Raw genomic sequence first — 71,378 nt, 5'->3', positions numbered from 1 at the left:
CTCCCACCCCCATTAAAGGCAAAATAGTAAAGAAGAAAGGGAGACTGGATATTGGGTGGAGACTGGCAATCTCTGCCACAAGTAGGAAAGGTTATTTCCTCCTTTTACAGATACACCAGCTCAGAATAACTATGGGATTTACAGGGAAAACTGACAGGGAAGTAAATAAACATATATTGAGCACCAATTGTATGACAGACTCCTTGCTGAATACATGGTCACATTTAATCTTTAGACAACCCTGAAAGATGGACATTATTAGTCCCATATTACAGATGAGAAAATTGTGATTAAATCTGTTATCTGGTGAGTACAGAGCTGAGACTTAATTCTGGCCTGACTGATATGATGTCTGTGAGATGGACCCCAGGAATGGGGCATGAATGCTGAAAACAAAGGATTCTGAGACCAAGCCAAGGGCAAACAACAGGAGACCTCAGAGAGGCTGGAACTCAGAATCAGACACAAGATGAATTGGCAGAAAAGGCACCAACCCAAGGTTAGCACTGCAAACTCCCCAAAGGCATTAGTGAGATGGAGACCCTTAAGTAACCAGAAGCCAAAAGCTGAAAGCAGCCACAGGCATTGTTAGGTCAAAGATGTCTTCACATTAAGATGGAAAGTAACAGGACTTCCCTGGTGGTCCAGTAATTAAGAATCCACCTTCCAAATGTAGGGGATATAGATTTGAGGAACTAAGACCCTAAAGCCCATGAGGCAACCAAGCCCTTGTACTACAGCTAAGACCTGACACTGCCAAGTAAATAAATAAAGAAAATACTATTTTAAAAAGACAGAAACTAACAGTAACCACCATTTATTGACCATCTACTGTGCTCCAATAATAATAATAGTAGCTCCATTATAGGGAACTGAAATGCAAAAGTAGGAAGTGAAGAGCTACCTAGAGTAACAGGCAAATTTGGCCTTGGAGTACAAAACAAAGCAGGTCAAAGGCTAACAGAGTTTTGCCAAGAGAACACACTGGTCATAGCAAACATCCTCTTCCAACAACACAAGAGAAGACTCTACACATGGACATCACCAGATGGCCAACACTGAAATCAGATTGATTATATTCTTTGCAGCCAGAGGTGGAGAAGCTCTATACCGTCAGCAAAAACAAGACCAGGGGTTGACTGTGGCTCAGATCATGAACTCCTTATTGCCTAATTCAGACTTAAATTGAAGAAAGTAGGGAATATCACTAAATCATTCAGATATGACCTAAATCGAATCCCTTACGATTATAATGTGGAAGTGACAAATAGATTCAAGGGATTAGATCTGATAGACAGAGTGCCTGAAGAACTATGGACGGAGGTTCATGACATTGTACAAAAGGCTCTGACCAAGACCATCCCCAAGAAAAAGAAATGCAAAAAGGCAAAATGGTTGTCTGACAAGGCCTTACGGATAGCTGAGGAAAGAAGAGAAGGGAAAGGCAAAGGAGAAAAGGAAAGATATACCCATTTGAATGCAGAGTTCCCAAGAATAGCAAGGAGAGATAAGAAAGCCTTCCTCAGGGATCATTGCAAAGAAATAGAGGAAAACAACAGAATGGGAAAGACTAGAGATCTCTTCAAGAAAATTAGAGATACCAAGGGAATATTTCATGCAAAGATGAGCACAATAAAGGACAGAAATGGTGTGGACCTAACAGAAGCAGAAGATGTTAAGAAGAGGTGGCAAGAATACACAGAAGAACTATACAAAAAAGATCTTCATGACCCAGATAACCACGATGGTGTGATCACTCACCTAGAGCCAGACATCCTGGAATGAGAAGTCAAGTGGGCCTTAGGAAGCATCACTACGAACAAAGCTAGTGGAGGTGATGGAATTCTAGTTGAGCTATTTCAAATCCTAAAAGATGATGCTGTGAATGTGCTACACTCAATATGCCAGCAAATTTGGAAATCTCAGCAGTGGCCACAGGACTGGAAAAGGTCAGTTTTCATTCCAATCCCAAAGAAAGGCAATGCCAAAGAATGCTCAAACTACTGCACAATTGCACTCATCTCATACACTAGCAAAGTAATGCTCAAAATTCTCCAAGCCAGGCTTCAGCAGTACATGAACTATGAACTTCCAGATGTTCAAGCTGTAGTTAGAAAAGGCAGAAGAACCAGAGATCAAATTGCCAACATCCGTTGGATCATCGGAAAAGCAAAAGAGTTCCAGAAAAACATCTACTTCTGCTTTATTGACTATGCCAAAGCCTTTGACTGTGTGGATCACAACAAACTGTGGAAAATTCCTCAAGAGATGGGAATACCAGACCACTTGACCTGCCTCCTGAGAAATCTGTATGCAGGTCAGGAAGCAACAGTTAAAACTGGACATGGAACAACAGACTGGTTCCAAATAGGGAATGGAGTATGTCAAGGCTGTATATTGTCACCCTGCTTATTTAACTTAAATGCAGAGTACATCATGTGAAATGCCAGGCTGGATGAAGCACAAGCTGGAATCAAGACTGCCAGGAGAAGTATCAATAACCTCAGATATGCAGATGACACCACACTTATGGCAGAAAGTGAAGAAGAACTAAAGCGCCTCTTGATGAGAGTGAAAAAGTTGGCTTAAAGCTCAACATTCAGAAAACAAAGATCATAGCACCTAGTTCCATCACTTCATGGCAAATAGATGGGGAAACAATGGAAACAGAGAGACTTTAATTTTGGGGGCTCCAAAATCACTGCAGATGATGACTACAGCCATGAAATTAAAAGACACTTGCTCCTTGGAAGAAAAGCTATGATCAACCTAGATAGCATATTAAAAACAGAGATATTATTTTGCCAACAAAGGTCCGTCTAGTCAAGGCTATGGTTTTTCCAGTAGTCATATATGGATATGAGAGTTGGACTATAAAGAAAGCTAAGTGCCGAAGAATTGATGCTTTTGAACTGTGGTGTTGGAGAAGACTCTTGAGAGTCACTTAGACAGCAAGGAGATCCAACCGGTCAGTCCTAGAGGAAATCAGTGCTGAATATTCATTGAAAGGACTGATGCTGAAGGTGAAACTCCAGTACTTTGGCTATCTGATGCAAAGTACCAACTCATTGGATAAGACCCTGATGCTGGGAAAGATTGAAGGTGAGAGGAGAAGGGGATGACAGAGGATGAGATGGTTGGATGGCATCACCAATGCAATGGACATGAGTTTGAGTAGGCTCCGGGAGTTGGTGATGGACAGGGAGGCCTGGTGTGCTGCAGTCCATGGGGTCGCGAAGAGTCGGACATGACTGAATGAACTGAACTGAACTGAGCTAACATTCTACTAACAATTTACTACTAGTAATTACTATCCTGCAGCTTTGTTGTAAATTCATGCTATGGGTATAGCAGGGCAGAAAACAAGCTTGAGAGGCTAACAAACCTGCTCCTGGCCACACAGCTCATGAATGGCCCCACTATGCTGCATACATTTCCTCCATCCTCACAACAAGCCAGCAAGGTGGAAATTATTACTCTCATTTCTCAGTGGAGGAACCTGAAGCCCAGAGAGGCCAGGTGATTTGCCCAAGATCACACAATTGGTAAGTGGCAGAACCTGACCAAAACTCAGGGCTATGTGCTGGTAAGGAACTTGAAATGGTGCAGCCCAGAGTTGTGTTGGAGCAGACTCTGAACCCTGTCTTGGAACCCCCAAATTCTAGCTAGTGAGTTGTCTTTGCCCCTAACACAGAGTCAGGCAGGACAGAGACCCAATGTGTGTCTCAGAGCCCAGCCTGGGACTGGGCACCAAGGAGGCAAAGCTTGAGTGTGTGGACTGAATGTGGGATTATAGACACAGCCCTTCCCTACACAGACAGGATGCTAAGATGCTGAATTTGGTCCTTTGGATTTCTTTACGTTTATTTTCCCTTTCTTTTAGGCTGAACACAAATGTGAATAATAATAATAATAGTGTGCAATAATTAAGGAATTCACACACTATCTCTCAAGCCAGCCCTGAGTCATTTCTAACAAATGTGATGAGAAAGCAACAACAACAACCGAATTAAAAATAAAAAATACTCAGATGAAAATTTTCGCTTTGGTCAGCTGCTGTCGCCAGAGCCCCCTGGGAGAAGAATGGAAAGGATGTTGATTCTTCTGCATTCTTCAATGGTTTGCAAATGAGTGTGTATCAGAAGCACCTGGAAGTCTTGCTAAATGACAGATTTCTGGGGCCCACCCTAGAGTTTCTGATTCAGTTAGCCTGATGTGGGCCTGAGAATATGCATTCTGACAATTTCCCAGGTGATGCAGAGGCTCCCAGCCTAAGAACCAGACTTTGAGAACCCCTGCCCTAAATGAACTTGAAATAACAGCAGGCAGCGGGGTCAAAACTATGTACCCTTGAAAAATCTCATCAGGCTCTTACCTCTATCCCTTCTCTGGTAGGGAAGTAGAGTGGGCCAAAAACCTACATGGGCTAGCCAAACAGCTGTACAGTTTCTAAGTAACAAGAGAGTAAACTTTGTGTGTATATAAGCTTCGCTCTGTTTCCTGGGGCCACACTCACTGGCTGTGTGACCTTGGCAAAGTTATTTATTGTGTGTGAGCCTCACTTTGAAAGTTAAAGTGTTAGTCGCTCAGTCATGTACAACTCTGTAGCCTGCCAGGATCCTCTGTCCATGGAATTCTCCAGGCAAGAATACTGGAGTGGATTGCATTCCCTTCTCCAGGGGATCTTCCTGAGATTGAACCCAGGTCTCCTGCATTGCAGGCAGATTCTTTACCATCTGAGCCACCAGCCAAGGTCACACAGCCAGTGAGTGTACACCCAGGAAATGGAGCAAAACTTATATACCCACGAATTTTGTTCTCTTGTTACTTAGAAACTGTCTAGCCGTTCAGCTGGCCCAGGTAGGTTTTTGCCCCAGCCTAATTTATCCATCTGTAAAATGGGCATAAGAATAACTACTTCCTAGATTTCATGTCAGAAATTCATGAACTTACAAAAAACTCTTGCCTAGGGCTTCCCTGGTGGCACAGTGGATAAGAATCTGCCTACCAATGCAGGTACACAGGTTCAATCCCTAGTCTGGGAAGTTTCCACATGCCAAGGAGCAACTAAGCCCGTGAGTCGCAACTACTGAGCCCAAGTGCAACTACTGAAGCCCGTGAGCCTAGGGCCTGTGCTCCATGACAAGAGAAGCCACTGCAATGAGAATCCTGCACACCACAAACAAGAGTGGCGCCTGCTCACCAAAACTCGAGAAAGTTCTCTTGTAGCAATGAAGACCCAGTGCAACCTAAATAAATAAAATTATTTGTAATAAAGTTCTCGCCTAGTGCCTGACATGTACGTTAGTATATGCACTGTAAGTAGTAGCTGTCAGTATTATAACCCTGAGCTGGGGGGTCCAGGGGACTAGAGGAGAAAAGCTAGAACTGTGTCAGAGCGACACTGCTGGGACGGGGTGGGAGAAGCAGCTCCACAGGAACTTTTGGGACCTGAACCAAGGAACACCCAGCAGGGGTCAGAGGTTCAGGAAGAGAGTCAGTGCAGTGTGAGGGGGTGGGTGGATGGGTGATGGAATTCGATTCCAACCCTATGGGATTGCACACGGACAGCGCCGATGTGCTGAGTACTGAGTCGTGGAAGCCTGACCCAAGTTGGGCCTCTTCCTAAATTGCTGTAGTGACATGGTCTCCCCTTGAAAACTGCTCCCTCACCCCCAGAATAGACAGGTAGCCATGTCTGTACCTCAGGGTTCCTGCTCCTCTGCCCCACGGCAAATAAAATCACAGAGCATCCATATACCTCCAGTTAACTGACCAATCAGAGACACCGAGACTGCGGTTAAGTAATAAGTCAAAGCCAGGGTCAGTGAAATCCTCTCCAGAGGGAGCCAGAGAGTAAGGATTTGCCTCTGTCTCTGAGGCTTCCCTTGTAGCTCAATTGGTAAAGAATCCGCCTACAATTCAGGAGACCCAGGTTCGATTCCTGGGTTGGGAAGATCCCCTGGAGAAGGAAATGGCAACCCACTCCAGTATTCTTGCCTGGAGAATCCCATGGAATCCCATGGACTGTAGCCTGCCAGGCTCCTCTGTCCATGGGGCCGCAAGAGTTGGACACGACTTAGTGACTAAACCACCACTGAGGCTTCCAGCCCTGCCTGACATCTGCGAGAGGGCCTGCGTCCTTTGGGTAAACCCCTTCACAGATGCCTCGTGGCCGAGTCCTCCATAGCATAGACACCAGACCTCCCGCCTTTGAGAGGCGTGGCATCACTTCCTCTGCATTTATTAGTTAAAGTGGGCCACAGAGCTGTCCCAGATTCAACGTGGGATGAGACTACACAAAACATGACTATTGGGAGGCACGGTTCATGGGGACCATCTTTGAGGACTAGCAGTACAAAATCCATCCAATCTCTATATCGCCACCTGCATGAGTGTGTGCTAAGTCACTCCAGTCGTGTCCAATTCTTTGCAACCCCATGAACTATAGCCCACCAGGCTCCTCTGTCCATAGGATTCTCCAGGCAAGAATACTGGTGTGGGCTGCCATGCCCTTCTCCAGGGGATATTCCCAACACAGGGATTGAACCTGGGTCTCCTGCATTGGCAAGTGGGTTCTTTACCACTTGCACCACCTGGGAAGCCCCTATATAGCCACAATCGTCCTCTAAGCTGTCATCATATCTAGCCTGCAGGTCCGCAGTAATTTTCGAAGAGATTCCCCTGCGTTACTCTTACCTCTGCCAATCTAGTCCCACCCTGCCGCTTGAGTGTTCTTATCAAAATACAAACAACATCAAATGTAAATTGTCAATCCCCGTTTTAAACCCTGCAGTGACTTCCCATGGCTCTTGGGAGAAAGTCCCAGATCCTTAACAAAGCCTGTGAAGTCCTGCATCAGGGACCCAGTTCCAGGTTCCTCGCTCTCCCTGCCACCACCATCCAGGCCTTCCTGCATCTCCTGCTCTGCCCTTCCTTTCCTGAGGCCTTCATATTCGCCAGTCCCTCTTCCTGGACCAGTTTCCCTGACTCTTCATCCATCCACCTGCTGCTCATCCTTCAGGTCTCTGCCTCAGTGCCCCTTCCTAAGAGAGGCTGACACTAACACTTTGGAGCACTCAACACATTTTTCTGTAAGAAAAATTCCGACTCAAAGTGGCCCAAGCAAAAAGAGAATTTGTTTTCTCCTGTATCTAAACCACCAAGGAATAAAAGTTGAGACCCAAACTTTGCTTGAAGTCTCAGCTGGGCCTTTGGTGAGGCTGGCTTTCTCTTCGGGCAGGCTATCACCCCATCTGCCAGCCCTGGACCCCAGGACCGTGTCTCCTAGGGCCTGTTGCTTTATGTGCATGTATCTGATTGGCTGGACCTTCATTTCCAGCCACCTCCCTCCCCCGAGCTGGGAGATAGGATGAATATGGAAGGAAAGTGGGGCAGGGGTAGCTCCCCAAAGGAGTGTTGTTACCTGAAGAAGGGGGATGCATGCTAGGCAGGTAATAAACACTGATGAATTCCCTTTACATATCATCCTCAACTTAGGATGGGGTTACATTCCAATAAACTCATTGTAAGTTGAATATATCATGAGCTGAAAATGCATTTAATACATCCAGCCTACCGAACATCGTGACTCAGCCCAGCCTAACTTAAACGTGCTCAGAGCACTGACATTAGTCTGCAATTGGGCAAAATCATCTAACGCAAAGCCTATTTTATAATCAAGTGCTTAATATGTCACGTAATTTATTGAGTACTGCACTGAAAGTGAAAATCAGAATGGCTGTGTGGGTGCAGAATGGTTGTAAGTGTACGTGTGATTTACCCTTGTGACCACATGGCTGACCCGGAGCTGTGGTTGCCACTGCCCAGCATCACAAAACAGTATTGTACTGCATATCACCAGCCTGGGGAAAGATCAAAATTCAAAATTCCAAGTATGGTTTCTACTGAATGTGTATCGCTTTCACACCATTGTGAAGCTGAAACATTGTAAGTTGAACCATCATAAGTAAGAGACCATCTGTATTTTCTTTGCTGGCACCCTGAGTGTCTCCTTCACAAGTCCAGGCATGCTCTCATCTTAGGGTATTTACACAAGCTGCTCCCTCTGCCTGGAATGCTTTTCTTTTAATAATATAAATCTATTAAAAAATATTTACTTTGGAATTTCTTACAGAAAACTCCTGAAAATAAAAAGGGTGCCCCCCTTCATCCAGATTCCCCAAATATTAACATTGTAACAGTTTTGTCATTCTTTTTCTCTCTATACAAGTATATTTATTTATGTGAATTCACACATATATATTGTATGTCTATTTCTATTGTATGTCCATATAACTTATTTTCTCTAAATTGTCTGAGAGTAAGTTGTAGACATAATTCCCCTTCACCCCAAATACATCAGGTTGTATTTCACCTGGAGAGTGTTCCCTCGAGATATACAAATGTCTCACTCCAGATGTAATGCACCCTCACCTCCTTTAAGTCTTTAAAAGTTCAAATGAAACCTTTTTAAGGGAGACTCAACGACCCTTTTAAAGATTTCAACCCACCCTCTACACACACTGTTGTCATTCTTGGTCCTCTTCCCCCTTCATACTTCTTCCTCTTTTGCGGCACCTTTCACTTTCCAGAATCTTAGAATTTATATATTAAGTCTATGTACTTTAAGCTTCATAAAGGCAAGTCTCTTGTGTTCACTGAAATATCCTAAGCTCCTAAAACAGTACTTAGCACAAAGCAGATAGTCAATAAATATTTATCGAATGAATGAACGAGGCAGCTCGGAGTCACAACAATGATGGCACAGTGCTTTTCATCAGGTGGCACCATGGGGCTGGCTCTGTTCTTGGAGCTTTTCTGTGATGTCCTCTGAGGTCCCCAAGCTCTCCATGGGACAAACTGTGATGCTGATTTATGTATCCCCTAGCCAAGGTGGGGATGACCCAAGACAAAACTGAGATCTCCATTTTGCTATTACCTCGGCTCCCCTTTTTCTCTCCTTCATCCACCCCAAAGCTACCCTGTATCCCAGTATTATTCCCCCACATGGCAACCATTCCCCTCTTGTGTGTCAGGGACAGGGCAGTTCTGTGCAAAGAGCACCAGGCAGGAACCCTTGGAAAAGTCACTTTCCTCTCTGGGTCCACATTCCCTCCTTCGTGACTCCGTCTATGAGTCTCTTGGTGACTTAGATATCCTCTGCAATCTCTTTACATCACTGCCCTGGGAAATCTAGGTTGAGATGGTGCCCTTTTCTCTGATGGAAGCCTGTGTCTCTTCTTCTTACAGGGAATGGATGATAAAAGTATTTTCAGGTCAGGAACTTCTGTTTTCTAGTCTCCCAGTTTGGGACCTAAACATGGCAGAATTTAAATCTAAAGCTGCCACACCGAAGTAGCTCTCTGACCCCGGCAATTTGCTTGAGTGTTCTGAACCTCAATTCTCTCCACTGTGAAACAGGTTTAGTAATATCTCCTGCAGAAGGTTGTTGAGAAGAGTAAATTAAAAGATGCACACAGCTCTGCACATCACCTGACACATAGAAAGTGTTCTAAAAATAGTAGCTGCTGTTAGCTTCTGAGCCCCAAGTGGATCCCTGCAGGTGCACATGGGTGAGGTTGGGTGGGGCGCATTTCTGGAGTCCTCTCTGCTCTGCAGGTGTGGGCCTGGGTGCTGTGTGCAGTCGGCTCCTGTGGTGGACATGGGTAGAGGCTGTGGCTATTCTGGAGACACCAGTTCCTGATGTCTAGACAGAGCTCAGACCCCTCATTTCCCCACCGTGGAGGTGGAGCCCAGAAGTCTGAGCCACAGAAAACACTTGAAGGTCCCTGGGAAAGCTCTCTGGGCCAGGAGCCCTTAGAAGATGTTTTCCCCACATGTTTAGTTTGTTGAACTATTGTATTTGTCATTTACATCTGCAAAACAAAATAACTCTTAAAACATAATGGCTTCAAACAGCAAACATATATGCTTTCACACCGTTTCTGAGGCTCAGCAATCAGGAGGCAGCTTAGCTGGGTGGCCTGGCTCAGGGTCTTTCATGAGTTTGCGGTCAGGCAAGGCTGCAGACAGATGAGAGCTTTGACCAAGGCGGAAGGATCCTCTTACTGGAAGCTCAGTCACACAGCCAGGAAGCTTGGGTTCTTCGCCTTGTGCATTTCTCCCTAGGGATGCCTAACACTGGGCAGAATAAGCAAAATAAAAGAGAGAAAGTACAGGACAGAATCTTAGCATCTTTTATAACCTAATCTCAAAAGTGACATGCCATCATTTCTGCCATATTCTAGGTCACCACACAGACTAACCTGATACAATGTGCAGGCAGGGATTACATGAGGAGGCAGGGCTCCCTGGGGGCTATTTTGAAAGCTGCCCATCACAGGTATAATTTCCATATAATGAAATTCATAGATCTTAGCTATACAGTTTGATCAGATTTTTAATACATATTTTACCCTCGATGTGATTTATTGATTTATTTTTGGCTGTGCTGGGTCTTCACTGGGCTTACTCTTGTTGCAGGGAAGAGGAGCTACTCTTCATTGTGGTGTGTGGGCTTCTCTTGCGGTAGCTCTAGAGCTCAGGCCCAGTAGCTGTGGTGAATGGGCTTAGTTGCCCCACAGCATGTGCGATCTTCCCGGACCAGGGATCGAAACCGTGTCCCCTGTATTGGCAGGTAGATTCTTAACCACTGGACCACCAAGGAAGCCCAAGCCTAGTTCGATGAGTTTTAACAATCAAATGTCCTCCTGAAGCTCACACTCCTGTCAAGGTTTAGAATGTGTCCATCCCCTCACAATGCCCTGCATCCTCAGAACGTTCCTCAGAACAGCCATCACCTCACGCCTCGTCAGGGTCGATCCTCCCTCCCCCAAGCAACCGCTGATCTTATTTCTATCTATACCTGATCCACAGTTGTGCCTGATCTGGAACGTCATAATCGTGGATTTGGACCGCCTGTACTCCTTTGTGTCTGGCTTCTTGCATTCTGAATGATGATTGTGATCCATCCCCATGGTTGTGTGTATCAGTGGTTCGTTCCTTTTTACTGCTGAGTGAGGCACTCTCACCTCAGTGTGAGTCTCACCCTTCTTCAGTGTGCCCTGTGAAGTGTGAGGACAAAGAATGTCACCTGCCATTTCAGTAAACAAAGGATGTTGAGGCCATCGTGCCATCGGCCACTGCAGCCGCCCCAACTGTGTACCCTGAGGGCATTCAGGATGGAGATAAACAGGATCCTGGCGCTAGATAGTTAAGACGCATATCAAAAGAATGATTTCAAGGATCCCAGACTCTTGCATCTTCCCATGCACAAGAAAGTGCTAAATTTATTAGTTTTTTCTTTAATTAACATTAATCATTTTATATTCTGACTACCTGGGGGATTTTTTTGCAACCCGATATATCCTGTCTCCTCCCTTAGCTTTTTAGAACAGTCCCTCAGAGCTATCTGAGAGGCCTTAGTCCTCAGGATGTCCACTGAATAAATCATAATTCTCAACTTTTAGGTTGTGCTTTTTTCAGTTGACACCTGACAACTGGCAGTTAATTCTGCATGTTTCTCCTCCTATTGAACTGTGACCTGCTTGAGGACAGAAGCTATCTCTCTCTTTCTCTCTCTCTTTTTTTAGCAGCACCATGTGGCATACAAGATCTCAGTTCTCTGACCAGGGACTGAACCCTCACCCCTTGCAGTGGAAGCAGAATCTTAACCACTGGACCACCAGGGAAGTCCCTGTATCTCATTTATTTAACGGTCCCCACTATGAGCTCAGGGCTTCTCTGGTGCCTCCGTGGCAAAGAATCTGCCACCTAGGCAGGAGCCACAGGAGATGTGTGTTCAATCCCTGAGTCGGGAAGATCCCGTGGAGGAGGGCATGGCAGCCCACTCCAGTATTCTTGCCTGGAGAATCCCCATGGACAGAGGACCTGGCCAACTACAGCCCACAGGGTCACATAGAGTCAGACACGAATGAGATGACTTAGCACAGCACACAACGTGAGCTCAGTGCCTGACCAGGCAGTAAGTGCTGGGAACTTGGAAGTGAGGTGTGATGGGATGTAGGGGTCAACAGGGAACCAAGCGGTGGGGCAGGCAGGCTGGACACTGGTGGGAGACCTGTCCACTTGTGCCAGAAATCACTCCAAGACCGAGAATCCCCAGGCCTCGGGAGCTCAAAGAGCTCTCCACCCAGAGGTTCTAGGACAGAGAGGGGACTTCCAGGCCAACAAACACAGAAGGGCCTGAGTCCAGGGCTGTCCCCTCGGGTCACTGAAAATCTCGCTGGTAGAGGACAGACTCAATAAGATGGTCAATCCCGACTCTCCTCCTCTTGTTTCCTCCCTTTTCACCCAAACAGTGCACCTGCCATCTAGCCCCAACACTCAGGCAAAAGTTGGAAGCCAGGCCTCTCTGAGGACCTCCGTTCAGCCCCTCCCTCTCACACTGAACACTTGCCTCACCCTTGGCAGAGCCTTGAGGAAGACCAGAGCTAAGCTTCCAACATCCAGTAGGCTTTTTGGAATCTCAGGGCCCCTGGAGCATGGACTTAGGGGTCAGGGTGCTGAGTCCCTCCTCTACCACCTTCCAGCTATGTGACTTTGGCTAGAAGACTCCCTTGTCAGTAAAATGGGTGATAGCTAGTAGGGTGAGTGTAGGATCAATTAAGATAAACTGCTAAGTGCAGTAGCTGGCAGAGAAAGGGTAATGCGACTTGGTGGGAAAAGATACCAGGCAGGACCTTCTCTGTTTATCCAAAAAGGTAGGATTAACACCAGAAGAAAGAATTGAGACCAAAAGGCAAAAAGTATTCCACCTTCCAAGCTTGAAGGACTGCTGGCTCCCCACAGAGCCTGGCAGGAGACACCTTTTAAATAGACCCAGGGTGCTATTCACAGGGTAGAGGTGTGTCCTCTCTCCCTGGGCAGAGCAGGGAGCAATGGGTTGGTTCTGCTCCCTGTGTCTGGGCAGCTATGTCCAACTATGCCCCCCATAGTATGTCTCATCTCACTGGGTCTTCTGCAATGTGACCTGATCACTCCTGCATCAAGAGGATAAGTCACATGCCCTCCCCTTGAATCTGGGCTGACCACGGAGACAGAATACAACAGGTGTCCCAGGTGACTTTTGAGACAAGGCCAAAAGGAACCTTGCAACTTCTTCCTTAGTCTCTTGGAAAGCTCACTCTGTAGACAGTCCCTCTTGAGACAGTCCCTCTCCAAGAACCCAGCTACTTTTCTGGGAGAAGCCAGGCCACGTGACCCGGCCATGTGTTGTCCCTCCGGGTTAAGTTCGGACACATACAGAAGTAAACAGAGCTTACAGCAAGCAGCGGCGAGCGGTAACTGGAAGCAGGGTCTCAATTCCCCAGGCCGGGGGTCCTAACCACTGGACCATAGGAGCCAGCAGTTAGGGCTAAGGTCCCTAGTCTTGCCTGCCTAGTCAAGAACAAATTCAGGTGAGGAGGCAGAAGGTAAAGTAAAAAGTTTATTGAAAAGAAAAGTATATGTAGAAAGGCACATGGGCGAGTTCTCACAGAGAGACTCAGCCTTTGGAAAGTTTAACTCCTTTATACAGGGGCAGTTTTTCAGGTCTTTGTCCTTCCTCAGGTCAATCACCTTGCTGTGTCCCCACTCACCCCACCCCACCCCCAGTTAATTTGTCTCGGGACCCTCCCCTGGGGTGCACCTGCACACTTTAGCCAAGATGGATCTCAAAGTGAAGGCTTCTGGAAGGAGCAAGACTCATTATGGTCCGGAATTATCCCCTGATTTTTGACTCCAAGGAGCCTTTCTGCACCTGTGTAATGTCTTCCTGATCCTTTACTCAGACGGGGTTTTTGTCTCTCTTTGTCCTTTCCACAAACTGTGGGAAATTCTTAAAGAGATGGGAATGCCAGACCACCTGACCTGCCTCTTGAGATATCTGTATGCGGGTCAGGAAGCAACAGTTAGAACTGGACATGGAATGACAGACTGTTTCCAAACAGGGAAAGGAGTACCTCAAGGCTGTATATTGTCACCCTGCTTATTTAACTTACATGCAGAGTATGTCATGAGAAATGCTTGTCTGGATGAAACACAAGCTGGAATCAAGATTGCAGGGAGAAATATCAATAACCTCAGATATGCAGATGACACCACCCTTATGGCAGAAAGTGAAGAACTAAAGAGCCTCTTGATGAGATTGAAAGAGAAGAGTAAAAAAGTTGGCTTAAAGCTCAACATTCAGAAAACTAGGATCATGGCATCTGATCCCATCACTTCATGGCAAATAGATGGGGAAACAGTGGAAATAGTGACAGACTTTATTTTTTTGGGTTCCAAAATCACTGCAGATGATGACTGCAGCCATGAAATTAAAAGACACTTGCTCCTTGGAAGAAAAGTTATGACCAACCTAGACAGCATATCAAAAAGCAGAGACATTACTTTGCCAACAAAGGTCTGTCTAGTCAAGGCTATGGTCTTTCCGGTAGTCATGTATGGATGTGAGAGTTGTACTATTAAGACAGCTGAGCACCGAAGAATTGATGCTTTTGAACTGTGGTATTGAAGACTGTTGAGAGTCCTTTGGACTGCTAGGAGATCCAACCAGTCCATCCTAAAAGAAATCAGTCCTAAAATATTCATTGGAAGGACAGATGTTGAAGCTGAAACTCCAATACTTTGGCCACCTGATGCAAAGAACTGACTCATCTGAAAAGACCTTGATGCTGGGAAAGATTGAAGGCAGGAGGAGAAGGAGACGATAGGATGAGATGGTTGGATGGCATCACCGACTCAATGGACATGAGTTTGGTTGGGCTCCGGGAGTTGGTGATGGACAGGGAGGCCTGGCGTGCTGCAGTGCATGGGGTCGCAAAGAGTCAGACATGACTGAATGACTGAACTGAACTAAACTGTCCTTGCCATGATTATTCCCTTGAGGTGTTTACAAGAGGTAAAGACTGGCCATTTACATGTTTCCGTTGTTACTTCCATTTCCAAGAGCAAACAGGAGGCTGGTTATAAATTCCTCAACTGGAGCCCACCTATCTCTTATCCTAGGAAATACAAACAGAAGGGTGGCTGATTGTAAATGTCCAACCTGGAGCCCATCTATCTCCTACCTCAAGGTGACAGGGCCGGCTGAGCCCTCAAGCCATCCCAGCTCAGGTGCCAGCCCCATGAATGCAGTAGCCTCTAGGTGATTCTAGCCCTACCCATTTGAATCTTCCCAGCAAAGGGCCCAGACATCATGGAGCAATGTATTAGTTATCTATCACTGTATAACAAAATACCCCCCAAATGCTACAGCTCAAAACAACAAACATTTGTGATCTCACAGTTTCTGACAGTTAGGAATCCGAGAGGAGCACTTCTAGATGGTTCTGACTAGGGTCTCTCGTGAAGTTGCAGTCAAGCTCTCAGCCTCGGGCTGCAGTCATTTCTCTCCGGGGTCAGCAGGAGGCCTCAATTCTTCCCTAGATGGGTCTCTCCATACATGAGTGTCGTCACAACATGGCATCTGGCTTCTTGCTGGAAAAGAGAGGCACAGCCTCTGAGTGTGTTCAACACAATTGCCAGGTTTCCTCAGGGAAAAAAGTTTGCCAAATTCGAAGTCATTTCTATTAGCTTTATTGGGATGTGCTGGGAAATTCTCTGTATTATATTTTTTACATATAATATAAATATTATATTTATAGAGAAATAATATATACTTCTCTATATTATATTGGGAGAAATAGCAGGCTTTTGACTTGAGAATATTAAATCTGGAAAAGGTCAATCAAAAAGAGGAAGAGAGGCAAAAACCACAGTATCTTTTACAACCTAGACGGCCATATACTGTTGGTTACACAAACCAATCTGGTGGAAAGTGGGAGGGGGCTACACAACGACGTAAAAACCCAGAGGCAGGGGTTATTGGGAACCATCTTGGAGGCTACCTAAGGCAAGCAGAGCCAGGGCATCTCCCCTGTGCCCCGTCACATTCTTGACCCACAGAATCCTTGAGCGTGATCAAATGCTGATTGCTTGCTCCCATGAAGTTCAGGGAGCTCTATTACACAGTCGTAGGCTTCCCCAGTGGCTCAGCAATAAGAATCTGCCTGCAACACAGCAGATGCAGGTTCAGTCTTCCTGGGTCGGGAAGATTCCCTGGAGAAGGAACTGGCAACCCACTCCAGTATTCTTGCCTGGAAAATTCCATGAACGGAGGAGTCTGGAGGGGTCCATGGGGTCGCAAAGAGTGGGATGCATCTTAGCAACTTAACAACAAGATTGTGCGAACAGAGCCAGGAGAATTATTCATCTAGTTCCAGGTGCCACTAGAGGGCGTCTGACTGCTCATTCCCCGTGGGTGTCAACTGAGTCCCTGACATTTGCCAAAATCAAGGGCACTGCAGAGAAAAGTCCAGGGAGGTGGCCAGGTGGCAGATGGGCAAGAAGACAAAGAAAGACTAATTCTGCCCATGTCCATGGGCCCTGGGATTGGGGCTGCAGAGAGCAGAAGCTCAGGGGCAGCAGGCCAGTGGAGGCTAAGAGCAAGCCTTGTCAGGGAGTTCGAGGCTGCCAGCAGAGGAAGTTATCTGTCACAGAGTCCTTGAACAGCATGGCCTTGCCGGGGGGAGCACCTCCACGCACCACGTCTGTAGATAATGAATGAGTTGAGCAACTGTGATGACAGGAACACAGCCACGCTATAAGCAGTCACCGAGGGGTCAGCCAAGGGTCAGCAAGAGACACCTAAGGAAACAAGTCTTTTTTTTTTTTTTTTTTCCTTCTCATTCGTCCACCAGAGGGCAGGGAAGAGACAGATCAGAGAACACCAGTCTCCTCTCCTGCCACAGGTCCTGCCTGCTGCAACTTTGAACCCAATAAGAGATTGCTCTTTAAAAAAGGAAAAACCGAGGTAATGCCTCAAACTAAAGACTGCACCCAAAACTAGGGAATTCCCCGGCAGTCCAGTGGTTAGGATGCTGTACTTCCACTGCAGGGGGCGGGAGTTCCATCCCTGGTTGGGGAACTGGGATCTGGTATGCCCTTGGGGCAGCCAAAAAAATAGGAAAACAGGAGAGAGAGAGGCCGCACTAAAAACCAAAAATGACTGAACATTTTGGAACCAGCTGGCAACTTCATAGGAGGTGGGGGAAGGCAAGAGCCCATCAGGAAAGGGGGAGTGACAGATTAGAGCTGGTGTTTTTTTAACTGTTTGATATTTACCTTTAAGTGTTGATATTCTTCAAACTAGTTCCTGAAGCCATTATTATTGTTGTTGTTGTTGTTGTTCTTGACTCCTCCTGTTTCACCTCATTCATTCACTCACTTATTCATTCCCCTTTCACCTCATATATTCATTCACTCATAAGCATGTGTTGTTTGCCAGGCACTGTGCTAGGCACAGTATTATGATATGTACAGTGAATTAGAAGTAGAGTCAATTGACCACCAGGTCCTGTCCATTCAACTTTCAAATATCTCCTAAGCCTTTTTTGTCCACTTCTCCGACCCTAGATGTCTCTGCCTTGGCTCAAGCCTCAGTAGCTCCCATTGGATTATACTTTTGACTCTGACCTCTTACCATCCAGTCTGTTCTCCACCCTTCCCAAGAGAGACCTTTCCAAAAGACAAATAGGATTATCACTCCCTGATGAAGACAGCTCGTTGTCCCCCAACGTCCATCGTTCCTTTAGTAAGAGTCTCTACATTTTAGATGAGCACATGTCTGTCCAGAATAAAAGCTATGTTTCCTGGCACTCTGGCTGCCAAGGGTGGTGATGAGACTACATTCTGGACAGAGCAATGAAAGACAGTGATGTGTGCAAATTGGAGGTTATGCCTTTCAAGGAAAGGGGTGTGTTTCCACAGCCCGTTCATTCCTCCCTGCTGGCTGAAATGCAGAAGTGGTGATCAGAGCTGAAGCCGCCCTCTTGGACCACTAGAAGGAAGCAGTATATTAAGGATGTTTGGGCAACAGGAGGGAAGGTGCCAGGCAGGGTCCTGAGGATTGTGGAACCACCATGCCCACTCTGGCTTACCTACTCTGGTTTTTACATAAGTGACAAGTAAACCTCTATCTTGTTTAACCCATAGTTATTTTGGAGTCTTTATTATAGTAGTTGAGCCTGTTTCTTTCTCTTTTTTTCCATTTATTTTTATTAGTTGGAGGCTAATTGCTTTACAATATTGTAGTGGTTTTTGCCATACATTGACATGAATCAGCCATGGATTTACATGTGTTCCCCATCCTGATCCCCGCTCCCACCTCCCTCCCCATCCCATCCCTCTGAGTCTTCCCAGTGCACCACCTCTGAGCACTTGTCTAATGTATCCAACCTGGGCTGGTGGTCTGTTTCACGCTTGATAATATACATGTTTCAGTGCTATTCTCAGATCATGCCACCCTCCCCTTCTCCCACAGAGTCCAAAAGTCTGTTCTATACACCTGTGTCTCTTTTTCTGTCTTGCATATAGGGTTATCATTACCATCTTTTTAAATTCCATATATATGTGTTAGTATACTGTATTGGTGTTTATCTTTCTGGCTTATTTCACTTTGTATAATGGGCTCCAGTTTCATCCATCTCATTAGAACTGATTCAAATGTATTCTTTTTAATGGCCGAGTAATAGTCCATTGTGTATATGTACCATAGCTTTCTTATCCATTCGTCTGCTGATGGGCATCTAGGTTGCTTCCATGTCCTGGCTATTATAAACAGTGCTGCGATGAACATTGGGGTACATGTGTCTCCTTTCAGATCTAGTTTCCTCGGTGTGTATGCCCAGGAGTGGGATTGTTGGGTCATATGGCAGTTCTATTTCCAGTTTTTTAAGGACTCTCCACACTGTTCTCCATAGCAGCTGTACTAGTTTGCATTCCCACCAACAGTGTAAGAGGGTTCCCTTTTCTCCACACCCTCTCCAGCATTTATTGCTTGTAGACTTTTGGATAGCAGCCATCCTGACTGGCGTGTAGTGGTACCTCATTGTGGTTTTGATTTGCATTTTAGTAGTTGAGCCTGTTTCTAACTAATAAATACTCCAACTCAAACTCTTCCTATGGCTCCTACTGTTTTCAGGTTAAGTCCAAGCAAGTGAACCTGGAACTTAGGACTCTTTGAGATAAAAAGTGCCTGTCAGACTAGTTTCTTACCTTATCTCTTCCTCCTCTTTCGTATAAACTCTATGTTTCACTCAAACCAAACTAATTGCACTTACTAAGTGCACTAAGCTGATTCATGCTTCGAGGCCTTTGCTTAAACAGTTTCCTCTTCCTGGAATGCCCTTCCTGCTTCTTCTTTGCTGCCTACTTCCAGCTCATCCTTCAGGACTCAGCTCTGGAGTCATGTCCTTTGTAAAGTTATCCCAGAATGCCCACCCCATTCCCAGATTATTCACTTCTACTAAATGCTTCCTTAGTACATTGTGTCTATTTCTCTGGTGTCTGGTAGACTAGAAACTTCAGCAGGGCAGGGACTTCCTTGGTGGTCCAGTGGTTAAGAATCCACCTGCCAATGGAGGGGACGCAGTCTTATCCCTGGTCTTGGAAGATTCCACACGCTGCGGGACAACTGAGCCCATGCACCACAACTACTGAGGCTGCATGGCCTAGAGCCTGTGCTCTGCAACAAGAGAAGCCACTGCAATGAGAAGCCTGCACACCACAACTAGAAAATGGCCCCAGCTCACCACAACTAGAGAAAGCCTGTGCACGAAGCAATGAAGAGCCCGTGTGCCACAACAAAGACCCAGTGCCGCCGAAAGTGAAAAAAAAAAAAAAAAAATTTAAGCATAAAAAAAAATCAGCAGGGCAGTGAGAACCCCCGTCTGGTTTGCACTAGATGTCCAGTCCTGAGCATATCAGAAGAGCCCAATAAATATGCATCAGATGAATGAATGACTAAATTAACCAGCCCACCTCATTTATTACACTGTACTACCATCCTCTGCTCACTCTCTTGTCTGTGTCCATTGTCATCTGAGATCCCTGACCCAGGGACCACAGAGTTCTGATCACCACGACATAGTAGGTGCTCAGTAAATGTTGTTTTAGGAGCAATTCCAACCCACTGCCCTCTGTTCTGCAGCATCATTTTCCAAGAGAATTTCTGGCTCGTTTCTCACAGGCAGTGTGTGCAGCCTTCCCCCCAAAGCGTGTACTGGTTGCTGTTAACAACATAAGCCTTTTCTTGGTAGGCTGGCAGCATTTATGGAAATTAACATTTGGCCACAGTGACCTCAAAACGCTGCGAGCTGAAAGGCTTTGCTTGTTGAAGTGGCTTGGGCTTAGCCAGTTCTTTAGAAAACTGCATCTCAGCATTGTGGTTTGGATGGCAAAGGGACACGAAGCAAGTTACAGAGACTGGGAAGTAGGTACCAGGTCAGGGGAGGTTGTGGAGCCCCAGAAAGGTACAGAAGCAGGGTGGGTATGCTCTGGTAGATGGGGGGAGGGTGGGTAATTGAAACTCAAAGTCCATGGTAAGTAGGTCTCAGTTCACTTGGCAAGAGCCTCTTGTCCAGCCACTTTGTTTTAACCCCAGTGAGGGATAGATCAGTTTGGATGGACTTGGTTTTGCTATAGTAAGAAACAACAGGGGCAACCTCAGTAGCCTGAAACAACAAAATAAATTTCTTTTTTATATAAATCACTTTATTTATTTATTTTTGGTTGTGCTGAATCTCCGTTGCTGTGCACATGCTTCCTCTGTTTGCAGCAAGCAGGGGCTACTCTTCCTTGCAGTGTGCGGGCTTCTCACCGCAGTGGCTTCTCTTGTTGCAAAGCACAGGCTGTAGGCTCTAGGTGCCTGGGCTTCAGGAATTGCAGCACATGGGCTCAGTAGCTGCAACTCACAGGCTCTAGAGTGTGGGCTCAGTAGTTACGACACAAAGGCTTAGTTGTTCTGCAGCATGTGGAATCTTCCTAGACCAGGGATCAAACCTGGGTCCCCAGCATTGGCAGGTGGACTCCTATCCACTATACCACCAGGGAAAGTCCACAAAATAAATTTCTTGCTCATATTCTACACTCGTATGAATCAAAAAGGGGTTTTACCTCCAGGCAGGTTCTCGGAGACCTGATCCAAGAGAGGATCCATCCTAACACAGGTTTCTGTGTCTGCAGAGGCAGGGCAAAGGGAACATAAAAATCCTGCACTGGCTCTCAAAAGCTCTGCCCTGAAGTGCTATGTATGTCACTTCTGCCCACTTCTTGCTGAAGTTTCACAAAGCAGGGATATGTAACAGGGAAAGGCAGAAAATATCTGCGAATGACAGTGATCTACCACCAAAGAAAATGCCATGTAGTGGGAGCTTTCACTAACTGCAGGATTTCAAGCAAGCGATCAACCAGGCTGGGACTTGATTTTCCCAAACAGAAAACAGGATTGTGATAGTTCTGACACAGCCCTAGGGATGTGATGACTCAGTAAAATTATATGCAGAAAGTTGAACACAGGGCCTGGGATAAATACTTGCTCAATAAATGATTCTTCAGGGAATTCCCTGGTGCCCCAGTGGTTAGGACTCCATGCTCTCATTGCCATGGGCCTGAATTCAATCCCTGTGTTAGGGAATTAAGCTGCAAGCTTCGAGGCCAAAAAATAAACAAAAAAATGATTTTAAAATTAAATTATGGAGAACCATGATGGCCAAAAAGCAAGAGTGAAATGGAAGCCCTGTGATCATGCGGGATCACTGAAGCTAGAACAGTAAGGACCCTGAGCTGCATTTCTCTCCTCTCTTTTTTTTCATACACACAGCAGTGGGATCAAAGGCAGCTGTTCTGCCTTGAGAAGCCCTTTGACCTTTATGGGCCCAAGCAGGCATAGCTGACCTCTTGGCCTGCTTTGGTTTTTGCCCGCTGGGCCAATGTGACCTGTGAAACAGAACTGTGATTGTGGCCAGCCAGCCAGGCACTCTGGAGGTCAGCACTGGATTTGGGAGTTGCAAGGAGAGCTTTCAGGCTGATTGAAGCCTGGTCCTCCTAGGCCTGAGAAATAAACTCTGAGATGTACATTTTGTGCTAGTTGCCTGCACCAGGCAGGCACATAATCAGCTCCTGCCTAAGCAGTCAGCCAGGAGCCAGGAGGAGATGGAGGCTTCTCACACCTAGCAGAACCCTCTTTCTGTGGGGGAGCAGCAGCTTGCATCTCAGTGTGGATTTGGGAGGCCTCAGCTCCCTGTACCTCCATCTGGGAACATGCACAATGTCTCCTGCTTAGTGGACTCCCAATAGATAGATTTCCATGGGCGCTAAGTCACTTCGGGCATGACTGACTCTTTGTGACCCTATGGACTGTAGGCTGCCAGGCTTCTCTGTCCAGGGGGATTCTCCAGGCAAGAATACTGGAATGGGTTGCTGTGCCCTCCTCCAGGGAATCTTCCCAACGCAGGGATTGGACCCACGTCTCTTAAGTCTCCTGCATTGGCAGGTGGGTCATTGGCCACCTGGAAAGCCCAGATTTCCATACACTGGGCCATTAAAGAAAAGTTGGCATTCTTCAGTTCTGCTGGTGTTTTTCATTAATCATTTCAGTCTCCTGATGGAACATCCCAGCCAGGCCAAAAGTTTGCATTCTACAGCAGCTCCTCTGAGAGCAATACTGGGGAGAAACTGGAGGCTATAGGAGGTCAGCCAGAGGGCAGTTGAGATAATCCTGGTGAGAGGGGAAGGTGGACTGAACCAGGATGGAGCCAGAGGGAAGGAAGGAAGGACACAGACATGAGAGGTGTTAAGGAGACAGGGCAGATACAACTTGCTGACCACTTAGATCTGGGGAAGGGGGAGGAGGGATGGGAATGAGGCAGGCTGACTCCCAGGACTGCCTTAGGAAAGACTTTTTAAATTTGGCACCAAAAGTTCCTTGGCAGCAAAATCTGACCTGAAAGACATCCCAACTTGAAGGATATGAGTCTCTATAATCTTTAGGCATCTCATACATTTTACTGCAGAAATATTCATGTATTTCATTACATGGGGCTGCCCCCGACCACACTCACGGCGTTACGTAACGCACTGCTCCACTCCGTATCACTTTTGTTTAAAGTCCAAAAGAACTCCAAATTCTGAATCACATTTGGTCCTAGATAAGGGACTGTGGGCTTATAAAAATAGCAGTGGCGGCAGCTGACCACCACACTAGGCTCCTCCTGAGAGGGCCTGCAGGGCTGTCCTTGTCCCCATTTGCTTTCCGGTCATCAGTCCACAGAGGTCTCTCCTGTGAGCTCCTTGTAACTCTCTCAAGGCCTCTTCTAATCCACTGGTCACCAGTGTCCACTGCCCACCAACCCCCAATGAGCAGCTATGCATTCTAATGCCCCTTCTGTACACTGGGTCAGGAGGGGGGCCATAGGGTGTCTCGGGTCTCTGGCCTTGCTCTGAATCATGGGTGGGGATAGGGCTCTGAGATCCTATGCTTTCTTTGCCCCCCATCCCACCCCACACTCCAGTCCCCAGGAAAATGATAGATCTTCATCTGCTCTAGGATTTCCCACACCTCCTATCATTGATACTCTTCATGCCACTGACCCCCAAGTTTCCCCAGATTTATGAAAATGCTTGGTTCTGGCAGAGGGGAGCTAACTTTGCTTCTTCTATTTTTCTTTTCCCTTAGGCAGGACCTCAACATTTAGCATCCTCAAATGAGACTCGTTCTCTTTTGTTCTTTGTCTTCCTTACTGTCATCCCTAGCATGAAGGCAGAAAAACTACAGTGGCAGAAAGAGATTGGTTATACTAAAAATGACACTCAGGCTAATAAACAGGTTACCTCTTTCTAGAAGACACCTTCCCTTCCACTTGGCCACTCCTCAGGTTACCAGCTCACTGTCTCCCTCCTTTCCTGGCCCAGCCTCAAGAATGAGGAATTTTGACTCACACCTCCCCCACCTCAATCCACTCTCCACCCCAAGCTCCAGCTGAAACTACTCCCTTGTTAAAGGTAATAGACAAACTGCTGCTGCTGCTGCTGCCGCCAAGTCTCTTCAGTCGTGTCCGACTCTGTGCGACCCCATAGACAGCAGCCCACCAAGGCTCCTCCGTCCCTGGGATTCTCCAGGCAAGAACACTGGAGTGGGTCGCCGTTGCTTTCTCCAAATGGACAGACTCCTTGAGGCCATTTCCAAGGAGCTTTTCTCAGTCTTCATTTTGATTCCTTCAGGAAGCAGATTATATTATTGTTCATGAATGTTCACTGCTCCTCCTACTGGGGCCCTCCCAGTGAGAGGATTATATCCCAGTCTCCTTGGTTGCTATATGGCCGGGAGAATTGCTTTCGCAAATAAAATGTGAGTGCATATGACTTGTGGTAATTCCACAGCCTGTGCCATTTCTGGGCAGAAGCTTTAAGACCCAACATCATTGTCCTTTTTCAGTGCTGTGCTTCAGTTCAGTTCAATCGCTCAGTTGTGTCCGAGTCTTTGAGACCCCATGGACTGCAGCACACCAGGCTCCCCTGTCCATCACCAACTTCCAGAGCTTACTTAAACTCATGTCCATTCAGTCAGTGATGCCATCCAACCATCTCATCCTCTGTCGTCCCCTTCTCCTGCCTTCAATCTTTCCCACCATCAGGGTCTTTTCAAATGAGTCAGTTCTTCACATTAGGTGGCCAAAGTATTGGAGTTTCAGCTTCAACATCTATCCTTCCAATGAATATTCAGGACTTATTTCCTTTAGGATGGACTGGTTGGATCTCCTAGCAGTCCAAAGGACTCTCAACAGTCTTCTCCAACACCACAGTTCAAAAGCATTAATTCTTCGGTGCTCAGCTTTCTTTATAGTCCAACTCTCACATCCATACATGACTACTGGAAAAAACCATAGCCTTGACTAGACGAACCTTTGTTGGCAAAGTAATGTCTCTGCTTTTTAATACACTGTCTAGGTTGGTCATAACTTTTCTTCCAAGGAGTAAGCATCTTTTAATTTCATGGCTGCAGTCACCATCTGCAGTGATTTTGGAGCCCAAGAAAATAAAGTCTGCCCCTGTTTCCCCATCTATTTGCCATGAAGTGGTGGGACTGGATGCCATGATCTTAGTTTTCTGAATGTTGAGCTTTAAGCCAACTTTTCACTCTCCTCTTTCACTTTCATCAAGAAGCTCTTTAGTTCTTCTTCACTTTCTGCCATAAGGGTGGTGTCATCTGCATATCTGAGGTTACTGATACTTCTCCTGGCAATCTTGATTTCAGCTTGTGCTTCATCCAGCCCAGCATTTCTAATAATGTACTCTGCATATAAGTTAAATAAGCAGGGTGATGACATACAGCCTTGAGGAACTCCTTTTCCTATTTGGAAACAGTCTGTTGTTCCATGTCCAGTTCTAACTGTTGCTTCCTGACCTGCATACAGATTTCTCAAGAGGCAGGTCAGGTGGTCTGGTGTTCCCATCAATTTCAGAATTTTCCACAGTTCATTGTGATCCACACAGTCAAAGGCTTTGGCATAGTCAATAAAGCAGAAATAGATGTTTCTCTGGAACTCTCTTGCTTTTTTGATGATCCAGCGGATGTTGGCAATTTGATCTCTACAGAGTACATCATGCAAAATGCTGGGCTGGATGACTCACAAGCTGGAATCAAGATTGCTAGGAGAAATATCAGCAACCTCAGATATGTAGATGGTACCACTCTAATCATAGAAAATGAAGAGGAACTAAGAAGGCTTTTGATGAAAGTGAAAGAGTAGAGGGAAAAAGCTGTTTTGAAACTTAACAGTAAAAAAACTAAGATCATGCTCCAGTCCCATTGTGTGGGCATGCTGTGTGCTTTGAGACCCCATGGACTGTAGCACATCAGGTTCCTCTGTTCATGGAATTTTCCACACAAGAATACTGGAGTGGATTGCCATTTTCTCCTCCAGGGGATCTTCCTGAGCTAGGGATCAAACCTGTGTCTCTGGTAGTGTCTCCTGCAATGGCAGGTGGATTCTTTACCACTGAGCCACCTGGGAAGCCCCATCCCATCATTTCATGGGAAATAGAAGGGGAATAAGTGGAAGCAGTGACAGGTTTTCTTTTCTTGGGCTCCAAAATCACTGCAGACGGTGACTGCTGCCATGAAATTAAAATATGCTTGCTCCTTGGAGGGAAAGCCATGACAAACCCAGACAGCATATTAAAAAGCAAAGACATCACTTTGCCAACAAAGGTCTGTATAGTCAGAGCTATGGTTTTTCCAGTAGTCATGTATGGGTGTGAGAGTTGGACCATAAAGAAGGCTGAGCACTGGAGAATTGATGGTTTCAAATTGTGGTGCTGCAGAAGACTCTTGAAAGTCCTTTCAGCTACAAGGAGATCAAATCAGTTAATCCTAAAGGAAATAAACCCTGAATATTCATCAGAAGGATTGCTTCCGAAGCTGAAGCTCCAATACTTTGCCCACTTGATGTGAAGAACTGACTCATTGGAAAAGACCCTGATGCTGGGAAAGACTGCAGGCAAAAGGGGAAGGGGGCATCAGAGGATGATAGCATCACTGATGCAATGGACATGAGTTTAAGCAAACTCCAGGAGAGAGTGGAGGACAGATGAGCCTGGCATGCTGCAGTCCATGGGGTTGCAAAGTGTGGACTTAGTGACTGAACAACAGCAACAAATTATCTAGTTCAGTGTTTACTATGCTCCTGTGAGGCAGGTATGATCATCCTCTGCAAAGAGAAACTGAGGCCTAGAGAGGTTAGGTATCTTGCCCAAGTTCCATAAGGTGCCTGTAGCAGCAGACATAAGAGCACCCAAATAAATGTGGCTTGAACATGAGGAGTTTATCTCTCATCACAAGGGACCTAGAAGAAGATGCTGGTAGGTATCAGGTTGTTTAACTGAGCAGCTCAGTGATGTCTGACTCTGGGTCAGCTTCTCTGAGAGCCTTGGTTCCTACCAAATGGTCCCAGGATGGCTATTAAGCTAGGTATTGCATGCTTCCCTAATATACAAAGGCAAGCAGGAAGGGACATTTTCCCCCTGGATATCTTCCTTTCTACTGTAGAAGAAAGCCTTCCATAGAAGCTCCCAGCAAATTCTGAGTCCCTGCCTCTTCACCCTCTTCTTTTTTTTCTCTTACCGTCTGTGGTAGCTGCAGCCAGACTGACCCTCTCTCAGGTCAGTAGGATCAGGGTTTTGGTGCCTAACCTAAACAGTGAAGGAGTTTATTGAATAATGTGGGGGGTTTACAAATTCCAAATGTAGATAGGAACCAAAAGCAGTTAGGCTAAGAACACAGGCAAAGATGTAACACAGGAAAAGCCTGGTTGGACAGCCACTACTGGCCACTGGCTACACACTGCTGTGGGACTCTCCCCTCCCCTCCAAGAACAGGCCCTGCCACTTTACTTCTCTCTCTCTCTCAAAGGTCGAAGTCCTGGGCAGAAACATCCCACTAGTCAGGCCTGGTCATGTGCTCATTTCCCAGTTGCGAGGAAGGAAAGCAAGATTCCACCCTTTCAGCTCTGTAGGTGAGAGCTGGCTCCTTCTTCCCCAAGCCCTTTGCAGGACAGAATTTCCACAGCATAAAAGAGACGTTCTTCTGCAGAGTACCAAGGTTCCCCTCAACTTTCCATAGCCTCTCTTGCCTCCAGGGCTTTACATACACTCTCCCCCTTTTCCCCTCCCTCCTCTCCAGGCAAATCCTCTTCATTCTTTTCTTTTTGGGGCTTCACCAGATATTAGTTGTGTCACACAGGATCTTTCGTTGCGGCACCAAAACTCTTAGTTGCAGCGTGTGGGATCTAGTTCGGTGACCAGGGATTGAACCTAGGCCCCCTGCATTGGGAGCATAAAGTCTTAGCTACTGGACCACCAGGGAAGTCCTCCTCCACATTCTTGAGATTTCATGTCTTAGATGTCACTTCCCTTCAAATCTAGGCTAGGTTCTCCCACCCCATTGTGTTTCAGCTGCAGACTGTACTTTCCCCAGCACAGTCTCCATCATCGTGCTGAAATCACCATCTTGTCTTTTTTCCCCACTAGACTGCAAGTTTTATGACTGCTCTCTTCGTCCCACCACTGGATCCCTAGCACCCAGCACAATATTGGGCATATAACATATGCCCAATAAATGTATATTGAATGAGTCAATTAAGGAATGAATGAGATGAATTAGTGGCACCACCATCCCCCTAATCACCTGGGACACCGTCATCTCCATCTGGTCTGGTGTCAAGTCCCATTAGCTCTACCTGTATACTCCAGTCCCATATTATCTCTCTCCTGGACTTTTACCATAGCTACTTCTGACTTGACATCTGTCACTTCTGCATGCCCAACAGCTCTTCCCTCTTATTTTGGAAACTGTCATCATTTGTTTTTGAAGAACTACTTCTCCCTCCTTGCAGTCTTGAGGGAACTGTCAGTCAAGGTACTCTCCACCTTTGGCAAGGGGTGAACATGAGATCCAAACCAAGCCAGGACTGTAAATACCGAGTGGAAGGACACAGGTATAGAAGACAGTTGGACTGAGTCATTCCAATCATAGCATCTGTGAGAAACTCTTTGTTGAGTTTGGGGGTAGTACTTGGCAGGTAGAACTTGGTTCTCATCCAAGTTTAGAACCAAAAGAGAGATAGCTACAGAAGTAGGGCAGAGGGAGATCAGAATATCAGCTTTGCTACTGACAAAGTTGCTGGGAACCTACCTTTAGGTCTGATTGACATGTGAGTTTACTAATACTGAACCCCCCAAATAATCTACTCTACCCAGTCTCAGACAGTACTGGAATATCATAGTCCTTTCTATGAGGGTCAGACCCTGAGAAATTTAAAACTTTGAGGAAGGGCACAAAAAAACCAAGGTTCTTATGGGCAGGTAGATCTGAAAGAAGGAGGAAAAGCTGAGTTGAGCTCCATTCATTCTCCCTAAACTCACATCAGATAATTCACTCCTCCTTCTCCCCCTCTGGGGAAGATAGATGGGTGAAGGAGGGAGGCAATAGGCAAGAGTGTTATCTGAAAGAGGTCTCTCCACACGGAAAAAACTGGAGGAGGAAATAAACATTCACCTCTGCATTGTCCCCTTGTTCCTGATATGTAGATTACCCTAGGCACCTCTGGCTCCTCTCATCCCCAAGGCTCGAAGTTGTACAACTATATCCCCTGAATTAATTCCTTTTGTTTTTTGCTTAGTGTAGTCAAAGTCTGTTTCTGTTGCTTGCACCAAAAGAACATGTCTTAGTTTCCTATTGCTGCTGTTAACAAATTTGGTGGCTTAGAAGAGCACAATGTATTGTCTTCTGATCCTGGAGGTCAGAAGTCTGAAATGGGTCTTCTGGGGCTAACATCAGGGTATGATCAGAAACTGTGTTCCTAATGAGATGGATAAAACTGGAGCCCATTATACAGAGTGAAGTAAGCCAGAAAGATAAACACCAATACAGTATACTAACGCATATATATGGAATTTAGAAAGATGGTAACGATAACCCTATATGCAAGACAGAAAAAGAGACACAGATGTATAGAACAGACTTTTGGACTCTATGGGAGAAGGCAAGGGTGGGATGATCTGAGAGAACAGCATCGAAACATGTATATTATCAAGTGTGAAACAGATCGCCAGTCCAGGGTTGGATGCATGAGACAAGTGCTCGGGGCTGGTACACTGAGATGACCCAGAGGGATGGGATGGCGAGAGAGGTGGGAGTGGGGGTTCAGGATGGGGGACACATGTAAATCCATGACTGATTCATGTCAATGTATGGCAAAAACCACTACTATATTGTAAAGTAATTAACCTCCAACTAATAAAAACAATTGGGAAAAAAAAAAGAAACTGTGTTCCTTCTGGAGGCTCTAGGGGAGCCTGTCTCCCTGCCTTTCCAGCCTAAGAAGCTGCCATCATTCCCTGACTTGTGGTCTGCAGCCAACAATCACACTACTCTGACCTCTGCTCATGTCATCACATCTTCTCTGGCTCTCTTCCTCCCTTTTACCCTTAGAAGGACCTTTGTGATTATATTGGGCCCATCCAGATAATCCAGGATAATCTTTCCATCTCAAAATCCTTAACTTAATCACATCTACAAAGTCTGCTTTGCCAAGTATGGTAACATGATCACAAATTCCCGGGATTAGGACCTGGATATCTTTGGGGGTATTATTTTGTCTACCACAGAACACTAACAGAAAGATTTCTTAGCCTGTCTTGCATTCATCTCTTTCATCTCCAGTCTTCCTGCAAGTGATCTTTATAAAATGTCAATCTGATCATGACCTAAGAAAATTCCTGATTCCCAAAAACCCACTGAATAAACCCCCTGGCACCCCTGACTCTCTTTCACTTCAGGTGGTTTGCTCCAAATGTTCTTTCAGCCTGAAAGGTACCCCACCCCAAAGCCAAATCCTCAGTAATCTTCAAGATCCCTCTTGCAGAAACCTCCATGATTCCTCTGGCTGGAACCCAGCTGTGCTGTGCGTCTCACATCTCCAGAGACTGTCTTTTCACCTGGCAGGACTGGGTACCGGCCAGTCAGATGATCTAACCTTTCTGTGCCTTTGTTTCCTCTAGTTTAAAAACTGCACATAATAAAGCAGTGACCGCATGTATAGTCTGTTGTAAGAATTAATTGAGACAATGGATATAAAGTTTTGAGCACAGTGCTGGCATGCAATTTGGCACACAGTACTCAATAATATGTAGATGATAGCAGCTATTACTAAAATTTAATAGTTGAGTGAAAGAAGAATGAGGTACTCTCTCCTTCCCCTGAGCTGTCAATATTCCCTTTATGATCCTTAGTATGCCCAAAGACTAGGACATTTTAAAAACCTGAATGAATAACCCTGACATTTTGTGTGTTTCTGTGTAATCTTAGCTGTTTTCCTTTCTGGGGGCTCCATCCCTGGCTAGAATCATTGTAGGGGTTGATGGTAGAAGGGAAAGGCTGCTGTTATTTCTTCTTGTTCTAGTGCCCTGAGCTCATCAGACCTCTATAAACTCTGATCTTCTTGAAATGACTTTGAGGCAACTAGAGGTTTCCACTCTCACCTTCATGAAGCTTGTGCTCCCTGGGGCACCAGCTTGCGATTCTCAGGGTCAATTGTGACTCCACTACTGTATGGCTTTGGGCTGGTCACTGCACATGTTCCTGAAAAATGGGCATAATAGGACTTTCTTGGTGGTCCAGTGGCTAAAACACTGTGTTCCCAAATCAGGGGGCCCAGGTTCAATCCCTGGTCAAGAAACTAGATCCCATATGCTGCAACTAAGAGTTTGCATGCTGCAACAAAAGATCCCACATGCCGAAACGCCTCAACTAATACCTGTGCAGCCAATTAAATGTTTGGTTTTTAAATGGCATAATCATCACTGCATTCTCTAAGGTCAGGAACCTCAGAAGACAAGTGTAGGCATGAGGAATGAATGTCAACTTCTTTTGTGAGGTAAAATAGAAGAAACCAAGCTGAAGAGATAGGAAATTCATTTCCAGGATGTAGAAAATTAGTTGTGGGACTTTCTTAGCAGTTCAGTGGTTAAAACTCTGCCCTTTCACTGCAGGGGCCACGGGTTCAATTCCAGGTTGAGGAACTGAGATCCTGCATGCCACTTGGTGAGGCTAGGGGGAAAAACAGAAAAAGGGGGAAAAAAAGGAAATGAGTTGCCATAAGTCTGTGGAGAAACAAAATTGCTTCATGATCACACTCTGGACTAAAGGTCCAAAGAGGCCCTTGGGGCTGATCTTGCCAGGACCTCAGGGGTTGCTTCCTGGAGGGTGTGGATGAAACTTTCACACACCATAAAGCTGTCCAAGAGAAGGACACGTCTTTTGAGAAAAACTCCCTTTTCCTGCTTATTACAGAATTCATTACAGACCTTTTTGAAAATATAAAAATGCACAGAAAAGGGAAGACTGCTCCATTAATCACACTCTGTAAAGATCATCACTTGTAACTATCAAACAAAACTGTGATCTTGTTGTAACTGCAATTTTGTATCCATTTTTCCACGTGATTAAATATAGAACTGGGTGAGGGGGTTTCAGTATACAAACCTTTTGCTATTTATTTAACTAAGCTTATTGTTGAACATTTAAGATATTGCCTTTGTTGTTGTTTTTATGTGTTTCAGGTTTGGGGACTGTTGTAAGTGCTGTAATTAATATCTTTGTTAAACAAGTCTTTACGTATATCCTAGATTATGTCCTTGGATTTCCTGGAAGTAGAATTGCTAGACCAAAGGATATTTGATACATATTAGCCAATCTGTCTCTTAAAACTGATTTCACTCATTTGTTCTCCCACGAGCAATTTTATAGGACTTCACTCGGGTTGCCCATGCCATTATCTGTCAAAAGCCTACCTAGAACCCCGAGGCCGGCCTGTAGGCTTGCTTCACGTTTTCCCGCCCACTCCGCACACCCGCCGCGAGCCCCGCCCCTTCGTACATGGTGGCCCGCCCCTTCCTACTCCCTCATCGATTCTGCCCAATCAAAAGCAGCTTTCCCCAGTCTGGCTGCGTGGTTGGTAAGCTGAAGTTTCCGTCGAGCTCAGGGGCGGGCGGAGCAGACTGATGGACGTGGCGACGGACCAGTGTGAGCGGCGAGCGAGGCGTGCGTGGCGTGCGTGGCGCGCTGGCCTGGAGGCTCTGGACCTGAGAGGTGTGCGGGCGAGTTGAGCAGTGAGAGCTTTTGGCGGCCATGGCTCCCAACGTGCCCGCGCCCGAACCGGTCCCAGAGTCTCCTAAAGGCATCCGAGCCGTGCTCTTAGGGCCGCCCGGAGCCGGCAAGGGTACCCAGGTGAGCTGCTGAGCCGGGCTTGTCGGTGGAGCCCTTGGAACTCCAAGGTCAGGGCGGCCGAAGTTCCGGTTCGCCCCAGACTCAGGCCGCGCAGGCTGAGGCCTGGACTCGGGGTTCCCTGGCTGGCGTCTGGAGTTCTGGCAGGTGTTTTGGGGAGGGTCCAAGTTGGAGGTCGAGGGAGTCTGAGTTAGAGTTCTTGAGTGTCCCAGGCCTGAGGTGCTGTGTTAGGGGATCTAAGGACTGAGTAGTTTCCTTTAGGGTTTAGAAGCTGAGAAGATTTGAAGGGTAAGGGTGAGCCCTGGGCTGAGGCATGTAGATCGGAACCCGAGTTGGAGACAGGGACCCTAGACTCGGTGCGATTTGACAGTGGATTACGTTCCAGGGTTACGCACCCGGTAGGGGTACGTTTCTGGTATTGACTAATACCTGAAGGCGGAGGAGCATCTCCCGGACGTGGGGGAAAGCGCTAGCTGTCCTGTGCTGATAAGGAGAACTACTTAGAGAAGTGAGGTATGACCTGTTTGAGCCAAGTTAGGTGGATGAGAGGGTACCTCAATGTACAGGTAAGAAAACAGGCTTGGAAAGGTCAGATGACTTTCCCAAGTTAGTAAAATTGACCTCAAGGAGCCTGAAACCTCAAGGCTCTGCGTGATTGGAGTGAGGTCACTTTCTGCTGACTGAGGCCTCTCTTGGCACCTGGGACATAATGGGCCCATAGGTCAGGAATGAGATTTATGATCTCAGGATTTGGAAGCCCATAGATTGGATTATTATCCTCCTGGAATTGCCCCCACCCCTTCCAGACCTCAGGATTTTGCTGGATATTAGGGTCTAAAGAGAGAATTCCTGAAAATCTGAGCTCCTAAGGAAATGGGGTTCTGGATGCTGCTCTGTGCCCCCTTTTCTATTCCTAGTCCTTGCAAAGATTGCAAAGTCTGGGCAAACAATTTGTCTTACTCTTTCTTGGAACTCTTGCAACACCCAGCACATTTCTTGGCACTTGATGAAGTTACTAGATATGGATGATGCAGAGAAGGGGAGTCTGGGAGGATTCAGTTCATTCCTGTGACTTTGCTTTTCAGCTCTGGCTACTAGGTCAAGAAGGGCTTCTGAAATAGCTCAATGGTAGAGAATATGCCTGCCAGTGCAGGAGATTTGGGTTTGATCCCTGGATGGGGATGATCCCGTGGAGAAGGAGATGGCAACCCACTCCAGTATTCTTGCCTGAAAAACCCCATGGACAGAGGACCTGGTGGGCTGCAGTCCATAGGATTACAAAGAGTTGAACATAACTGAGCATGCATGCACTCAGTCAAGAAAGACCACTTTTCCTTTTTCTCTCTGTAGCCAGAGCCAGTTTGCCCTTTGAGGCTGACTGTTACCTAATCCCCTTGTCCTTTCACACCGAAGGTTCCTCTTTCCTGTTGCTGCCACCCTCAGTTATTAGGTAACCTGCAGCTAGGTATGTTTAATCCCAAACTCTATGGACTTTTGCTGTGAGTGACCAAAATAAACAAGGTAACTCAAATGCATTGATTTTTTTTCATAGTTCATATTGAAGTTAATAATTTCAGTGGTTATGAAATGGACAGCCCGTCTCAGTGCTGAGGCAAGGGCTTGACAGTTTAACAAACTTGTAACTTAGGCCTCACTGCTGCCAGCTGAAAAATGAAGATAATACTTACGCATTCAGCATTTCTTGAGCACCAGACATTGGAGGTAGAACAGTAAACAAGACAGAGAAAGTCCTTGTCCCTCTAGACCAAAATTTGACAGGGATACTGGAAAATTATATGTCTGTAAAGCACACCTAGATGACAACCTGGTGCATAGTAGGTGTTCACTAATTGTAGACTCGTTCATCTTAATTGATAATACACTCCCTCAACCCCCAACTCAGTTGTATCTCAGTGTAAAGGGTGATGTACTCAGGAAGTTTTGGGGGAAATTCTACCTATGAGCTGACTTATAAGGGTGTATATATGATGAGAGTTGGTCAGAGAAGGCCTTATGGAAGTCAGGGAGATGTGATTTTAGCTGGGACTTGAAAGGGTAAAATTTACACAAGTTGCTTAACCTCTGTACACCTTTCTTAAGGTATTCGGAACCATAGGGATACTGGCAGTTGTAGTTTTAAGGAGTTAAAACTTCATAAATCAGAGGTTGCAGAGTGGCAGCCTGCAGCAGCTTGTAGCCTGCAGACACACCCCAGCTTTTAATTATAAAGAGTTTGAATACACAAAAGACGACAGGATGGTGTAATGAGCTCCCAGGTACATATTATCCAGGCCCAGCTACCATCAGCTGGTGGCCATTCCTTCCCCATCCAGTCTCCCTTCACAAATGATTTTAAAGAAGCTCCCAGATATTGTAACATTTCATTTGTAAATATTTCAGTGTGTATCTCTAAAAGACATTCTTTTTTTTGTGGAAAAACATAATGTCCCATAAAAAATAAATAGTAGGAGTAAATGTTTATGTTTCTATTTGCATTTCAAGTCTATTTTATGAGTATTTTAAGTGTTTATGTATTTATTTGACTGCACTGGGTTTTAGTGGCCACATGCAGCATCTTTAGTTGCGCCATGTGGGATCTTGTTCCCTGACTGAGGGTCGAACCCCGGCCCCCTGCATAGAGAGCTTGGAGTCTTACCTGCTGGACCACCAGGGAAGACCCTCAAGTCTCTTTCAGTTTACAGGTTGTCCTGTACCTTGGATTAGTACTTAGTGCCTACTCAGTAGTTTTTTTCTTCCCACTGGTGCTTCCTTTTACACCTCTATAAACTCAGTGTCTTAGGTATTTAATGTTGGCATGACTGAAATAATTGTTTCCTTTTAAAACTTAGTTTTAACTAAAATAGTTAAACATTTTTAAACTGCCTGCTTTTGCATCAGCATAATGATGTCTAAAATATCTGGACCACATGGGTTTGTTATTTTGTTTAAATAACCTTATTTCCCTGTCTCCCTTTTGGGGTTGGATGTTCCTAGGGTGTGGCCAAGAGCACGGACGTGTTTCCTGTTTTCCTCTGCCAAGCCCTCTCATAGTTTCTTCCATGTGTCCAGCTGACACCGGTTCTTCACGGCCAGCACGTGTGGGCTGTCAGCTGCCATCTTGCAGATCAGGATTGGTCAGTTACGTCTGTGCGCTAACACAGTGCAGAAGCAAACTCAGTGAGACCCACGTTCTTATTCCCCCTTTTACAGCTAGAGAAACTAAAGTCCAAAGAGCTTGTTCTCTGGGTTACAGGGCAAGTAATTGGCTGCTCTTGCTTCTGAAATGACTCTGGAGCTCCTGCTCTTTCTGCTGCCCTGGGTTAGATTTGTCTCCTATCCTGTGCATGTTTTCTTAGGCATGTTCCTTGCTAGAGCTGCAGGATAGCCTTCAAGAGGGTGTAGTATTGCAAAATAGTCACCCTTTCCTGGGTTCTGTGACAGACCCCCCCATATCCCCCCCATCTCCCCCACACCTTCCCAGCCAGAGATTTAATCCTTTTAATCCAGATTTAATGTCATCTAATTTAATCTTTCAGCCCTTGGAGGACAGTCCTGTTGTTATCTTTGCCTTTTTACTAATAAACTGAGGCCCAGTCTGTATCTTGCCCTAGGACATAGGTAAAGTATCAAAGATAGGATTTGAACTTGTGACTGATTTCTTGAACAGCATTAACATCCTGTTGTTGCTTGCAGTCTAGGTATAGGAGCAGAAACGAACACAGATGCAAGCAGTACTTACTACTGCAGAGTACCACAGGGGAAGTACTGATGAGTGACTGACAACTGCTCAGATAGTTCAGGGTTAGAACAAGGACTATGATTTGTTGAGGGCTTCCCTGATAGCTCAGTTGGTAAAGAATCCGCCTGCAATGCAGGAGACCCCAGTTCGATTCCTGGGTCAGAAAGATCTACTGGAGAAGGGATAGGCTACCCACTCCAGTATTCTGGCCTGGAGAATTCCATGGACTGTATAGTCCATGGGGTCACAAAGAGTTGGACACGACCGAGCCACTTTCACTTGTGATTTGTTGAGAATCTTCTGTTCTTCCTCCTACCCTTCCAGTGAAGAATGTTCCATTCTTTCTTCTACGTACCCACTGATACACCAATTTATAGATGAGGAAATAGTCTCAAAGAATCACTAGCCTGAGGTTACATGGTCAGTTAAAAGGCAGAGCTGAAATTCAAACACAGGTTTTTGTGCTTTTAAAAGTATAATACACATAGAGAAAGGTGCAGACATCTTAAGAGGGCAGCTTGATGAATTTTCACATGTGAACATACTTGTGTAGCTTGTACCCATATCAAGAAGGCCTCCTTGTACTCCCTTCCACACACACACACATACATACCTTTCCCAAGGACGGCACTAAGGCTTTGGGGGTGGTGGTGGCATGTTTTGTTAGGTAAGTTCCTTGCTAGAGCTGCAGGGTAAAGAAGGCTATTTAGTGTCATGGATAAGAGCTAGGGCTTGACAGCCTTGAGACCAGTTACCAGGTCTGCCGTTGCTAACTTTGCGATTTGGAGCAACTTAGCCTCTGAATTTCATTTGTAAAATGCAGATAAAAATAGTTAACTACCTCCTGTATTTGTTATGTATTATGTGGTTTAGTTGCTAAGTCATGTCTGACTCTTTGCACCCCCATGGACAGTAGCCTGCCAGGCTCCTCTGTCCATAGGATTTCCCAGGCAAGAATACTGGAGTGGGTTGCCATTTCCTTCTCCAGTTATGTATTATACATACTGTAAAGCAATGCATGGAAAAATTGTTTGGCATCTTGCAAACACCCCGTTAGCTGATGATTCCTTCTCGGAGGAAGAAAGGATAGTTGGGGAGGCTTTTGGTTGGGGAGAGATGCTCAGAAGTTGACTCTAGAAGGGGGAGGGTAGGACTTGGACCAGTAAGGGGAAGGGAGAGGGTATTCCTGCATAGAGAGGAGCTTGAGCTGAGGTCCATGGAGATGCTTATGTATTTGGAAACCAAACAGAGCAGCTATTAGCAGTGGTGCAGGGCATCCAGGTAGGGGGCTTGTGGAGGCCAATTTGAGTAGCTTGGGAGATAAAGGAAGTTGGTTGGGAAGGACATGGAGCATGTTACTGAGCTATTAGAACTTCTCCCTCGTCCTGGGGGAACGTTGAGGCTTCTGAATGTGTGTGTGTTTTGGGGGGTGGGTGGCGTGTCCAGCAGTATTTTAGATGATTGCAGCTGCATGCGCAGAAGCACTGGAGGTGAAAGTGGGAAAGACTGCACAGACGATGTTGAGGTGAGAAAACAAGTGTGTGTGCTCAGTCACTCAGTCCGACTCTTTGCGACCCCATGGACTGTAGCTCACCAGACTCCTCTGTCCATGGAATTTTCCAGGCAAGAATACTGGAGGGGTTGTCATTTCCTTTATGGGATCTTCCCAACCCAGGGATCAAACCCATGTTTCTTACGTCTCCTGCATTAGCGGGTAGATGCTTTACCACTGAGCCACCTGGGAAGCCCCTGAGAAGACAAGTGATCATGATTAAATCAAATCTTGACTATCAGTTTCCCTTTATTTCCCTAAATGCCGGGCACTGTGCTGAATTCTTTTGTGTATATATAATCTTACCAAGTCCCCATAACAGGTCTGAAAGCCACTCAATCATACACTTTAAGGATGGGCCTGGCTTTGTATTTTTAGCACGTGCCCTAGATGATTGTGATACACTGAAGTTGGAGAGCCCTCGCCCCACCATGCTGCCTCCCGTGCTAACAGTTGGAGCCTTTCTGACCCACACCTTCCCAAACCACAGGTTTCTCACACAGGTGAGGTGCCTGTTTCTTGGGCTCGATAGTGGCCCGTGGCTAGTGAGACCTGTGGCTCAGGGCCTCAGCCGCAGCAGAGTATGGCCCAAGGGTCAGCAGCATAGCCAATCCTGAGGCACGTTTAAAATCAGATGCTCAGGCCCCACCCTACTGAACTAGAATCTGTATTTCAGCAGCATCCTTAGGTGGTTTGGAGTAGAAAAAGCGTTGCTTTAAAGTATAAGTGTGAAGTCAGGGGAATATAATAACAGCCATTTCATCAGGCTGCTTCTATAGTTTGCAATTAAAGAATAGTGTAAAAAATAAAGACCATGAAGGCGGTCTTCTAATTACTGAATGCTTAACAGTGTCTGAGGCTTCCCAGGTGGCGCAGTGGTTAAGAATCTGCCTGGGGGGTCACATAGAGTCAGACACAACTGAGTGAGCACACACACACACAGTGTGTCTGATGTTTTGGGTACTTTATTTCATTTTATCCTCACAACAGCCCTGTGAAGTAGACATTGTCCCCCATTTAACTGGTGAGGAAACAGATTCTGAGAAGTTAAGTAACTAGCCGAAGGTCATACAGCTTTTGGGGGCTGCCAGGTTCATATGCAGATCTGTCTGACTCCTCAGTTCATGCTCTTTGCAGCCCACCACGATGATTCCTGTGCATCCAGCAAAAAATGAAGGCGTTAGTCTTGCTCCATGCCACCCCTTCCCTCTGGGAGTGTTGTTCCACAGAGCTGCAGAGGCCAGTCACCTGGAACAGAACAAAAGTGTCCTGTGATTTGGGGTGATAAAAATAGGATGGTAAGGTTCTGTGCTGACAGCGCTTCGCTGGTGTTTTGGTTGGTCTCTCCCTTGGAAAAGGCGTGACCTCCAAATTTTCCACCCAAGTTAATTTCAACAACCAAGAAGAAAGATCGCCAGAAAAGCACAGCCTTCTGATTTTGTGGCTGCTGTGCCAGCCCAAAGAACCAGAGACTTTCCATTGCCAGAGGGGCCTGACCTTCATTGCTTTTCTAAAGTGCTGTTTTTAACACCTCACCTGGATTCTGTTTTGCTCGGAAGTTCTTTGCTTGAGCTGAATCAGTCCGTGACTCAAACCAGCACTTGTTGCACTGAACCCTGTCTATTTAGCTTTTATCGTGTGCACCTAAGAAAACTCCTAACAAACTGGTTTGAATAAGGTCCCCACCCTACTTATTTTCTAAAACAGTTGAACCAGAAAGGTAAGTGTTAGGCTTTTGAACTGATTCTGTTCCTTTTGAATTCTACGTTCTTTTTTGCCTCTGCAAAACCAGTGTGGAACTGTCCAGGGTCTCGTCCTCTTCTGGTATTCACTCAGTTGTATAGTCTACTGAACTGTGAGCTCTCATAGGGGACAGAGTCTGTGTCTCCTATTTATCTGTTTCACTGGCTCCCAGCAAGGTTCTTAGAAGAGGCGTATGAATGAATATGGAATTAAGGCAGGGGTCACAGTAACAGTTGATGCTTCCTGAGCACTTACAGTGATTCTTCATAATCTCATCAATCCAGTGATACAGGAGATGATAGTACCATCTCCATTTTACCTAGAGGAAATTTAAAATTTAGAAAAGTGATAGAGTTTTTCTCAAGTCACATATCCAATCTTGGCGGACCTGGTGTATGAAACCCAGTCAGTCTGACTCTCCAGCCCGTGCTCTTAACCAAAAGGCTATCCTGCCTACTAAACCTACTAAGAGCTTACTTCGCCAGGTGCTCTGCTGTTCTAAGTCGCTTCAGTCGTGTCTGATTCCACGATCCTATGGAATGGAGTCTGCCAGGGTCCTCTGCCCGTGGGATTCTCCAGGCAAAAATGCTGGAGTGGGTTGCCGTTTCTTCTTCCGGGGATCTTCCTGACCCAGGGATCAAACTCACATCTCTTATGTCTCTTGCATTGGCAGGTGGGTTCTTTACCCGCTTGGGAAGCCCCACTGCTTGTTAGGTGGTCTTCATATATAGCTCATCTGATGCTCACTGCTACCTTTTGAGATGGAGCCCTTTGTGCTTTCATTTTAAACAGATTAGAAAACTCTGCCTCTCGAGAGGTTAAGTGATTTGGCCCAGGTAATGCAGCTACCTAGTGACAGGGAAGGGGAAGACCGCGTCTGCCAGGGAGAAACTTCTGCATCTGGCTCCAGTTGCCTCCCACACTAGTGACCACAGTACTTGACATCCACACATCCATTCCTTTGGCAAACACTCATTCAACATACTACATGCCAGGCATTGTGCCAAGTGCTTTATATACGTGAACTCATTTAAACTTCAGGGCAACTGTGTGAAGTGTTGGTATTGCTGTTTCTATTCCCTTCATAATGGGGAGCTGAGGCTTATGTGTCACTAGTGTGTCTAGTGAAAGCAGTGATAATAGCTGATATTTATGGCGATTTCCTGTGCTAGGTGCACTGTTGCAAGTGCCTTCCATATATTATCTCATGTAATTCTTACTGCAACCCTATAATCATAGGTTAGAATATAATGTAAGGTAGTTTTATCCCTGTTACAGGTAAGGAAATTGGCTTTTGTGCACACAGCCAATAAGTGGCAGGGTCAGATTCATACCCAGGCAGTCAAACTCCAAGGCCTGTGCTGTTAACCGTATCCTGTGTTTTGTCTTCCCCTCCACAGGCACCCAAATTGGCTGAAAACTTCTGTGTCTGCCATTTGGCTACTGGAGACATGCTGAGGGCCATGGTGGCTTCTGGCTCAGAGCTGGGAAAGAAGCTGAAAGCAACTATGGATGCCGGGAAGCTGGTAGGTTTGGTGGGACCAATGAATGTTGATCTTCCTCAGCCCAGGTCTGCCCTGCCAGGGTGACCACCAGCCACATGTAGCTATTGAAATTCATTTTAATTTAAAGTTAACTTTCTCAGTTTCACTTGCCACATTTCAGGTTTTTGCTATCCAGCACAGATATAGAACTTTTTACTATTTATAATTTTATTTATTTATTTTCGGGTATGTTGCATCGTCATTGCTGCACAGGTGTTTCTCTAGTTGTGGCGAGTGGGAGCGGCTCTCTGGTTGCAGTGTGCAGGCTTCTCATTGCGGTGGTTTCTCTTGTGGAGCGTGAGCTCCGCAGTAGTTGTGGCACTGTGGGCTCGGTAGCTGTGGCTCCCAGGCTCTAGAGCACAGGCTCAGTAGTTGGGGCACATGGGCTTAGTTGCCCCACGGCATATGGGATCCTCCCAGATCAGGGATCGAACCTGTCTTCTACATTGTCAGGCAGATCACTGAGCCACCAGGGAAGCCCCGAGATAGAACATTTTAATCATTGTAGAAAGTTCTGTCAGGCAGCCCTGTGCTGTGGGGTGTTTTAACAAACTGGAAGATTATATGAACTTTTATGTTAGCAAGTCTCCTTGGTTCATTCTGAATTTATGGCACTGATTTTATTCACAGTAATCTTGAAGTTCCTTTGTGCTGGCGTATTTTGCAATATACGCCTAGTTTTTAGGGCCAGAAACAAAACTGACATCCCTAGACCAGAACTCAAGGGTCCTTCAAGAGAGGACTCAAAAAGGCACAGAGTGCTTTTACTTACTTTTGTGACTGTCTTTTGTGTCTCTTAACAGAGGGGTTGCTTGGCAGTTAACAAAAGTATCCTTATTTGGAGACTATAATAGCATTTTCTCTTGTTTTTAGTCCAGTTGATCTGATAGGAGAAGTACAATTTGTTATCCACTAGATCGTTTTTGGTTAGTGTGTGTGCTAAGTTGCTTCAGTAGTATCTGACTCTGTGCGACCATATGGACTGTAGCCTGCCAGACTCCTCTGTCCATGGAGTTCTCCAGGCAAGAATACTGGAGTCGATTGCCATCCCCTCCTCCAGGGAATCTTCCCAATCCCAGGATCGAACCCCCGTCTCTTATGTCTCCTGCATTGGCAGGCAGATTCTTTACCACTAGCACCATCCGGGTGCCAGAGCTTAATCGTAACTGAGTTTTTCTGGGACTTGGTCTTGGGAAGAATCATTTTGTGCTTGGGCCTCTGGTCTTTACACATCTTAGTATGTTGGTTAGGGCACATGCTGGGCTGAGTTACTTCCTGCCAGGCTTTGAGATTTTGGAGCTGGGGTAGCTCTGCTGATGCGCCTACTGCCCCTTTATTTCTAGCTTTCCCTTCATGTTAGTGAGGCTGTCAGTCACTGCTGAGAGCTCAGTATTTTGGACTTTGGACCTTGATAGAAGATCCTGTACTGAGAAAAAAATGGGATGTGACAATGAGATTACTTATCTCTAGCCTTCACTTAGTCGCAGAGCTTATACTTTGTCCCCAAGTTCACAGCTGGTCCCAGGAGATAAGAGCATTAGCTGCCAAAATGGGCAGCCTTCACTTTAGCACTGGCAGGGACCTTTTCTTCCAGTGATAACCCAGGAGGAAAACCAGTTTTTGAAAGCCAGAGAGGATCTTTACTAGGGTTTTCAGAGAGGCTCAGAGGGTGTTGGGCTGGCTCCTTGGTTCTGACCCAGTCTTGTCAGGTCAGTAAACTCTGTTGCTTCATGTCCAAGGTGGCCTGGGTCACTTTATTGTTAGCCTAATCAAAATTGTGAAACAGGTTAAGTTGGTGCCTTTTGACATTTTGGTCAACCCTCATTCTCTCCTGGAGCCTTCCTCAGGTGGTCTTTCAGCCGTATACCCTCACTATCTTGTGTCTAGAGGACAGCTATTTGCTGAGAAGCTGTTATCTGATGGTTAGGACTCTGACGAATAGCCAGAGAGGCCTTTGGGACCTAAGACTTGAAGGTCTCTGGGTGGGGTGACAGGCCCTGGAATCCTCTTTCCTCTCCCAGATTACTGGGACACAGGAGAGTCTCAAGGGAAGAGAGTGCATGTGTGGCAACTACAGAAATAATCATGAAACTGAATCTTCCAAAGGGAGCCACTCCATAGGTGCTCTGATTTTTGCTGCTTTGGGATCAAGAACCTGTTTAGTAATCAGGCTATACAGACACAGACTTGTAACCCTGGAGTTGGGCTGATGCCACCTACTTAATGGATATAACCCCAACAACTGTTTTGTTCTTGACTTCCAGGTGAGCGATGAAATGGTTGTGGAGCTCATTGAAAAGAATTTGGAGACCCCTCCATGCAAAAATGGTTTTCTTCTAGATGGCTTCCCTCGGACTGTGAGGCAGGCAGAAATGGTGAGTGACTTGGTTTTTTATCACCAAGGCAGGAAAGCAAATCCTGGCCCTTCATCTCTTTATTCCTTTGAGGAAAATGGGTCTTATCAAGCTCTGGTAGCTTAGGTGGGCCACATGCTCTTTTTACAGCTTGATGACCTCATGGAGAAGAGGAAAGAGAAGCTTGATTCTGTGATTGAGTTCAGCATCCCAGACTCTCTGCTCATCCGGAGAATCACAGGAAGGTATTTGTCCCCTGAAGGTCCCTTCTTTTCATGCTTCCTCAGAGCTTTGGCAGACCACAGGAACTGCTCTGGCCTAATCCCAGCCACGAAGCTTAGTGCCATTTCCACGTGGATTGATCTTATTTGGTGACATGGGATGGGGATGTGGAAAGAAGAGCAAGGGATCCGAAGTCCAGCAGCAGCTCAGTCCTGTCACCTCTTAACTCTGACCCTAGGCAAGTTTCTTAACCTCTCTAAGGCTGTATCCTTATGTTGCATGGGGTTAATAGTACCTGCTTCAAGGAACCATTGTGCATGGTAGATAGCATGTTGTGCATAGTTCAGAACTTTGCTCACATGGGTGCTTAAGAAATACTAAATTCCTTACATGTGTATCTGCATTTTAGTGCTTTTTAAGTTTGATTTCAGTTGGAGTTACCACACCTTGCTGTAGGCTTTTTATTTGTTATAAAAATAGTAGGACCATCTTCACAGAGTTTAAAAAATTGAAGAAAATTTTGTTCATGGTACAGCCAGCTTAGCAAAAAACACTAATTTATTTGTGTGTTTTGTTTTAAAGTGCTGACTTCTCTATGGGAGTTAACATTGAACACAGAAACGCTTCTGCTTCTGACAAGTGGCTCTTAAAGAGTGCCATTGCTCTTAACCCTTTCACCATCACTCTACATCTGCCTTGTGCTGCCTTCCAGAGATACCTGGGAAGCTTCCAACTACTAATAGACCCTCCTGTTCTTATCTTGATTATAGACCGTAGCTAATTTTTATCCCTTAGTCATTTTATTTACTTTTTAGAAAATTCATCTATTTGTCTATTACTGTACCAATAGTACACTTTATTTCTAAAGGTTTTTTTTTTTTCTTTTTTTTAAATGTGGACCATTTTTAAAGTCTTTTATTGAATTTGTTACAATATTGTTTCTGTTTTATGATTTGGATTTTGGCCACAAAGCATGTGGAATCTTAGCTCCCCGGCCAGGGGTGGAAACCATGCCCCTTGCATTGGAAGGCAAAGTTTTAACCACTGGACCACCAGGGAAGTCCCGCTTTAGTCATTTTAATGGAATCTCAGGAAGGTGGTCAGCTTTCCATCTTGAACCAGACTCCTGTGACCATTATTTTTCATTGCTGCATGTTATTTCACAGTAGATGAACCATCATTTACTTTATTATTCCCTAGTTGTTGTATACTTGTGTTTCTTCTAGTTGTCTACTGTCAAACTGATGCTCTGACCATTGTAGTACATGTAAGTTATATAATTAAGGGGGACTTTTTTTATTATAAATGTACTACTTTTATACATTTATAAAGTATAAATGTATACTTCTATACATTTATAAAAGTTGAACATTTTTCCCCATGTGTCTGCAGTTTGTGTCTTTAAGGAGAGAGGCAGCAGAATAAGTGTTAGAGGTGTTCTGGAAGGCGGTGTTAGATACAGGGGAATGCACCTTGTATTTAATTTCCTTTTCAAATGTCCAGGTTTCATATTTCCAGCTATCACATAGGCTCCTTCAGTGCAGATTTTTTGTTTCTTTGCACTGGCACAGAGTAGGCAAAGTTGATACAGTCCAAGAAGCAGTAGGGTTGATAGGAAGGGACATCACCAGGGCTGGGGTCCCAGACATTGCAAAGTAAATGTTAACAGAGCTAGATGACACAAGGGACGTTTGATCTGATTGGCCCAGCTTCCTAAGTGCCTGCTTTGTTCACAGCACAGCTCTGGGAGCAAGGGACCAAGAGAGGATATACCAGTGCCCATCTCTGACCTCAGAGTATCCCCAAACCCTACGTGAAACCTGGGCTGTTTAGTGCAGTAGGGGTTCAGTAAGAGAGCCTGCGGGCAGAGAGGGAAGGTTGGCTATGAGAGAGACATAAAGTGAGACTTGACCTTCCTGGATAGAGAGGATTTTCTTGAGGCTTTCCCAGAAGGAAGTAGAGGCAAGAATGTCCAGAGCTGGAGAAATGGCCTGGCAGGCTGGGTGGTAGAATGAGTGAGGTTGGGAAGGTGCAAGGTCTGCCAAGGAGCAGAGAGGGTAGACCTGCCTGAGTCAGGAGTCATGGAATGTTCTTAAGCCACTAGGTGCTGCGGCCAGTACAGCACTGTAAGAATATTGGCTTGGTCCTGGTATACAGGCTCCATTGAGGGAAAGAAGAAACAGACAAGGACCCCACCAAGGAGCCTCGTGTGATCCACCTGTGGAGTGATGAGGCTGAAGTTGGCTGGTGGGGAACTGAGAGATTCTGAGAACAAACTACAGAATTGTAGAGGGCGAAAGAGGGAAGGCTGAGTCTCCTGGTTTGGAAGTGAGTGCTTTCCTCACACAGGAGGAAACAACAGGTCAGACTGTGTGAAAGTGCTTTTCCAAGTCCATTTGTATGTATGTCAGTGGCAGAACTAGCACCAAAAGCCTGCTTTCTGCCTCATCGTCCACTGTGCTGATGGTTGCCAGAAAAAGAGTCAGGAACTAACCAGTTTAATATGGATCTTATCTGACACGATAAGGACCCCACTGTAAATGTCTTCTGAATTGGCTCAGGCCTCACTTCTAATAATTTTATGGGCGATTATTTTATTCCTTGCCATAAGTATGGCTGGTGGGTTTTGTTTTAACCTGTTCGGTGTTGGCTCTCTGGTTTCATTGGTTTCTTATGTCTTATGCCATTGCCATTCTCTGGATGAGAACACAGGTGTCTGAAGTATCACAGCCAAGGCTGTAGCATCCCAGCCTGGCCCCCCAACATCTTCACCTCCAGGCCAGGCTCAGTGGCTCTAAGAGCTGTTTTGGTTGGTCCTTGAGACCAGTCCCATTTTAAGAACTTGGAGATTGGTTTCTTTTCCCTTCTAGGGAATGAGTCTTGCATTCTTCTTAAAATGATATTTGGGGGTGGAGAAGGAGCAGTGTGTTTATACATAACTAGAAGGCTGAGGGAATCTGAGAGTGAGCAAGAGCTGATGTAGAGACATGGAGAGGAGAGAGTTGTGTTTGTTGCAGCCTGGCTGCTATATGCCCTGTGCTATGCAGAAGGTGATGAAACATGGTCCAGGGACTTCCCTGCTGGTCCAGTGGTTAGGACTTCATGCTTGGGGGCATGGGTTTGGATCCTGGTTGAGGAATTAAGATCCCACATGCTTCGATGTTCGGCCAGAAAAAAGAAACATGGTCCCCATCTCGTGCCCCCAACCCTTCCTAAAGAGAAAGCTGTAGCCGAGCCCCAGCTCCTGCTCTTCCTCTCTCTGGGTCTCCCAGTGGGCGTCATTTCGAGTGAATGCACCAGAGGAACCCCTCCAGCAACTCAAGTAAAGAAAGGCTCAACCTTGGGCTGTGTGATTGCAATCACTCGTCCCCGACCACATTATTCTATAAATGGACCCCTTGGCCCGCAAAAGTATGCTGTTAGGAAAACACAGTGCTGCATTTTGCAAATCTGTGTGGCTTCAGAAGTCTGACCCAAACTTTCCCAACTGATGTGCTGAAATACTGACCCTCTCTTCCACCAGAGCAAGCACGCTGAGTACTTTCTGTGCCTGCCAAGAGGTAGAAAATGTTGGGAAGCTCTGGTCTAACAGACTTCATGAGGAGAGCCGCCATAAGTTAAACAGGCAGATCTTGGTTGGCAAAGAATTGGGAGACCACGGAAACTCGAGAGGGCCCCAGCTGCAGAGCAGCATTTGGCCTGCCTCCTTCCCTTCTTAGATTTCGGGGCTCCTGTGGTGTGGCCACTGCCAGCCATGGGCATGGGCTTATTGCTTAAGGGGACAAGCAGAGAGGCAGCTGCTACGTACATATCCTGTGCCAGATAAAAGCTGCTTCTTAGGCTCTTTGTTCTGTGACTTAATGTGTCAGTTTTCTTGACACCTTGAGTATTGCCCTCTAATGGCTGGGCTCTCTGTGGTCACAGAGGTGTGCGGTATTGTCTGGTGGCATCTGCGTCCATAGCACATGCTTTTCATATAGCGCCTTTCTTGTTTTTTACCCAAAGTAGGTTAGAAAATAAGGGTAGTCTCTCTGTCCTCTGTCCACCATGGCAGGTTATCCAAGTCTCTGTTAAAGGATTACCACATCTATTGTAGTTACTTATTTCCACGTTTGTCTCCCTCTCTACATTAAGTGCTGTTTGTGACCAGGGATCTTGACTCACTTCTCTGTAGCCCCTGGATTCAGCTCAAGACCTGAACTGGACTAGGCAGTTAGTCAGCACTTGTTGAATGAACAGGTGAATACATGGGTGGCTGTGTGAGACCTATGGGACACACAGCCCACAGGCTGTCATGCCAGCCGCCAGCCAGCCAGACACTTATTTTAATGTTGGGTCAGAAGAGAAAAGATACTCACTCTGATATAAGCCCAGTTATTTTCCTAAGCAAGGGATGCCTATAACTGGTTTCTGTGCTGGATTAAAGGCGTTGCATCCAGCTTCTCTGTCTGTGCCTGTGGTCTTGGAGACCCCTGGAGTTCCAGCAGCCTGATTGATGTTCATTTGCTGTCTTGCAGACTGATTCACCCCCAGAGTGGCCGCTCGTACCACGATGAGTTCAACCCCCCAAAGGAACCCATGAAAGATGATGTATGTAAATTCAGGATGGAAAATGTCCTTTTCTTTCCTTCTTCTTTCTTACTTCACTTTTTCTTCTTTTTTTCTTCCTTTTGTTCTTCCCATCTTCCCTCTATTCCTACCAGCATCACTAAACTATGAAAAGTATCACTGTCACATAAATCACATGGACTGTGGCTCATCTTTAGAGGTCCCTCCAGGTGATTTATTGCTTGACCTTGAGGTAGCCACCCGTGCCAGCTACTTGATGTTACCCAGTTTGTACCTGTTTTGTCCAGAGCAGCCCCTTCCTGGCATCATGGGAACCTCAATGGTGAACTAATTAGGAGAAGGCTGCTTGGAAGCCCGAATTAAAGCCAGGGTTGGGAGGACAGGACTGAAGAGAGGTTTGTTGACCAGCCCCGCTTCAGAAGAATATCCTGTCTCCCTAATGACTCTACTGTGCCCTACAGATTCCAGAAGAACTTGGCCAGGTTAACACTGCCAAGTTCCTATGACAGTCTTCGATTGTTTGCAGATGTAAAAGGGAGAGTCTCATACATAGTCGCTATAATATTTGCCATAAATAATTCATTTCATCTGTTTCAGAACATGCAGGCCACAACAGAACGAATTTCCTGGACTTAACCTTTGTCAAATGAGCAAGTTCATCAGGTCCTACAGGTTTCAAAGCCATCTGTCAGCTTTGTCACATTTCAGAGTTGCAATGCTGTCACTCAGCATCCCCTCCCTCACTTGCCACTTTTAGAACGTTGATGGCCTGGTAAAAAAAACTGAGGCAGTTAAGATTGTAATTGCTACTGCAGCCCTGATTTTGATGTATGCTCCTGGTCTCAGGGGCCTCTGTCTTTCTTGTTTCTGACCCTCGAAGTGTTTGTCCTGGAAGCTGAACAGCCTGAGCACCAGCTATGAGAGAAAGACATTGCCCATCGCCTCACTCAGCCCTGTTCTCACAGTTGCTGTTTCAGGCTCCCCAATTTCTCTGGACCAGGTGGTCTGCTCCTGGGACCAGCTCACTGGGAATAGTGAAGGTCTTCATAGTTCTCTATTGAAGGAGGTCTAGATTGTCTGTCTTTCCCTGTGATGGACTTTGGGATCAGACAGCATCTCAGATCTGCATCTGGCCTTGGATTAGGAGACCTTGCCGAGTCCCAGCCTTTCATTGCCCTCTTCTTGTTCTCAGATCACTGGGGAACCCTTGATCCGCCGATCAGATGATAATGAGAAGGCCTTGAAAATCCGTCTGGAGGCCTACCACACTCAAACCACCCCACTGGTGGAGTACTACAGTAAACGGGGGATCCACTCTGCCATCGATGCATCGCAGACCCCTGACATCGTGTTTGCAAGCATCCTAGCAGCCTTCTCCAAAGCCACATGTAAAGACTTGGTTGTGTTTATTTAATGTCGGGTCCAAAAAGGAATTTCTTTCTTCTTACTTTCCCTGTTGAACAAGTGGGTGGGAATGGCAGAGTAGGCAGAGAGAAGCTTCCTCAGGCCAGCAAGAATATCATTTGATGTATTGATTAAAAAAGCACTTGCTTCATGTACCTTTGGCGTGTGTGCAAGTCTCATCTCATCTGTGTGTGTGTGTGCGTGCATACGTGTGTCAGTATATGTACAGTCTCACACTTCCTAAGTTATAGGAGAGACTGTTTACTTCTTTAGCCGTACTCCTTATTTTCAACCAAAATAAACTAACCAGCCAGACAAGTTACCGGGTATTTTTCCATCTCCACCAGCTAATTAGAAGTCCTGGATCACGTGCAGTCAGGCAGGGCTACAGTTCCTGATGGCAGGCTGTTGGCCAGAAATTCCACTTGTTTTCTCACCCATAATGAAAAGTCAGCGGGTCAGTGTGTGGAAAGGGATCATTAATTTTTCCCCCCTAAACAGGAATGAAAAGGCACTTACTTTATAGATTCCAGAAATTACTGGGAGAGGATATCACCATAGAAAGAGCCTGGCCAAGTTGAATTATTTTTGTGATCTGCACCATGGTTCTGTAAAGTAGGAATCATTTGGTTCCTGGGTTGAATACTAAATTGATGCCAAAGAATTAAACCAGGTGAAAGGTCCTCTTGAATTCAGACTATCTTCTGAACATCCAGGCTGGGCATCTGAGAGCAGCCAGTCCACTTCCCCAAAAACAGCAGGATAGATTTATTTGTCTTTATTTTTAATGTTTGCTCTGTTTCCAAGTGTGAACAAAATGGTGATTTGGGGATCATGTTGATTAGAATTTATTCAAGCCCAGTCTCTGCAGGATATGAAATCAGATATATCCCTTTTGAACTCAACCCTCTCCCTTCCATATCCAGTCCTTCACCCCTTATGTCATGACGGTGGTGGCCACAGTCTCCCCAAGAAAGGACCACCCCCAAAATAAGATCACCTATGGCAGTAACCAACTTTTCTTCCTAACCTCAGCTCCCGGCTCTTAGGCATTTCCTGAGGTCCACGCTGTGCCTTTTGGTCTCTGGTTTGATCTGTGGCAAACAGAGGAATTAATAGACTGCTATGAGGGACCACAAAAACAGCAGGCTCTGGAAAAACCCTTAAAAAGTCAGTGACAGGTCCAGTAAATAATGCCACCTGCCCAGGGTACTCTGCTGACTCAGTGCAGTGGCCTCGGAAGTGCCCAGCCCCCACCTGACCTGAGCTCTCCTGCTGTCTATGGGACCACCAGAGGGCTTGTCCTCTGTCCGCCTGGAAACTGGCTGCGGTACGTGGCCATCTGTGTCCCTCTGTGTCTGCTGGCTCTGCTCTGCCTGGTTTCCCTGGCTGGAAGCTAACTCCACCCATGCTTAACGGAAACCCAGTCTGGCATGGGATGTTTCTGGGAAGCACATGACTTCTGAGAATGGACTAGGAAGGGGAGTGAAATCAAAACTGTCTGCTGTGTCTGCCGGGATCTGGGCTGCTTCTCTGGGTGAGGTGACCTCATGAATCTTAGAGTTGACTCCCCTTCGACTGGGGACAGTGGCAGGCACTTGGCCTCAAAGTTGAGGTCCTTGAATGATTGCTGATAGAGTGTGCATGATCCTTGCTCAAATATTTGTCATCCATCCATGTGCATTCACACGTGCACACACATACTTGTGTTATTGGGGCTGCCAGTGGGAAAGGGCAGGTCGTCGGGGGTGCATATGTTTTTTGGGGGGTGGGTAGAATTCAATTTTTGCTTCGCTTAATTCCAGAACTTAACCTCAGCAGGCATGAGAGCTTTCACCTGGCAGAGAAATGTCCAGTGTTTAATGCATTTGGTTGCTGGGGTGTGCATGCCAACCTTCTCTGATGTTTGCTTGGTTTTTAAACACCCATTTTGTTTTCTCTTGTCTTCTCTTTATTTCAGCCTAGTAACAGAAGGCCAGGCGAGACTGCACCAGTACTCATCACCCCACGGCATGATCCCTGCTCTTAGGTGCTGGGCAGAGGGAGGGGCGGTCAGGGTAAGGATGGGGAGGGAGGAGCGGCAAGGGCCCAAGAGGGGGAGAGGAGCTGTGCTGCCGTGATGCAATTTCTTTTACATGGAGTAGGACTCTTAAAAGTATAAGCAAAGGGAAAAATTAATTTTTTAAAACACTTGAATCGAGGGTATAAATAGAACCAAGGAGATGCAGTGTTATTTCTAAGGAATCATGTTTTCATTTACTTTGGACTGGTGACAACTGGACAGGTCTCAGTGCCCAGAGACCTCAGCTTTTATCAGAACCTCATGCCAGCCCAGGAATGCAGGAAATCACACTATTGTCCTGTCTGCCCCATAGCTTGGAACAGGGCGGGAGTTGATTACTAATCCTGGTTACCCATACCATGAAATCAGAACGTCATCTCCACACGTGAAAGAGACATGGAGTGTGTTCCTGGGGGCAGCATCTCAACAAATCCGGCTTACTGGAGTCATGGGGCAGGCTGGTGTCCCTCCCTTCCATACTCACCGCTGATTTACCAGCTTACCTGCCCTCATGGGTGAGACCTTGGCAGCCACCCAGCATACGCCACAGTCCGGCACTCTTGCCTTCCTCCATTCACATTATGTGAAAGGACTCTTTTTAATGAATGAGCAAGTGTCCTAAGCAACATTATCCAAAGACTGCCCTCTCCATCCTCAAATCCTATGACCGGGATCACTCTACAACACTGTGATGTATTATTTTCAATGAGGTGCCTTTCTTAACTGTCCAAATGCTGCCTTGTTTGGCCCCTAAATAAAGTGTGTGAAAAGTTTGTATCCCCTGTTGTGGCATTTTTTAAGGAGATGTGGGCTAGTAAATTGACGCTGAATTCTGGATCTGACTTGGAAGCCCTTTGGGGTCACTACAAGTCGTGAGAAGGCAGGAAGGTCCAAGTGTGTGTTCATAAGAAGAGTCTGCTCCCTCTTGGCCTTCAGCTCATCTGCAGGATTTTCTTGAGCCCTAGGACGAGGGCGCTTGGGCCAGAGGAGACAGTGCTGTGCTTGGGGTTCAGAGATGTACATCAAATCCCAGCCAATCATTTACTCTGCTCCTGTTTCCTCGTGTGAAAAAGAGACTAGTGGTGGTCCAGTGGTTAAGACTCTACCTGCCAATGCAGGGGACGCTGGTTCGATCCCGGGTCTGGGAAGATCCCACATGCCGCGGGGCACCTAGACCCATGTACCACAGCTTCTGAGCCTGTGCTCCACGACAAGAGAAGCCACTGCAGTGAGAAGCCAGTGCAACATAACTAGAGAGTAACCCGTGCTCTCCGCCACTGAAGAAAGCCTACGGGCAGCAACAAAAACCCAGTGCAGCCAAAGTTGATAAATATTTTTTAACAAGAGGCTAGTGATACTACCTTCTCAGACTCATTTGCTAGTAAATGAAGTTTATAAGAAGGTTTCTACTTGGTACCTGGCATGGAATAGACACTGGATAAATGCTAGCAGAATCCAAGGATACATAGAAAAATAACCTGCTTCCTGCCAGGGTGGGTGATTGTTAAGCAAACAGTTGTCCGCAGCCTAGAAAGCCAGTGCTTCTAATCCCTAAGCCAGATTTTTGGCTGCCTTTTCAGCTGCCTCTTTAATACCCTTGGTTGCTTCTTTGTAAATCCATTTCTTCCCCTGCAAAAAGGAGCTTAAATCATTTGTCCAAACTGAAGCTCTCGTGCTCTTTGAAAGGGCTGTCTTTGCACTGGGGTTTCTGAGAAGTGACTGCTGTTCCTGAAAGCAGCTGGAGCTGACCTGGAAGCACCATCCTTCTCCAGGCAGGCGTTCTTGCTCTGGAGAGAGGCAGGCCTGTTTCTGGTGTCCGAACTCCTGCTCCCTCTTCTGCTCTACCACATCCCCCACCTCTGCAAGGTCATTCTCAGGTGATTTATTTGCACTGATCTTTTCATTCCCTAAGTATTTAAATGTCCCATGAAAATTTTCTTCCGTTCCCTTGATCATCATGCAACAAACTGGGGGAAATCTTTGTCAGAACAGCCTGGGAGCATACGTGGTATGGGTGGAAAGGATAAACTGGAAGAAGACCAGGTGAGCTTTTGCTCGCTCACGCCTTTGGGCTTGGCCTCTTCTCTGGAAACCAAGATTGGATGAAGAGTCCCCACCGCTTCTGGAAGGCTGACACATCAGGTACTCTGCAGCAGCCCCACACCCACGACCTTGCTTGACCTCTCCCCAGCCCCCGCAAAGCGCCCTAGCTGGTTGGCGCTGTCTTCTCTCATGGGGGAGGAGACCAGGCCTCGGCAGTGGTCACACTCCGGAGGGCGCCGTAAGAAGCAGTCGGGACTCACACACAGTCTCTGACAACTTGCTGCTGAACTGATCCAGTGGCTTGCTGCCACTGCAGCAGAAAGGGCCCGTCCAGATGGGTTCTTTCTTGTGGACGCCCCACACCGCCAGAGCCAGTTTGGGGGATATCGTTGACAGTCTGAGGACCCAAAGTATGTGCTTAGGATCTCATGTGCACGAAATGTCGCAGACAGGATGGAGTGGGGTGAAGAGCAGGCTCGGTCCTCCAGAAGCCTAACCAGCCTTTTCTCAGGAAGAAGCTACATGAGTCAGAGATGACAGGTTTCAGCAGCAGCTCCTCCACTACCAGCCTTCCAGCAAATCATTGCACCTTATCCGTTGAATGGGAATAATCCCCACCCCTCAGATGTGCTGACGACACTGGTGACCAAGACATTTGCGTGGGTATGCAGCAGGTGCTTGGTGTGTGCTGATGGAGCTCAGAGTGAAAATGTGGGTGTGGGCAAGAGCTGTCGTCTTCCTGAGTTGGGAACCAAGCTAGGCTAAAGATTCTTTTGTTTTTTTCTTTTTTTAAATTAAAGTGTAGTTGATTTACAATGTTGTGCCAATCTCTGTTATACAACAAAATGGCTCAGTTTTATATTATATATACATGTACATTCTCTTTTTAATATTCTTTTCTGTTACGGTTTATCCCAGGAGATTGGATAATTCTGTGTACTATCGAGTAACACCTTGTTGTTCATCCATCCTATATATAATAGTTTACATCTGCTAATCCCAAACTCCCAGTCCTTCCCTCCCCCACCCTCTCCCCCTCTTGGCAACCACAAGTCTGATCTCTATGTCTGTGTGTCTGTTTCTGTTTTATTAGATAGCTTCATTTGTGCCATGTTTTAGATTCCACACATAAATGATATCATAAGGTACTTGTCTTTCTCTTTCCTGCTTTACTTAGTATGATGATCTGTAGTTGCATCCATGTTGCTGCAAATGGTGTTATTTCATTCTTATTATGTCTGAGTCGTATTCCATTATGTATGTGTACCACATCCTCTTTATCTAGTCATCCGTTGATGGACATTTAATTTGTAAGAATTCTTAACCTGAAGATCTAGAAGTCTATGGACGCCTGAAATTGTATGTAGAATTCTGTATTTTTGTATATTCATAATTAATAATAGATTAACATATTTCATGCTTACTGTTTGGTAGGTCCTGCATATATTATCTCAGTCTTCTCAATAACCATGTGGAAGTAAGTGAGATAGTGATAGTCACTATCTCATCTTATATGTATGCATTTTGAGGCTCATATACCTATGAATGGCTAAGCCTGGTCTGTGACTCCACGCACACCATTGTGCCAATTGCTTTGACATTTTTCTGGAAGACAGATTCTGAAGGCACCTGTGATGCAGAGAAGCCTGGATGAACAGAGAAGAAACCTGAGTAGGTTTGCTCTGTCCCAGTGAAGGGCCTGGGTCAGGAGTGCCACCTCAGGGTAAAGTAGTTTTCTCTGTTGTTTTTCTTTCTTGCTTCCTTGTTTGGGCATGAAGGCACCGATGTGTTGGATTTGCAAAGCTCTTGGAATAACCCCTGCTTCTGGGAAGGGTGGCAACAGGAGGCTCTGCCTCACAGTCTTTCCTCTCAGGCTGCAGCTTCACACGTCTCATGGCTCCCACACCCCAGAGGGAGCATTGCCCTGCTGATGTCTTGGGAATGTGGCAGCTGTGTGTTTGGAGTCATCCAGGGCACTGTGATGGTGAGCTGCCCTCACAGAAGGCCCCTTCCAGGTACCCAGTTTGAATGAGGTGCCCCCAAGCAGAGAGCAGAGAGGAGGGGAAAGAGAGGTGTCAGCAAGGGCAAGACAAGACTTAGGCCCCCCACCCTATGCTGGTAACTCAGGCTAAATAGATCTGCACTTTGAGGGTAACATTGCTGCATAGCAAATAATTACTCTGTATGGGGTCCCTTAGATAAAGACTTTGGGGACAAACCTCTCTGAGCTTGGAGCTAGGAGATCCTTTTGCTTCCTATTTAGCTGCTCTGCACTCTTCAATTAGATAAGGAATGCTTCATTTTCTACTGTTTCCTTTTTACCTGCTGTAAGAAAGCTCCCCTAATGTTCACTTGCTATGCTTTCCTCTGCCATGGTTTCTTAGTGAGATTCTTACCCCACCTCACCCAAACTCTGCTTTTATAATTTTAGTGTTCTGTGCCCCAATGTGTGTTGTAAACTGCCTTGAGTCTGTTTTGGAAAAGAAATGGGATGTGGAAAAAGTGCTAATTATGTGGTGCAGGAAGTCAGACTACAGAGAAATGGGTAGCTTCATGGAGGAGGTGAGTCGATGTGGGTCCATGGAGGGAGGATGGGCATTCCAGGCAAGGGTCATGGCTCAAGGGGAGGTATGGAGGCCACTGGCACTTACTGGCAGCTTTTACCTAGTGAGCCTCTAGAATTCTTGGGGAATCTGCAACTGGTTAGAAATATGCTTGAAACCAAGCATAGGGAAGAGAAGGTTTTCAGCTCAAGAGGAATGTCGAGGGATTTCCCTGGTGGTCCAGTAGCTAAGACACTGCACTCCCAGTGCAGGGGACCCAGGTTCGATCCCTGGTCAGGGAACTAGATTCCACGTGCCGCAACTAAGAGTTTGTATGCCACAGCTAAAGATCCCACATGCCAAGATGAATATCAAAGATTCTGCATACTGCAACTAAGACCCGGCACAGCCAAATAAATAATAAATATTGTTTTTTGTAAAAGTAATGTCAAGAACACAGAAGAGCACAGAGGCATGTACATGTAGGCTTGAGGGACCACTAAAGGTCAACCACAGGCCACCCTTCTTCCTGCTTCCCCCAGGCTCTCCTCATGGGTGCTTTGACCGTGAATTGGGTGATCCTTTGCTGTGGGACCCAGCAGTCCCTCAGAAGAGGGAGAAGCCCTGTTTTACTGTAGCTCAGCGTTCAGTCATGTGCCTAGTGGTTGTGGGCCTGGGTTGGGGGTGGCGAAGATGACCTGTCGTTAGATCTTGGCACTGACTGTAGCTCCCTTGTGTGCCTTCGGGTGACACTTCGCTGTGAAGCCTCAACAAACTTACTGTAAAATGAGGATCATAGCACTTATCTATAGGTGGGCAGAATCAATATGAAATATAGCAGCTGCCCAATAAGTGACCCTTTTTTTCTCCTTTCCCATGGCCACTTGCTGAGGATAAAAGGACCTTACCATAGCTACCAGGTGTATTTCAGAATGTCTGTCTTAACCCTTTCCTATTCCCCAGTGCCACCTCCACCCCCACCCCCCCACCCCCACATGGCTACCACACCAAACCAGGAAAGACTGCTTGACACTGGAGTGTTTGCCGAAACCACCTCTGGTACCTGCCCTTATTCCACAGACCACCTGTTGGCTGCCTGCAGGAACTGCCCTCCTGGAAGCCAAAATGAGAAGGTGTGCAAAAGAGCAAGAGAGGTCTGTGTGCGTCCACAGCAGGGGTACCAGGGAGGTGCTGGACTGGGCTGAAAGAGAGTGCTGAGAATTTATTGTCTCATCCTTTGAAAACCTTTGAAAATTGCCCTAAAGGAATGAGAGCGGTACCTCCCCCTTGTGGTTGGCGCAACCAAGTTCATGTGTATCAGACACTTTAGAACAGTGACAGCCTGTGGTGCTCCGTATGTGTTCCCTAGCTGGCAGCTCCGCCTCAGCAATTCCATTTTGTTAAGTATCCTAAGGAAATGACTAAGTATTCACAGCATTTGTATGACAGGGTAAGAATTGGAAACAACCTAAATTTCCAACAATAGGGGAGATAGGCTATGATTCATTCAAGGGATGAAATAGAATGCTATCATGAGATCATTCCAAGACAGAAAAATTTCATGATAAATATTGAGTGAATAAACAAAGGCTATTAAACGATAGAGAATGGGTCCATTTTTTAAAGTAAACAATTTATTTGTAATAATTTTAAGTTTACAGAAAGATTCCAAAGATAGTACAGAGAGTTTCTGCATGCACTTCACCTAGCTTCTCCAAATGTTAACATCTTACATAACCATGGTACATTTGTCAAAACTAAGAGATTAACATCGGTACATTATTAGACTCTGACTTTATTTGGTTTTCACCAGTTTTTCCACTAATGTCCTTTCTTTCTGTTCCAGGATCCAACTCAATATATTACATTGCATTTAGGGTTGGTTTTTTTTTTTTTTTTTTTTAGTTTATACACACAGAAAAAGCATGGGAGGTTACAGATGAAAGTATGTTAACTGTGATCATAGCTGAGTGTTGGAACTATGGAGTTTTTAAAAAACTTCCTTGGGTCTTCTAATTTTTCTGTGTATAATTATCACATACTTAGAAAACTAATGCCTTCAAGCTGAGCTGGTGTCTCTCTGGTTACTCCTAGTATGGCTACTCTGTGTTGTGATTATTTATTCATTTGTCCTCTTTAGACTGACCTCAAAAGGAGGGGCCGTGTCTTCTTCATCTCCTTTTCCCCAGTCTTGCAGCTTGGGTGGGGGCACTGAATTCTGATTGAATGAATGAGTAAAATCAAAGAATTTTATTGCTACCAACTCTTACAACTAGTCTTAGCATTCTCTCAACTCAAGGAAACCCCAGGCTTATGTTTCTCCAGTTGGATGACCCCTGCAGAAGTATTGGAACTGTTTTTAAAGTCTGCAGCCCCAGAGTTGACCCTAATGCCCGTTACTGATTGAGTCACTGTGGGCAGAGTCATGGACTATGCCAAATAGCCAGACCTAGGTCATTTGACCAGGCATTTATATGGTGTCCAAAGAAAAGACAGAGTTCTATTGTCCAAGGGAGTGGGGTTGGATGTTAAGCAGGTTAAATATAACATCAGAGTCAGGTCCCAAAGCAGTTGCTTAAATCCCTGATTCTTTCCACTAAACTATAAACTTGAGGAGGATAGGTCCACATCAATACTGTTTATTGTTAAATCCCTAACACCTAGCATAGCACTTGATATGTAGCAAGGGCTTAATCAATATGCAGTGAAGAAAATACATCTCTTTGTAAAAGTAGTTTATTAATAGTATTTGAATCAGAATGATTTTAGTTGCAAATAACAGCAAACTGGCTTTGAAAAGGAAATTTGTTGGCTCATGCAGCTGAGAAGTCTAGTGGAGCCTGGTAGATTTGATGATTTGATCTATTTCTCTGCTGGTCCCCTAGCTCTGTGCTCTCAGGATCATCCTCACGTTGGCTACTCTCATGCCAGCAAAATGACTGCAGCAGTTCCAGACCTCACATCTACACTCTATACCATCTGGAGCCAGAAAGAGAATCTGTATCCAAGAATTCCCAGCAGGATTTTCTGTGGACTAAGATCATCTGTTGTTCAGTTGCTAAGTCATGTCCAACTCTGTGACGCCATGGACTGCAGCACACCAGGCTTCCCTATCCTTCACTGTCTCCTGGAGTTTGCTCAAATTCATGTCCATTGAGTCAGTGATGCTATCTAACCATCTCTTCCTCTGCCACCCTCTCCTCCTTTTGCCTTTAATCTTTGCCAGCATCAGGGTCTTTTCCAATGAGTCAGCTCTTCGCGTTTGATTAGCTTCTTCACAAAGATCATCTGATCACTTGTGAACTGGCCATTAGTGGGAGGGGTTATTTATTGGCTTAGCCTAGATCATGTGCCCTACCATTAGAACAAGTGCAGGAGGGAGTAGAATCAGCTTCCCTGAAACCATGAGGAACCCCAGTGGAAACTGAGATTTTTGAGAAGACAAAAGCAATCTAGTTCCTGGAGAGGTAACAAACAGGCATCTGACTCAGTTGTTGAGTTGTATGGCATAGACATAGGCTGCAAGAGTTAAGAGAAGGCAGTGAGTGAGGGCTGCAGCAGCCGGAGGAGAAGGGAAGCTTCACGGAGAAGAGACTGAACTAAAACCTGAGATGAACGATTTAGGCAATGGGGAGTAGTGGGCTGGGGGCAGTGAAGAGGAAGGAAGGACCCTTGTGAAGATATCACAAGCATTTCCATGTGCCAGACTGCATGCTAACCCCTCTTTAGGCATTATCTCAGTTAATCACCACAACGACCTGCAAGTTGAGTATCTTCATTGTCTCCATTTTACAGGTGAGAATCTGAAACCCAGAGGACACAGAGTAATTGTTGAAGTTGGGCCTCGGACCCAGCCTGTCTGGCTCTGGAGCCATGATGTTAGTGAGTGAAGAGGGCCAAGGCCACCTGAGAAGTGTGTGCACTAGTGGAGTGGCCTGACCTCGAAGATCATCACAGAGGTAGTTAAGACTGTGAAGTGAGGCTCCGGAATTTCGTCTCCCAGCCTGTGTTCATGCTGTCTCTTCTACCTGGAATTCCTTCTCCACATCCCTCTCTAAACCCTGCCTCTTCACAGCCTGAGCCCCATAATACATTGTAACACCTAGCCCATGTGAACTTCATGAGACTGTGTTCTCACTAGACTTATGTGAGCTCACAAAAACTGCACTTCACCTTTGTATTTGGGGGGCTTGACACAGTGAACTGCCCTTTATGGTTGCCATGGTGACCTCCTCTTCTGAGGACCGGAGGGATATCAAAGAGCCCTCAGCTTTACGTTCTCTAATCCTCTTGCTTTATAGGAAAAGAAATAGGCCAGAGAGGTTGGGACTTTCCCAAGGAACCAGTTGAGTCTGGAACCCTGGAGCCTGGGATTCCACAACGATATGGCTTGAAGAGCATTATTAGCTCTGGAGCCAGATTGAACTCAGATCCCAACTTCTCTGTGCCGGGTTTTGTGACCTGGGCAAGTCACTTAACCTCCCTGAGCTTCATTTCCCTCAGCTGTATAGTGGGGTTATAATGGCGCTTCCTCCCAGGGCTGTTGTGAGAAATAGTTCTTTTGAATTTCCAGCACAGAACCTGGCACATGATGATTCTGCAGGAAATGGAGGCTTTCGTTATCCAAGTTATGGTCTGTGAGACACAGTGACACCAGCCCTGCCCAGCAGGGCCTTCGGAATCCTCCTGTCCTCTTCCACATCCCAGTCCACACATCTTCCCTTCAGAACAGCTGAGAAACCAAAAGGAAGTCGCTGTGATGACTTTGGGGTGGGGGTGGGCAAGAGTCCCCTCCTGTGAGATACTGGCTTGGGCTAATATGACTCCCTTGTAGGCCAGAGCCCTCCCCCACCCCGTGCTGCCCCACTGGCCTGAGGCCGCCAAGGCCGGGCTCTGAGACTCCCTGCTTCTGCCTCAGGCTGGCACAGGTGTGGAGCTGCAGTGTGGTCCCTCACATGCTCTGTGCCAGACCAAGAGAACAGCAGGAATAACAGATAGCCCTGGGCAGACCCCCAGAATACAAGGTCCTTTGTCTCTGGGGTGGAGGTGCTCCCCGGGCTGGATGGCACAATCACATGACTGGGCCCCCCCATTCAAAAGATATACTAGGTCATCCCCTTTTGAGAGTCGCCACCCAGCCCCTGCTCCTTCTCATATGAGCCCCTGACTCCCCACCTTCTGCATCTCCCTGGCTGGGGGATGGTGGGCAAGTCACTTTAGTGCACTTCAGCTTCCTCCTCTGTACTATGGGGACAGTGACACCTTCTTCAGAATTAAACAGAATCCTATATGTGAGAGTGTCCCATGCTAGGTCTTCACACAGCAGGTGCTCACTATATGTTTCTCCCCTCCTTGCTCAGCTGTGCCATTGTCCAAGCAGCAGGGATCAGAACCGAGGCATAATGCCTTTGAAAGTTCGCCAAGCTCTGACCCACAGCTGTCTGAAATCACGCCTTCTGTTCCCACTGGATGGACTCCCAACACCTGGGCTTGGTCCTGGTTCTGCCCCTTACTAGGCAGCTTTTATTAATATGTATCATTCACATTCTATGAGCCTCAGTTTCCTCATCTGCAAAATAAACACATTTATTGATTCAATATATTTACTCTCTGTACTGGGCTCTGGGCACCAAGAAACAAATGAGATTGCTTGCCTTCAAGGACCTCCCGGTCTAGTAGAGGAGACAGATGTAAAGTCAGAGACACATGGAGGGAGCAGTAAGAGCACATCAGGGGGTGACCAGCTCAGCCAGGTGGATCTGGGAAGACCTCAGAGGAAGGCACATCTGAGCCACACCTTGAAAGAGGAGTGGAAATTTGCCAGGCAGCCGTGGGGGACAGATTTTGTGTCAAATGTGTTTTATTAATTGGGCTGCCTGGCCTTGCTAGCTCCTACCTCAGCCCACCTTGCTTACAGAGGAAACAAAGAAATGTGCTAGAAACTCATCTCCAGGCCAAGAGTTCCTAGAACAAGGGGCTAGGGAGGCATAGCTACCTGCAAGGCAAAATCTAGACTCACCAGCCCGCCACACAGAGGCCCATCCACCTTCATCTTCCCCTTGTATATTACACTCTGGCACAACAGAACCTCTTTTTTTGTAAATTTATTTATTTATTTAAATTGGAGGCTAATTACATTACAATATTGTAGTGGTTTTTGCCATACATTGACATGAATCATGTACACCATGGGTGTAAATGTGTTCCCCATCCAGAACCCCACCTCGCACCTCCCTCCCCATCCCATCCCTCAGGGTCATCCCAGTACACCAGCCCTGAGCACTTGTCTCATGCATTGAACCCGGACTGGCGATCTGTTTCACATATGATAATATACATGTTTCATTGCTATTCTCTCAAATCATCCCACCCTTGCCATCTCCCACGGAGTCCAAAAGTCTGTTCTTTACATCTGTGTCTCTTTTGCTGTCTCGCATATAGGGTCATCTATATTTCTAAATTCCATATATATATGTTAGTATACTGTATTGGTATTTTTCTTTCTGACTGACTTCACTTTGTGTAATAGGCTCCAGTTTCATCCATCTCATTAGAACTGATTCAAATGCATTCTAATAGCTGAGGAATATTCCATTGTGTATAAGTACCACAGTTTTCTTATCCATTCATCTGCCAATGGACATCTTGGTCGCTTCCATGTCCTAGTTATTGTAAACAGTGCTGCGATGAACATTGGGGTATCTGTGTCTCTTTCAATTCTGGTTTCCTTGGTGTGTATGCCCTGCAGTGGGATTGCTGGGTTGTGTGGGAGTTCTGTTTTCAGTTTTTTTAAGGAATCTCCACACTACAACAGAACCTCTTAAAGGTCCCTGAGATCAACGTCAACCTGTCTCTCCTCCCTGAGTCCCCTCCCTCTCCACACCCGCCTGGCAACCTCTAGTTCATCTCCTGGAAACATAATTGGGCCCACAAGCCACCTGGACACCTTTTTATTTATAAATACATGGACTCAACCTACCTCCACAAATGACTAAGGATCCTTCAAAGACAAAAAGTAGGTCTACCCAGTGTCCAGCATAGGATTGACCCAGGGCTGCATTTCTGGGTGGATGGTTCAAAGTCCACTTCTTCAGCCAACATTGGGCTTCTGCCTCTGGCCTGCTGGCGCTGAGCAAGGCATAGCGGATGCAAGAAGCACAGGGTACCATCCAGGGAGAAACACACATTGACAGGTAATTGTAGTGTTGGGTGATATGGTGGGAAAACAAGTGAGAGCAATTATAGGTTTCCCCTGATACCTGAAATCGGGCGTTCCACTGCAACCTTTCATAAGCCAAAATGGCGTAAGGCAAAGAAGCAGTTACCTCAGGACACAAGGATGCACAAAATTGAGCCCAGATGCTCACAGACACAGTTGAAAGCTATGGGGGCTTGATGCTGAGATGCTGAGTGGAATTCCCAGGGAAGGAGCTTGGCCATGCCACTCTCACTGTTCCACTCTGGGTGCACGCTGCCTCTACAGCTGGCTGCAGAACAAACTCTGAATGCTGTTTTTGCTTTTTGCCTTGTTTTGTAAAAGTGAAAATCCCCTTCGGATTCCCCTTGGTTAGCAAAAACAGGTACTGAGGTGGGTCTTCTGTAAACACAAAGTGGTGAAAGCAAACTTTTGAAAAGTGGGGGATACCTGTAACTTTGGGTGCATTAGAGAAGACTTGCAGTAGCCAACATGGAGCTGGGCCTTGAAAGCAAAGCAGGAGTTTGCTGGGTGGTGAGAGAAGAAAAAACTTATATAAGGCACAGAGGCATGAAAAAGCCCAGCATGCTCCAGGGACAGTAAAGTATTCCTTATGGCTGGAGCCTAAGAGGAATGGCCAGAGGCAAGGGGTGGGGTGGGAGGGGTGAATATGGGAGATGAGGCTAGGGAGGCAGGCAGGGGCCAAGGAGCAGCAGACCTCACCCTCATGTCAAGGAGTTTAGACACATACACATCCCAGGGCCAGTTATTAAAGATCTTCAAACAGGAGCAGAGTGACATGGTCAGTTTGAGGGATTCTGTATTTTAGGCCCCACAGTGAGGCATTCGAGATCTTAGTTCCATGACTAGGGATCAAACCTGGGCCTCCTGCATTGAGAGCATGGAGTCTTAACCACTGGGCCCCAGCCAGGGAAGTCCCAGTTTGTGTTTTAATGTAGAGGGAAGAGGGGATATAGAAGCCCGGGAGGAAGCTGCTCTATTAGTCCAGGGGTTTGGGCCACTAAATACTGTTAACACTCAGTCATCAGTCTGTTCGGCTCGATTCTAATCACCTTATACAAATCCCATTCTCCCAGGACCCTCTTTTAAAGATTGAAAAACTGAGGTGTAAAGAAGTCAAGTACCTTGCTTTGCTTGCTAAGTGGTGAAGCCTGGATTTGCACCCTGGTGGCACACTTCAGGGCCTGTGCTTTCAGTTTCTGTGCTATATGGGTTCTCACTAGCATCACAGCAATTATAATAATGCTATGCTAATGAGGTTTGCCGAGCGCGTATTCAACTTTGGACTGTTACCTCAGGTTTAATCAAGATCTAATCAGGTCGGCAAGGATACTGTCCAGCTGGAAGGCCATCCCCAGAGCCCAGAGTCCAGTGGAGACACTGCTCCAGGCCTCGCTGTATCTGCGCCACTCAGAGAGAAGTGACCTGGCCACCTCCCCAAACTGCTGACAGTGACCTTTGGCAGAGGCATCCAGAGCCTCGTGCTGCAGTTGGCCGACAGCCCAGCCAGAACGGCTGAGCCAGTATGACCTGGGCAGCTGCAGGGCCTGGGCCCCAGGGGCCTCCAGACACCCTGGCTTAAAGCCAGGACACTGTGCAAGGCTGCTAGAGCCCATAGCTTGGCACCCAGCATTAGGAGCCCCAGCTTGGTCACTGATGTGCTATGGAATCTTGGGAAATCCCTACCCCTCCATGGGCCTCAGTTTCCTGGAAGGTGAATGAGTAAAACTTGCCCCTGTCCTTGTCCTTCCTTCCTTACGTGGCCTGTGATGGGCAGGGCACTGGGGCACACAGAGTCATCTCTCCTGCCAGGAAAGCTGGCCCTCACATTACTTAGGGTCTCTCCTTAGTGCCAGGCCCTGTGCTCTGTATTGAGGCCACAGAGCAGGGCTGAGCTGACTCCTGCCTCCAAGCAGTTCCCAGTTAGCTGTGGGACTAGGGAACAGATGGTAAAACCAACCGCAGCCCAGTGTGGTCGGTACTTTATTGCACAGAGAGGATACCCAAGGGGGTCTGTGGGGCTCCAAGGAGGGAGCAGCTGACTCTGCCTGCAGTGACCTGGAAGGCCTGCAAATAGGAAGAACAGGGAACTGCACTGTGTCTTGCATCTTCCAGGTCGAGAAGAGGGTGGGGTGTGTTCCTTTTGAGGCAACAACCTGTGCAAAGGCCTGGAGGCAGAAAAGACTGGTCTGTTGAGGAAAAGCTGAGCATCATGTGGCAGGTGGTGGGGAGGGGAGTGTGTATGTGTTCAAGGAAATGGGGCTGAAGGGGCAGGTGGGAGGCAGCACGGGGCCGCACTGAGTCCCAAGCCGCTAAGGCGCAGCCGAAGGCTCCTCGGCCAGAAGGAGCAGAGCCCACACACAGGCCTCGTGGGCAGCTGGGAGGGAGCCTCTGGAGCCCCAGGTGGCCGGTTCCTCCTCCCTTCCAAGACCAAAAGTCATCCTGCCCTCCTGGTCAGGGCACTCCATCCCCTCCAGTCTCAGACAAAGTCCTTCACAGAGCAGCCCAGTTATCTCAAGCACCTTATCCTTGGGAGCTTCATCCTCTATCTTCTAGATTTCCTTGGCAGTCCAGTGAGGCAGCTGAGGCTCAAAGCCGCCAGGTGATGCAGAAACAGTTTTGAGCACCTGTGGGTCAGTCCCCATGTTAATCTCTGGAGAAGGGGGCCAGACAGGATGCCTGCAAGGAGCTCACAGTCTGGCTGGGAGGACAAATGCTAAACAGGGGAGCATGCTGATAATTATTTACTGTTGTTTTGGTTGTTTAGAAAAACACATCAGCCATAAAAAAAGAATGAAAATAATGCCATTTGTAGCAACACGGATGGACCTAGAAATTGCCATACTAAGTGAAGTAAGTCAGAGAAAGACAACTATCATATAATATCCACTTATACATAGAATATTTAAAAATGATGCAAATGAACTTATTTACAAAACAGAAGTTGAGTCACAGATGTAGAAAACAAATCAGTGGTTACCAGAGGGGGAAGGAGGGGAGGGATAAATTGGGACATCGGTACTGACATACACACAGTACTATATATAGAATAGATAACTAATAAAAACCTACTGAATAGCACAGGGAACTCTATTCAATATTCTGTAGTGACCTATATGGGAACAGAACCTTAAAAAAAAGTGGATATACCTGTATGTATAACTGACTCATTTTGCTATACAGCAGAAACTAACACGATATTGTAAAGCAGCCATACTCCAATTTTAAAAATTAATTCAAGGGTGGGATGGGAAGGGGGAGAGAGGCTCAAGAGGAAGGGTATATATATAATTATGACTGATTCGAGTTGTTGCACGGCAGAAATCAACCCAACACTATAAAGCAATTATCCTCTGATTAAAAAACATCGTGAAAAAAAATTTTGCAATAAAAAATAATAAAATTAATTCAAAATTTTAAAAATAATAAATAAAAGAAAAATACATGTAGCTGGAGAACTTTATAAGAAGGAGTTGACCTCTCTGGGTAGACAGAGAAGGCATTCCTGATGTAATGTTGCAGTCTGAGCCTGAGGATGCAGAGTTGCTGGCTTACTCATTGAAGCCCGAGACGGGAGAATGTTACCAAGTTCCAGATGACTTGTCCCAGGTCCTCTGTTCACAAAGGGGATCTGACTCCAGGTCCACTGCCTCACAGTCCTCCTCCCATCAGGATTTTTCTCAAATTATTCAGATGTCACCAGTAAAGAATTTCCATATCTTTGATCTTGCTGGATCCTCCCTGAAGTAGGGCCCACCTGCCCATTTAGAGGCAAGCTGAAACCTAGGAAGTCCAAGTGACTCACCCAAGTCCACAGATCTAGGGCAAGAGTCCACATGTCTGGGCTCTGAGATACCCAGTGAGATCATGGAGGAAATGCGACGCTGTCTTTCCCAGCTTTGCCTTGGACCAGACCATCCCTGGAATGACAGACACCCAAGGGGCTTTCCTGGAAAACAACTTCCTTGAGATGAGAGCTGCTAAGAAATATTTTCAGCTCTGGGGCAGCCCCACGCTAAGACCATGTTCCTGGGCTTAGTGTATCCAGGAACCCCCTTACTGGTAGCCCAGAGCTCAGAGTAAACACTTGGGCCATGGTTCTTTCTGCCCTTGATGTTTCAAACAGAACTGCTGCTGAATGAAATGGAGTGTAAGCAAGGGCTGGACAGGCCTCTAGGGGACACAGGCACCACCCTCAGAAAGACCTGTAAACAGTAGGAAGCTCTAAGCCCTGGAGCACGGGACCCTCAAGCCCTGAAGAGGGATGAGTATCTTTGGATCCCAAGGGGATCTCATCCCCATTCAGGGGCCTCTGGATCCCAGTGGGAGGACCTCTAGACCATTACAGATGGATCTTTTGGGGGTTTTAATGAGGAGTCTTTGAATACTGTGGACCCCAGTGATGGGATTCAAACAATAACAGATCACTTGTCAGAATCATGGTAACAGTTGAAGTGTTTGCATATATTTGCTGTGTATCTATGGAGTCAGTTCAGTTCTTTTCATCCCTGGAGCACGCACTCCCTGATGATCTCACACTCCACACTAGCCCTCAGAGCTTCATCTTATGGAGCTAAAGAGACTGAAGGAGGAGAAATTAAATCCAAATCCCCACAAGAAGGACACATCTGGAATCAGACCTGACCCTGTCCTGGGGCCTCCATCTGCCCTTGCACCCTCCCCACCTGCCTGCCCCCCGCACCAGCTGGCCCTGCCTTTCCAGCTCCTGCTGAGCAGCAGGCCTTAGAAGCCAAATAACCAGCCTCTACTCCTTTCTGAAAAAGCCTTGTCTGGGGAGGTGGGACGAACTGGAGACCTTCATCCTGACTCTGCCTCCTTCCATGCTTTGATAGGAATTTAAGTGAAATTGTGGGTCTGGGACCTCCCTGGTGGTCCAGTGGCTAAGACACTGCACTCCCGATGCCAGGGGCCTGGGTTCAGTCCCTGGTCAGGGAACTAGATCCCACAGGCTGCAACTAAAGATCCTGTATGCTGCAACGAAGACCCAACATAGCCAAATAAATAAATAAGTAAAATCACAGATCTGAAAGTACTTGGTAAACTGAAAAACGTTGAACTGACACAAACAAGGGGAAAATACCACTCTTGTTTTGTACAGAGATGAGTGGTTTAACATCATGCCTCTGAGGGGCTCACAGTCTGGGTAGACAGACACACAGACCAACATGGCATGATTAGTGTGACAGCAACCAGGGTGTGCCAGGCGCTGTGAGGGTACAGACAACTCCTGAGGGAGAAAGAGGTCTTGAGAGGAGGACACCCTGGAGATGGGCCCTGAGGGAGGTGTGAGAGTTTACCAAGTAGACAAAAGAGAAGACGTGCATTTCAAAGGCAGGAACAGCTGGTGTAAAGGCAGGGGGCCTGGAGAGGGAATGGCATCCAGCTAGAGCCAGAGAGTCCAGTCAGGGATGGGCAAATGAGTCTTGGCAAGGCAGCCAGGGCAGGGCAAAGAGCGCTGAAAGGCTTACCAAGAAGATTTGGAGTTCTTTTCAGTAAATAACAGAACTTCTAAAGCAGGGAAGTGGTACTTAAGCAAGAAATGATTTTTTCGATTCTTCACAAGTTTCAAAATAGAGACTTAGAGTGAGGAAGCAAATTGCTCAAAGCCTCAGTATTAGGAAAACAGAACTAATTCGAGATATGTATTGCCACACTTATATTTTTATATGCAAATATTTATACTTATATCTATAAAAGATTTATTATAAGTATATATGTATATATATATATATATATATATACACACACACACATCTATATGGGGCTTCCCAGGTGATGCTAGTGGTAAAGAACCCACCTGCCAATGCAGGAGATATAAAGAGACACAGGTTCAATCCCTGGGTCGGGAAGATCCCCTGGAGGAGGGCATGGCAACCCACTCCAGAATTCTTGCCTGGAGAATCTCATGGACAGAGGAGCCTGGTGGGCTACAGTCCATGGGGTCGCAGAGAATCAGACACTACTGAAGTGACTTAGCACACACGCACATATATAGGAGATTTTTTTTTATATATATAAAGAATTGGCTTATGCAGTTATGGAGGCCAGCGAGTCCGAGGATCTGCAGGGTGAATCAGCAAACTGGAGGCCCAGGAGAGCTGATGGTTTAGTTCCAGTCCAAGTCTGGAGCTATCTGGACACCCTGTGATCCAGTCAAATTGGCACATAAAATTATCACAGCCTCACAGCTAACTAGTGGTAGGGCTCGGGTTCGATCCCAGGCTATCTGACTCGAGAACCCATTGCCGCAGCAGCCTCTGGGCAGAGATCCAGGGCTGTCTTTTCCCAGCCTGATCTCCAGCCTCATGCCAGCTGGAAAGAAGCAGCCAGTTACCAGCCAGGTCAGGCCATGGGCCAGCCAGAGATAACCAAGCGGGGCTTGGGGAAGGACTAAACAACAGCTTCTCTGTTTTAGGCAAGGCTTTACAAAGGGTCCTACGCCCTCTTGGGCAAGCAGGTGAGGGCAAAGGGGCTGGGGCTCCAAAGGAACCGGCCAGCAGGAGCAGGACCTCCCCTGCTCTCATCAGATGTCTAAACAGCGGTGCCTCTGTCTCCCTTCCCACCCCCTGCTCCCTGACCTGGAGAGTCATTGCTTTCAAGATTGTTGGAACTGGAAAAGCCCCCAATCTTCCCTTCTTCAATCAGTTCCACACCATTATTCAGATGGCAAAACAGAGATCCAACGGGCTTCCCCACTGAGCCAATTCAGTTCTTGTCAACCCATGTGTATAGGTCTCACTGTGTTCTACCGTGTAGGGGCTCAGATGGTAAAGGAATAGAAGAGGCAAGTCCAAGAGAGTGGTTATGTGACTCTCTCCCCACCAGCCTGGAACCCCTAAGGAATAAAGATGGACCCACCTCTGTGCCTCCAAAGTGAGCACAGGGCCTAGCATAGAGAAGGTGTGTGTGCAGGCTATTCAGTATTGTCCCCACATGTTCCACAAGGTCCTGGGGTACCTATGAGAGACACAGAGAATGGAATCTTCATGGGTTGGGGCTAGTATAAAGGTGGGTGGTGAGAAAAAGGAAATTGAGGATAAACCATGACAAGTTCCAGGCTTCAGCTCCCGGGTACATGGGGGTATGCTTCCCTAGTTTGAAGGACAGCTGGAAGAAGTGCAAATCTAAAGGGAGGATGACAAGCACAGCAGGGACCCTGAAATTATGAGTAAAGGTCTGGAGAAGGAAAAGTAAAAGGTTTGTTTGGGGAAGGCTGTTGGTATGTCTTGGAGAGCAGGAAGAATTAGGTATGAGTGGTAGGAGGTTTGGAGTGGAGGCTGAGATTGGTCCTTGATTCCTTTCTGGCAGTGGAGAGCCACTGTAAGTCTGTAACAGATCCTCAGAGAGATGATTCCAGAAGTCACTTCCAGGGCCTTCCCTGAGGGTCCAGTGGCTAAGACTCCAAGCTCCCAATGCAGGGCGCTTGGGTTCAATCCCTGGTCAGGAAACTAGATCCCACATGCTGCAACTAAGAAAGCACTGCCACAACAAAGATAAAAGATTATGCGTGCTGCAACTAAGAACCGGTACAGCCAAATATATAATTTTTTTAATTCTTAAAAAAAAAAGGTCACTCCCAGCAAGCACCATGGAAACAGTACCGCCAGATTCCTCAGGGAGTAGGGGAGATGAAGCCAGGCTGTGCCCACATCAGTGTCCACTTTCTTCCCTGTTCACCATATTTACCCCTCCCCACTC

At 46.4% G+C, this 71,378-nt stretch overlaps 1 protein-coding gene and 1 non-coding gene across 3 annotated transcripts; both read left to right on the top strand.

Annotated features, from left to right (window-relative positions):
- The first annotated feature begins 32,492 nt into the window (after window positions 1–32,492).
- On the top strand, window positions 32,493–52,634 carry AK2 (adenylate kinase 2). Of its 2 annotated transcripts, none has more exons than XR_006265152.1 (7): window positions 32,493–32,671; window positions 41,103–41,228; window positions 43,511–43,621; window positions 43,751–43,845; window positions 48,340–48,412; window positions 49,584–51,125; window positions 51,756–52,634. XR_006265152.1 is itself a non-coding variant. In XM_043445231.1 (7 exons), the coding sequence occupies exons 1-7, from the start codon at window positions 32,573–32,575 to the stop codon at window positions 51,758–51,760; spliced, it is 705 nt and encodes a 234-aa protein (XP_043301166.1). In that variant the 5' UTR covers window positions 32,494–32,572; the 3' UTR covers window positions 51,761–52,634. The 2 variants fall into 2 exon arrangements, 1 of the variants encoding a protein (XP_043301166.1); XM_043445231.1 differs by having other exon boundaries at window positions 32,494–32,671; window positions 49,584–49,779.
- A 4,038-nt stretch (window positions 52,635–56,672) lies between these two features.
- Window positions 56,673–56,745, top strand: TRNAG-CCC. Its single transcript has one exon. It is a non-coding gene; the product is annotated as a tRNA-Gly (tRNA).
- The last annotated feature ends 14,633 nt before the right edge of the window (window positions 56,746–71,378 follow it).

The sequence above is a fragment of the Cervus canadensis genome, chromosome 24 (genome assembly GCF_019320065.1).
Source record: "Cervus canadensis isolate Bull #8, Minnesota chromosome 24, ASM1932006v1, whole genome shotgun sequence".
In the NCBI taxonomy this organism is placed as follows: Eukaryota; Metazoa; Chordata; class Mammalia; order Artiodactyla; family Cervidae; genus Cervus; species Cervus canadensis.
The sequence above is the reverse complement of the archived record's forward strand: the minus strand, read 5'-3'. Positions and strand labels throughout refer to the sequence as shown.

Excerpts from the sequence above, each read along its gene's own strand:
- AK2 (XM_043445231.1), top strand. The coding sequence starts at position 32,573 with ATGGCTCCCAACGTGCCCGCGCCCGAACCGGTCCCAGAGTCTCCTAAA. Across the intron at positions 32,672-41,102 it reads GAGCCGGCAAGGGTACCCAG|GCACCCAAATTGGCTGAAAA; the intron begins GTGAGCTGCTGA and ends TCCCCTCCACAG. Across the intron at positions 43,846-48,339 it reads ATCCGGAGAATCACAGGAAG|ACTGATTCACCCCCAGAGTG; the intron begins GTATTTGTCCCC and ends GCTGTCTTGCAG.